Source organism: Notolepis coatsorum (genome assembly GCF_963971535.1).
Source record: "Notolepis coatsorum genome assembly, chromosome: 11".
Classification (NCBI taxonomy): Eukaryota; Metazoa; Chordata; class Actinopteri; order Aulopiformes; family Paralepididae; genus Notolepis; species Notolepis coatsorum.
In genome coordinates, this window is record NC_140175.1 from 37,877,067 (window position 1) to 37,949,155 (window position 72,089).

Below are 72,089 nucleotides of genomic sequence, written 5' to 3' on the forward strand. Positions count from 1 at the left end.
GGAGTGTGCAGCCAGCACTAGGGGAAAAGGAGAATGAGATGAAAAGTGGGGGTGATCAGCAGGCAGGCAAGAGTGGGCGGCGGAGTGTGCAGCCAGCAGACAGGGGTGGGGGGGGTCCACGGGTAGGAGGCAGGAGTGGGCGGGGGTCGCGGTCAGTAGACGGGGGTGGGGGGGGGCGGGCGGAAGGGAGAGTGAGGGGGAAAGTAGCATGGAGGAAGAAGATAGCAGATCAGATCTTTGATGTTTTATATTCTTCAGTGGAATGCCCGTAGTCTGACTGCTAATGGACAGGAGTTAAAAAGATTTGTGGATTAATTCATATTGAAACCTGAGTTAATTTGCATTCAAGAGACGTGGCTGAAACCTTGCCTTGATTTTGTTATTCCAGGATATGTGTGTTTAAGAAAAGACAGAGTTGATAGAGCAGGTGGAGGGTGTGCAACTTTCATTAGAGTAGGGCTTCAGTACAGGGCACTGGACATAACATCTAATCTTGAGTGTGTGGCAGTGGAAGTTTGGAGTAATCAGAGCCATAGTCCCATAACGGTGCTTAATTTATATAATCCTATATATATATATATATATATATATATATATATAAAATTATGGAGAAGGTGAGATGTCCAGTTATATGGGTCGGTGATTTTAATGCTCATAATCCATTGTGGGGCAGCAATAGTAAGGACAGTAATGGAGTCGTGGTGGAGGAGATTTTGGATAAGCATGAGTTAGTTATGATAAATGATGATAGACCGACTAGATTTGATATTTCAAGGAATACTTGTAGTCATATAGATTTGTGTTTTGCCTCTTCAAATTTTGCTAGAATTGGAGAGTGGGATGCGCTGGATATTTATACTCTGGGTAGCGACCATTATCCTATTCTGTGCAGATTTGGTAGGGATCTGAGAATAGAAATTGAGGAGAGAGTGCCCAGGTATAATTTCTCGAAAGATAATTGGGAAGAATTCTTGGAGGCGGCCCGAAAGTTGATAGGAGAGATTGACTCTGAGGGGAATGTAGACAGGTGGAATGCTTCTCTTAGTGAGATGATTCATAAGGCAGCGCAGGACACAATTCCTATGAAGAAGGATCCCAGAGCTAGAATGATGGTTCCCTGGTAATAATAATAATAATTCATTTAATTTATATAGCGCTTCTCAATAACCCGAAGTCGCTGACAATAAACTGGTGGAGTAAAGAGTGTGATGTAGCTGTAAGGAATAGGAATAAAACATATAGGAAGGTGAGACAGTACCCAGGGTTGTGCCAGGCAGTTGAATATAAGAGGTTAAGGAGAGTAGCACGAAGAGTTATTAAAGATGCTAAAAAGAGTAGTTGGAGGAAGTTCTGTGGAACACTAGGTCCTGAGACTTCTGTGAGGCAGTTGTGGGAAGTTGTACACAGAATGTCAGGAATATATAAAAAAAATCTCGATTCCAGTGATTCAGAAGGGTGGGGTAGAAGCAGTTACCAATAAAGAGAAGGCAGACATGCTGGTGGAGGCCTTTCAAGCAGTGCATAGCTCTGGGAGTTTGGGGGAGGAGAGAGGGAGAAAGAGGATTGAACTGTTGTCGCAAAATGAGTGGAAGTTGAGTTGGAGCTCAGAAAATAAAAATCAGATAAATTTGTACTTTACAATAAAAGAGTTAGGGGATGCTATTCAGGCTGGTGCAAACACGACACCTGGAAGAGATGGATTATCCTATGAATTATTTAAGAATTTGGACGAATTTGTAAAGGTCGAAATACTGGGTTTGTTTAATAATGTGTGGTTAGAAGGCTGCTTGCCAAAGGAGTGGAAGCATGCCGTCATCATTCCTATTTTGAAGCCAGGTAAAGTAGCGTCTGACCCAGGGTCATATCGACCCATAGCCTTGACGTCTGTATTGTGTAAAATTATGGAAAGGATGATTACTAATAGATTAGTTTATTTTTTAGAAAGTAAGGATCTTTATGTTGGATTTCAGAATGGGTTTAGAAATGGCAGGTCTACAATGGAATCAGTAGCTGTTCTAGATCAGGACATTAGACAGGCTTTTGAGAATAAGGAAGTAGTGATAAGTGTATTTTTGGATATTGAAAAGGCGTATGACTCTTTGTGGAAAGAGGGGTTGCTTTTGAAATTGTATGCGTTAGGAGTTAGAGGGAGATTGTTTAATTGGATAAAGGATTTTTTATTACACAGGACGATCCAAGTACGTGTGGGGGGGCAAACCTCAAAAACTGTAAAAATAGAAAATGGCACCCCGCAAGGAAGCGTGATTAGTCCGGTCCTCTTCGATGTTATGATTAATGACATTTTTGGACGAATTGGAAGAGGGTTTGGGTTGTCTTTATTTGCAGATTATGGGGCCATATGGAAAAGAGGGAAGAATGTTGAGTATTGTTTAAAGCAGGTTCAAAGAGCTCTGGGGGATGTAGAGGAATGGGGAGACAAGTGGGGTTTTAAAATGTCAGCCTCTAAGTCTAATTATATGATTTTTGGTTTTAAAAGGAGGATGCCTAGAGGTGGGCTGGTTATGTATGGGTCTCCCCTAGAGAAAGTGAAGGTGTTTACATTTTTGGGAGTTTGGTTCGATGAAAGAATGAATTGGGCTGTTCATATAGAGAAAACCCTGGCAAAGTGTGACAGAATAGTGAATGTGCTGAGAAGCTTGGCTGGGAGTGGGTGGGGAGCGGATAGAGAGACCATGTGCATGATATATCAGGCGATGATCAGGTCAGCAATTGACTATGGCTGTTTTGTGTATGGTTCTGCTGCCAAGTCTAATTTAGGAAAGCTGGATGTGCTTCAGTGCAAGGCTCTGAGAATCTGTTGTGGAGCTTTTAAGACCACCCCAGTTCCAGCACTATTGGTGGAGATGGGAGAGTTTCCCTTAAACCTGAGGAGAGTAAAGGTAGGGCTACAGTACTGGGCGGGAGGGACTAGCCTGTCCTTCCCAGCTAGGTCTTTACTTTCGGGAGATGGGGATAAGTATACGCCTTTTTTGTCCAGTATTGATCAGTGGGCCAGGAAGTTGAGGTTGCATCAGGTGGGGGTTGCGGAGCACACTCGTTGGCTGTCAGTGCCATTTTGGCTAGTTCCTGATCGAGTTATTGAATTTAGGTTAGATTGTGGGAGAAATAGAGAGGTTCCTTTTGGCCAAAGGGTCAGAGGTTGGCCAGAGGTTTTCACTGATGGCTCTGTGGATCCTGAAAGTGGGAGGGCAGGCTTTGGGTGGTGTGTGCCTCGGTTAGGGATCGGTAAGGGACAGAGAATCTCTGATGGCAGCTCTGTATTTGTGACAGAGTTGCTTGCCATTTTCTGGGAATTGTGGTGGGTGGAGAAAGTGGGACCAAGCCAGGTGATCATATGTTCTGACTCGGCTGCTGCACTGATGGCTCTGAGTGCAGGTGGGTCTAAAGCTCGCCCTGATCTCATTCAGGAAATAATTATGGTTTTATATAGGATTGCGAAGGCAGGCTGTTCAGTGGAGTTTTGTTGGGTTCCGGGGCATGCTGGGATTGCGGGAAATGAGATGGCTGACTCCCTTGCCAAACAGAGCCTGGGAAGGGAGGAAGAGATAGGCATTTCAATGGGAAGAGTAGAACTCAGAGAGAAGATAAAGAAAGGAGTTGAGGCTGAGTGGCAGGCTGAGTGGGAAAAGGGGACCAAGGGAAGGCACTATTTCTCTCTGCAGCCTCGGGTCAAAATCAAGGTGGATGGATATGGGTCTAGGAGCGATAGGGTGAAGATGTGTAGATTGAGGCTGGAACATTGTGGGTTGAACAGTACCTTGTGCATTGTGGGAAAACATCCAGATGGGCGGTGTGAATGTGGAGAGACTGAAACTGTCAGGCATGTTTTCCTAGAATGTGAAAGGTATAGGAAAGAGAGGGAAATATTTTATAAAGGTTTGGCACAATTGGGAGTCTCTTCCTTCTCTCTTAAATCTTTCTTTGGCATGGATAATAAGAACCACCAGCTGATCATAGAGTCAGTGCTGACATTTCTGCACGTGTCAGAGTTGTATCAGAGGATATATAGCGTTATTGTATTTATTAGTATTGGACAGGCAAGAGGAGCAGAGAAGAAGGAGATAGAGACGATAGTAATGTGTTTTGAAGATGAGAAGAAGAAGAGTGTAAACAATCAAAAGTTGATTTACCAGAGACCTAACTATGGAAACCAAACCACTAGCGTAGTCCTGAGAACTGAGGAGGGCAGTAATACGCCATGTTGCATCTACACTGCGGGAAATTCAAAAGAAGAAAGAAGAAGAAGAAGAAGAAGAAGAAGAGCTCATCAAAAGAACTGCGGAGGGCAGTAATACGCCACGATGCATCTACACTGCCGGAAATTCTAAAGAAGAAGAAGAGCAGCAGTGTGCATCTTGGAGAAGGCACAGAGTGTATCCCCCTTGGTCCTTGCTTTAGTCTCTGCCAGGTTCTGGACTGCTGTAGCAGCTGTTGTGAAGCTTCCCCAAGCGCCGCTCTTGCTGGATGTCTTCTCATCTTTGTGAGCCTTAGCTTGGCTCTTGTTTCCATCTGTGATGTTGCCGAAGAGAGGGTGTAGGGCTTCTTGGGCTTGTAGGTTGACAAAATCGGCAAGGTCGCTGAACTTAGCGCTGCGCTGATCTTTCTCTAGAAGAGCATAGGCTTTGCTTTTCCACCGCTCTCTCTGCTTGAACGAAAGCTTGGCTGTGATGGCACGCATATTTGATATGCTGTCAAGCTCCTGCATGTAGCGTTGAGGCATCCAGTGAGATAGAGGCCAAAGGAGTGGAGCGCCTCTCCATCATCGGACTTGATAGTAGGCCAGTTCAGTGCCTTGTCTATATACGCCATTGAGATCTTGTATCCATTTCCAAAATGTTTTTTCAAGAGCCTCCTTGCCTCGTGATAGCCTCGCTCTGGTTCCATGTGAAGACAACTTCTTATCAGCTCTCTCGGCTGTCCATCCGTGTACTGCTCCATGAAGTATAGCCGGTCTCTGTTACTATCTGTCTTGTCCTCCACTCCGAGTTCAAAGGCCCTGATGAATAGCCTATAAACCTCACAATCAGGTTGTTCTAGAAAGGGTTCTCACCGCTTGCATGATGTCTTCCAACAGCCAGTAATGACAGCAGCACCACTCTACACAATACAAATGTTTACATTTAGTTACATATTTACTTTACACTTACATAAGTGTTTACTTATGTCAGAATGTCAACACAAATGAGCAACCCAGACCAGGCTGCAGAAACAAATTAGTGGGGGGGCATAACATTTTCTCGGGGGGGCACAATGGCTTTTCAACACAGGTTCCCTTTTATACGTTTCACCTGGGACAGCGGCGCTGTGGCTTGCTTGGCGCTGCCCACGGTGCTGAACTAAACAGCAGAGAGGCAATTGAAAAATCTAATTTCTCTCTATCTTAAGAACATTCACTTATACAAAAACAGACTGAACGGATATATATAACAGACCTGCTGGGGCAGCGGACTGAGAGCAGGGGACACAAACAGGCTGGATAAGATGGTCAGGAAGGCCAGTAGCGTGGTTGGGGTGGAGCTGGACTCCCTAGCGAGGATGGCGGAGAGAAGGAACCTTGCTAAGCTCCAGGCCATCAGGGAAAACCCCTCCCACCCACTATACACAGACTTGGCTGACAGGAGGAGCATGTTCAGTGCCAGGCTCACACTACCTAAATGCAGCACTGAACAGCACAGGAAGTCCTTCATTCCGACAGCCATCAGACTATACAATGCATCACTGTGCCTCACTGCATCACTGAGCACAGAGTGACAGTTACCATCTTCCTGGACTCTTACTTTTTAAACAGCACTGTGCAATATTACACCTACTGTAGACGTCAGTATATTTTTACTGTATCTTTTATTCTATTTCATTTTATTCTATTCTTAGGCCATTTGTTTTGTTATTCTTATTCGTGACTTGTTCTGTTGAGTGATTTGCAGTGTCAGATTTCCCTCGGGATAATACATTTCTATTCTATTCTATATCTTTGAAAAGTCTCCATTTATTCAACACTTCTGAATTCACTGACAAACTGAACTGAACTGACAAAAATAAGGTGCATAAAAAGGCAAACAAAATTCCTCCACAGGCTACTCACCATCATTAGTAGAGCGGCAAGCAGCGTTTGGGGACAGAGTGAAATCTTCTTAAAACACTGTCCCTCCACTCATTCCTGAACGTTTTTGTTAAGTCCTTCTCAAATGCCAACTGAATTAAATCAGTTCAACTTCTTGAGGGTAGAAAACGAATTCTCACAGGGTGCCGTGCTAGCTTCAGTAGTGTTGTTGTTGACATCAGTGCCCACTAGGGCTGTCCCCGACTAAGGATTTGGATAGTCGAATTTGATTGACCGAGGGGTGGAGAGAGGCACAGCTGTTGTACAGGGAGAACAGTAGTGGGGACAGGACGCAGCCCTGCGGGGAACCGGTGCTGGTGGACCTGGAAATGCTCTTCCCCAGCTTCACCCGCTGAGACCTGTTGGACAGGAAGTCGGTAATCCACCTGCAAGTGGAGGCCGGCACCTGCAGCAGGGATAGCTGGTGCTCCAGGATGGGTGGAAGGATAGTGTTAAAGGCCGAGCTGAAGTCCACATACAAGATCCTGACATAGTTGCCCGCACAGTCCAGATGTTCCAGCGTATAGTGCAGAGCCATGTTCACAGCATCCTCTGTGGATCTATTGGTTCTGTACGCGAACTGCAGTGGGTCCAGCACAGGATCTGTAATGAACTTCAGGTGGGCCAGGACAAAGCGCTCCAGGACCTTCATGACCACAGAGGTCAGGGCGACAGGTCTGTAGTCATTAAGGCCCGTGACCTTCTTGGGGATGGGGATGATGGTTGAGGCCTTGAAGCATGCTGGGACGTGAAACAGCTCCAGCGAGGCATTAAAAATGGTGGTAAACACCGGGGCAAGCTGATCAGCGCAGTGCTTCAGGGCAGAGGGGGAGACAGAGTCCGGGCCGGCCGCCTTCCGGGGATTCTGACTCGAAAACAGCCGTTTCACCTCACTCACACTGACGGAGAGAGGGGAGGGGGGGGGCCCACTGGGGTGGGGGGGATGGAGGTTGTGGCCGAGTGGGTGAAGGAAGAGGGCGGGGGGGAACCTCTTTCTCAAACCTACAATAAAATGTATTTAGCTTGTTCGCAAGGGGGAGGCTATCAGGCGCCTGTGGTGACTTCGGCTTATAGTTTGTAATGGTCTTGAGGCCTTTCCATACAGAGGAGGAATTCCCGTCAGAGAGCTGCTGCCGCAGTTTCTCTGAGAAGCGAAGTTTCGCCTCCCTCACCTCTTTGGCGAACTTGTAAGGCCTGCCTTAACCGATGAGCATCACCACTGTGCCTGGCCACCTCCTTCTCCGACCTCAGCCGCCTGAGTTGGGCTGAAAACCAGGGCTTGCTGTTGTTAAAGATCTTCTTAGAGTGGAGGGGGACACACACCTCCTCACCGAGGCTGATGAATGATGTCACAGTGTCTGTATATTCATCCAGGTTGTTTCCAGCCTCAGGCCCCGCCCACTCAACAAAGTCCTGGTCACAGCCTGCCCTCTCCAACCAGGCGCGAAGACACTCGCATGCCTCACTGGACCACACTCTGAAGCTCTGCACTACAGGTTTTGATTTTGTTTTAATCTCTGCCTGTAGCGAGGGATCAGGTGGATAAGATGATGATCACTGTTGCCCAGCACAGCACAGGGGACAGAATGGTAGGCCTGCCGAATTGTACAATAACAATGATCAAGAGTGTTCGCTACCCAAGTTGGGCAAGTAACTTGCTGCCTGTATTTGGGGAGAGACCGGTTGAAATCCCCCAATACAACAACAAAACTGTCCGGGTGATTTCATTCAACGTCCATCAGCTGTTAGGCCAGCGTGTCTACCGCTGTGGTGACGTCAGCGTCAGGAGGAATGTAAACACAGACGAGGATGTAAGAGTTGAACTCACGGGGGGAATAGAATGGACGACAGCGGATGAAGAGGGATTCAATAGCAGAGGAACAGTGTTGAAAAAATTAAATAGAAAATAAAATAAATTCCCTACCTACTTCCCAAAGGTCAGTGAATACCACGATCACAACACCAGAGGGAGCTCCACAAATCATGTTAAACCCAGATTCGGCTCAAACAAGGGACTAAACACGTTTCGCAATTATGCCACATCAATGTGGAACGCCCTACCCAAAGCTGTAAAGGAATGTGAATCACTACCCACTTTCAAAAACACTCTCAAAAAAACACCTAAGGGAGACTGCAATTCTAAACTGGCCACTGTAAATGTCCGAACACAACCCCCTCCAATGTACAGTAAATTACCAAGTATGGTCTTGACAATATTCCAATGTACAGTTTTGTTTGTACAGTTGTACAGTGTACCCCACCCACCCCACTCCTACCCAACCTCCCCCCCCCCCCCCCCCCACCCACCCAACCACCTCCAATGTACAGTCCCCCCCCCCCACCTACCCAATCCAATGTACAGTTTCTACGTCAAATGTATATACTTTTTTTTCTGGACTCTTTTTGTATCACAAACAGTACTGTATTTGCAAATCTGGTATGTCATAAATGTATAGATGTAGCAGTACTGTCTATCTGTATGTCATGTATGTCATATATGTTACGATGAATTGAAAATGGGGGACCCTGATGTAAACAAGACGAAAGTCTTTCTCTGGTCTGCATCCCCTTAACAATTGTATGTATTGAGCTGTACTGTACTGTACCCATTCTGCAATCTGTTAATAAAGTTTTCAATCAATCTACCCATGGCCTTAACTGACAACCAACAGGAACCAAACTAATCTTTTTTTTATGCCCAGGGACAATCTGGCAGGGGTTTTGTCACTCACTCAGTCAAAGACAATCTGGCAGGGACATTTTGTCACTCACTCAGTCAAAGATGATCTGGGAGGGACGTTTTGTCACTCACTCAGTCAAAGACAATCTTGCAGAGCCATGGGTCTGCATGGTTTCGTGCTTGTGTTTTTTACAGAATGAATGTAATATGCTTCCGTATGAGTAAACTGTTAAATAATTACTAAGTTAAGACACAGCACATAGGCCACGATAGGCCACGATCCAGGAGACTACACTGAGCACAGCCCTCCCCCTTCACTCTCTCTCTCTCTCTCACTACACACACACACACACATTGGGTCTCATTCCCGAAAATGTTTCAAAGATATATTCTGGAAGACTTATCTTGGAACCACTGAGACATAATCTATGACAAGTACACTCTGAGTCCTGAACATGCTGGAGATATGTCTTAAGTGGCTGAAACGGTCGCAGAAATTATATGATCTGATATCTGCTTGGAGAATGGCATTCTGTCGTAAACTCCAAAGCGCGTTCCCGTTCAGCTCATTTGCATACAAACCACGCCCCCGACAGTCCTTATAAAGCAACTGTTGACGCAGCTGTGTGAAATGGAATGGCGGAAGTGCTTTGAGAGCCGCGTGATTACGAAACCTAGCGTCAGTCAGTGCCAATCAGAGAGCGTCTCCGAGAAATGCGGCTAGGTTTCATAATCACGCTTGCGCCCATCAAAACTAGATTAGATTAATGTATTGGCATCATATACAGCTCCCGGTACACACCTGCCGCAGCGCGCGCGCACACACACACACACACGCACGCAGTACTGTATAAGCCTACGGGCCGGCGGGCGTAATGAATGAAGCAGTATGGCTTATTATTCCATAAGCCTATAGGCTACTGTTCATTCGTAGGCGCACACAAGACTTGTTATGGAATATTAATGCAGTCTATTTCCACCGATTAGCTTTAGTTCTTATTTATTTATCCACTGTCATTTCAGTGTTGGTGTATAGGCTATATAGTGTATTTCAATATAAGTTTAATTGATATATTCGAAGGAATGCAGGTTTATAGCTATATCAACCCCCTCCAATGTACAGTAAATGACCAAGTATGGTTTTGTCAATATTCCAATGTACAGTTTTGCTTGTACAGTGTAAGTCTACCACCCCTCCAACCTCCTCCAACAGTTTCTACGTCAAATGTACTCTCTTTTCTGGACTCTTTTTGTATCACAAACAGTACTGTATTTGCAAATCTGGTATGTCATAAATTAGGGATGTCCGATATTATCGGCCGACCGATATTATCGGCCGATATCGGCAGTAAAATGTGATATCGGAAAATATCGGTATCGGTAAAAAAAAAGAAAAAAAAACAATAACAATTTTTTTTTTTTTTTTTTTTTTTAACATTTATTTAACCTTTATTTACCCAGGCAAGCAAGTAAGAACCAATTCTTATTTTATTTATTGTCAAAAGTATGCATGTTGGTTTAAAATGTTCATTTTTACTTTTTTAATTATCATATTTTGCACAGATAATGCTTACATTTAGAAAGCCTTTTGAATGCATCCAGTGAAATTATTAGTTACCTGAAATTATTCCGTTTTTTGGGGGGGAAACCCTGCATATATCGGTATCGGTTGATATCGGTATCGGTATCGGTATCGGAAATTGGAGTTGGACAATATCGGAATATCGGTATCGGTAAAAAAGCCAATATCGAGCATCCCTATCATAAATGTATAGATGTAGCAGTACTGTCTATCTGTGTCGTGTGTGTCATATATGTTATGATGAATTGAAAATGGGGGACCCTGATGTAAACAAGACGACATTTTTTCTCTGGTCTGCATCCCCTTATGTAATTGAGCTGTACTGTACTGTACCCATTCTGCAATCTGTTAATAAAGTTTTCAATCAATACCAACATTGCATGTTGACCTGCATTCTTTCAAATGTATATAATTAATCATTAAAACAGATGTGTAACAAATACGAAACGCAAATTCCACAGAAGGCATTAAATTATTATTATTTTCAATAATTTCACAATAATTGCATAATTGTGTTTGAATATCTGAGTAATTAAAGTAATTATACATTTGTCCAAAATAGCTGGTTCAGATGGTTAATCCAGCTGCCCTGTGATCAGATTAATCCATATTATTTATTTTTCCGACATCAAATGCGTAATTTCTTATTGTACAAATATTGTCATATTTATTTTAATTATGATCAAGTAATTAATTCCAAGGAGGCCTGTAGCGTTAACATGAAGGAATCACTATGAGAACACAGTCTGTCAAGTTGTAATAAAGTTTTAAATTAGTCAATCAATCATGAGATTTGATCGTGGGCTGAGAGCATATTTAAGAGTGCTCCTCAGCACTCTTGGATCTGCTCTCAAATAAGATCTCAGGAAAATTTGAGGACTCCCACTCCCAGCCCTAATATGTCTTAAATAGGCCGAAATCTGGCTAAGACGAAATATTTTGTCGTAACTACGTTCGAGAATGAGACCCATTGACTTTAAGTTCACGCTGGACACGGCTGCATCTGGCAAAGCTCCAGACCAGATCACAATCAGTGTATCCACTTAAGTCCATTAGAACCTTTGGTGAGGGATCTCACCAGACAAATAATTCAACTCATTGTCACAAAATGCCACAAGCCAACTAATATACAACTAGCCAAGGGACTATAAAGCCCCGGTCAGTTACTGGTCAAATACCACACTCTCCATCAATCACAGATCGTTATCGATTGAGACACACGCACATATGCGCACGTAAAAGTGCGTACCACACACTCATGCACGCCTGACATACAGGCTGACCAATACACACAAACAGACAACATGCACTGAGGAGAGACACCACATACACACACTGGACATGGGGCTAATAAAGATCACCCTCACAGGGGAGGACGGGACTTGACTTCACTTCTCTGCTTTGACTGGACTGGACGGACGAGACTGCTGGACACTGACTGGACAGACGAGACTGGACTGACGGGACAATGACTTGACTGCATATTCTTTTATACTCGACCGGCCGGTTGTACCAACTAGATTTCAATTGTACCTTGCTTATTCACTTTTTATATTACATTGCTTATTCACTTTTTATATTACATTGCAAATTTCAAGTTTCTCAAGTTTCTTTAATAGTTGTCATACAGAAGTACAGAATACTTTTATACAAAATGCTTCTTACTGTTACGCTCCAGAGACTGTGCTAGACAAGATAAGTATGAAATAAAATGTAAAAAGAAGTAAAAATAGAGGTCACAGTGTTCACAGTATAGACATATGTACAATGTTCGATGCAGAATAGAAGTAACTGAGTTACCATACAATATACAATATACTATGCAATGTACTAATATACAATACTATATAGTGCAAAGCAGAAATGGGATGAGGTACAATTTACAGTAAGGTGTACAAGTTGTAGTGCAAATCCTTTACCAATAAATATAAAGTGTGTTTAGGTGATTTAAAGTGTGGAGAGTGGGTGCTGCAGTGTGTTGTTTGTTTAAAGTGAGTGTGTGCGTGTGGATGTGTGTGCTGTGTGCATTTGATGGTTGTTGCATAGTGTTTATTGTTCGTTGAGCAGCCTGATGGCCTGGGGATAGAAGCTTCTTCTGAGTCTTTCTGTGCTCGCCTTGAGACTCCGGTATTGCTTGCCTGACCGCAGCAGTTCAAAGAGGCAGTTGTTCGGGTGGCTGGAGTCCTTGATGATTCTCTTAGCCTTACCCCTGCACCGCTTGTTGTAAATGTTCTGGAGGGTGGGAAGCCCCCCTCCAATTGTGCGTTCCGCTGAACGTGTCACTCTTTGTAGTCTGCTTCGGTCTTGTGCAGTGCTATTCCCAAACCAGGAGGTGATGTTGCCAGTCAGGATGCTCTCTATTGTACATGAGTAGAAGTTCTTAAGGATCTTCTGACTGACTTGGAACTTCCTTAGGCGCCTGAGGAAGTAGAGGCGTTGTCGTGCCTTCTTCACAACACTGTCAATGTGTGTGGTCCATGTCAAGTCCTCGGATATGTGGGCTCCGAGGTACTTAAAACTGTTCACTCTCTCAACCGGTGCCCCGTCGATGCTGAGGGGGCTGTAGTCCCTGACCCTCGTTGAAAAAGTGCTTGTTCACTTTTTATAATAAATACCTTCAAAAGTGTTTCATCTCTTTTATCTTTAAATATCTTATTACAACTTTCACGTCAGAGTCTAAAACGTGACAAACCCCAGACACACGTATACAGGATACCCCCCTACTCGAACAGCCATCTCTACAATGCCACTAGTGGACCGGGAAAGAGATGACATATTTGATGATGTGATAAGGTTCAATACAGTGCTGCCTAATTAAATACATTTCTAATTATAAAAGTGTATGTGTAGTCTATTATTCTGTATATATTGTGCAATTAAGCAACTATATCAAAAGGCGAATCTAAAATCTTTTTTTTATTCAACCTTTATTTAAACTTGAGGGACAGAGGTTTCCCTCATTTACAGTGACATCGAGTATACAACTAAAAGATATAGAATAAAACAAAGATAAAAAAAACAAATAGCCTAATCAGCATGATAAAATCAAGTTAGAAACTGACGTGACCACATATACTCGATGTTCATGATATAGTAATTTACTACATCTCATGTAGAACAAGCCGCGATACATCAAGTATACTCGATATATCGCCCACCCCTATGTCACAGTACATACATAGCACATCATTTGAAAGCTAAAATGGCTGCTGTTTGATTGACACCCTACTTTACTTATTACATGCTTTCAAACTCGGGTTATAAAACCAAACAGCCAACGAGCGACAGTTTCGAAAAAGTCTTTCCAAAGAGACCAGACTTACAGTATACATAGAGCAGAGTGATCAACTGTGTCTAAAGATCTAAGAGTAGAAGCAGCAGCATGTCTATAGACTACAACCCCATAGTATACTCCTTCTCCTCTTTCTAAACAAGAAGCAGATGTTCTGATGTAGTTTACTCACAAGATTGTCAATATGATATCTAAATGTACATTTCTCATCAAGCCAGATATTTATACTCTGTAACTCTCTCAATAATAGTGTGAGGAGGGGATTTTGGCAGAGCCCAATAGCAAACACAGGAGGAGAGAGAATGGAGCGGTTTAGGGTTGTGTAATGTAGTTTCCCAAGCAGACAGTTTTGACAGATGGAATGTGCGACAGACAGGTATGGAAAATGTTCTTTGGGGTTAGTTCAGGTGCACTCCTCGTGCAGTCCGGGAGAAGGTAGACACAGGCTGTGTCGGGGGGTGAGAGAAGGGACACTCCTTTGTACAGTATCAGCCGGCACGGGAAGGTACTAGAACAGGAGGTCCCGGGCGCGTGTAGCCTTTTTACAATGCATCCGCGTTTCCGGCGCTCTGATTGGCCAGGTCATGTGACATGTGCGCCCAATAGCGTGTTTGCCCATTTCCGCGTCGAACAGCCTGCAAACCACCTGGCGTTCTATCGCCATGCGTGCCTAAGCTAGCTTAACCGGCGAAAGAACTTGTCGTCACGCTCTAAGACAAACTCTAACCTTAACCAACTTCGAAGAGTGCCTAAGCTTAACCAGTGTAGAAACTTGCCGTCCCACGATTGGCGCTCATGTCACATGACCTGGCCAATCAGAGCGCAAAACGGGAACCCGGAAGCGTTGTAAAAAGGCTTCAAGCGTCCTGGGCACACGGAGAACAAGGGTTAGATCAGAAAATAGCAATGAGTACAGCAAGGCTTAGGTTCAATCTTCTTACTTGGAAGGTAGTTTAACACTCCCACGACGAGGAGACAGGATCCGGTCGCTGAAGTACCTTCTGGCTGATGAGTGGATGAGTGACAGCTGTGTTGATGAGGGGATGGGTGACAGCTGTGTTGAGTGGAGAGCTGGCGGCGTGCGAGGGTGTGGGAGAGGATGAGGAGGAGTGAAGAAGGTGTGTGGAGGATGTGAAGGGATGATGAGGAGGAATGAGGAAGGCCCCTGATTACAACAAATAGATCCATTTGCAGCAGTTATATGCCGAGTAATATGGTCAAGGTCTCTGAATGAACTTTGTTTTGTTCTCATTAAGTGCTAACTTACTTAAGATACAAGTGCATCTTGTATGGCATTAAAAGAAAGTAGCTATTTTTCAATAGCTAATCCCACAGAGTTGGTAACAGAATATAGGCCTAACATGGCATCATAATATCACAATATCATTAATATAAATAGTAAAAAGCGCAGGACCTAAAATGTACCTCTGTGGAACACCTTTTGTTATCTGCAAAAACCCAGATTGGACACACCTTGATTTCACACATTGAAATCTATCAGATAAATTATTTTGAAACCAGTTAAAGAATTTCCATCTAGGCCAATACTACGTAATCTATTCAGGAGCAGGGAATTGTCAACTGTATCAAAAGCCTTCGACAGATATAAAAAGGGAAGTACAGTGTTTTCTTCAATCTATAGCAGAAACAATATTATCTGTAAGCAAAGTGATGGCTGAGATAGTGCTGTGGTTAGCTCTAAATCCTGATTGGTGCAAATATAAAAATAGAATGCCTGGAGAGAAAATCTTTGAGTTGACAATTTACAATAGATTCCATGCTTTTGGCCAAACACGGATGCTTGTTACCTAGATATCAGTCTATAATTATTAGGATCACTCTTATCTCCACCATTATGTAATGGAAGGACTTGCGCTGATTTCCAAACCCTAGGAACTACACCAGAAGAAATAGACAGATTAAGAATATAAATTATTTGCTCCACAATTAATGGAGCAGAGAGCTGAAGGAAGAAAGGATCCAAATTATCTTCAAAAATGTAGGTCCACTGCATATGTAGCCCCACAAACTCACATCATGAGAGAAACACAGAGCCTGAGGCACACACACATACAGAGAGAATACGAGTCTCGGCTGAGGTGTTTCTGATGTTTATGACAGTTGTGACCCGGTCATGGCTGGCAAATCCAACACTGCATAACATGATCTAATAAAACCTTCAAACAGAAAGGCCTTCAGCACAGTTTACAGAGGCTGAACAACGATGCGTGTCTGCGGACAAAAACATGCACATCCAGCAGCTATGTAGACAATGCAGACGCTCATGCAGCCTAAGATCTCAGATACAGTCATGACTCATGGGTGCATGATTCTCCCATGCAAAGCTGGTCTTGTCACCATAGATACATCTAGGCTGAGTAGGTGAACGTCGATTTGACAGTCAGAGGTGTCGGTACAGTGTGTCTATCTTTTTTCTGAAGATTTAGAAGCTTCTAACACGTGTCCTGGTTCCAAAATAAACTTTAGAGGGGGATTTTCACCTCAATGCAGTCTTGTATTTCCTTATCTTGGGTGTAACGGATTTCTCCTTTGAAGATTTGCTACGGTCATTAGTTCGTTCAATATTCGGTTGTTAGATTAGATTTGAACTAGGGATATCGGTCCAATGCCAGGCTAAAATATAATATTGTTGGTATCCGAGTATTTCCCCAATAGTCTAATCTGATACCAAGATACATGTCTAACATGCCAGAAATCAAAGCAAAGTGACTTTATTTGCTGCATATTTGACACATTATCTCTCTCTAATGGAGGAAAATGTATTATATCTCAATATGTATGTCCAATGAACCCAAAATGACGGTCCAAGTCTATACTGTTCATTAGAAGTAATGGATCGGATCGGTATCGGCCAATACCCAAAGTCCAGCAGCCAGCGGATCTACTGAATTAATGCTTATATCCTGCTTACTAAGATATGTCATTGTTCACACCGTCGGTAGTGTGATAGTAAAGGGTTAACCTTCTGTAGTGTGGCAGTGAAAGGGTTAATCATTGTTACATGAAAATATGCACGCACCAGATTTAGCAGATGCTAATTTCCATCTGTAGTCTATCCAGCTGCTTGGTTCTGTATTTGAGTGAGTTACGTCTTGGTGTCATGGTAGACTCAGACCTAAGCTTTAAATCACAATCAACAAGTTGACAAAAACATAATTCTTCCACCTTAGAAACATAGCTAAAGTACGGCCATTTATAAATCAAAGGGACGCTGAAAACCAGATCCATGCCTTTATCTCAAGCCGACTCGACTACTGTAATGCACTCCTTACCGGCCCCCGGAAGAAATACACAGAACGACTCCAACTCTTTCAAAACTCTGCAGCTAGGCTATTAACTAGAACCCCAGGAAGACTAGAGGCTCTTTCATGTGTCTCTAATGGGGATCCTTTAATAAACATAAACATAAACATAAACTAGAACCAAGAGGAGAGAGCACATCAGCCCAGTGTTAGCTACTCTGCACTCGATTTCAAGGTCCTCCTCCTTATATACAAAGCACCCTAGAACATTACAATCATCTACTATTGGTTTATTGAAAGTTCCCAACTACAGCCAAAAGAAAATCGGGGACGCAGCCATCTCAAATTATGCACCAAAGTTATGGAACACCCTACCTATGGACATTAGGGAGGCTTCTAAATATTTTTTTAAAATAAGCTAAAAACGTACCTCTTCACCATAGCCGTTTAATACATTCTGCTGCTTTGACTCATTGCATCCAGACTAATTTTTGTGATTGCTGTACTGTAGATAGTTACTATTTTACTCTCGTCTATTCTATTCGACTCCTTTATTACAGTCTATTTTAAAATGACCATAGATCTGTCAGACACCATTGAGTTGATTGAATAACGGAGGAATTATATGAGAAAGAACTGTGGCTCTGACAGCACTAAACATCTCAAATACTGCTGTGCTGAAGCACTTTGTAAACATCTAAAATACTGCTGTGCTGTGATTGCTCTACTGTAGATGATAACTATTTTATTGCAATGCACGCATTATTTTATTCTATTTGACTAACTATTTTATTGCACTGCACTATTTTACTTTGTATCAGTGATAATCAAACCGTAAACAAAAAGGCCTATTAAGATCTTAGATCCTAATATGAAAAACGATGTGATTTAATCTTCTATGTCTTACCTTGACTTTGTCTATTTTGCTGCTATCTATTTTATGCTTTCTGTCTGCACTTTATGCATTGTTCTTGATCTGCCAATTTTGTGCTCATTTTATGCCTGTCTTTTTTTTACTGCTGTGAAGCACTTTGAGCTGCAATTCTTGTATGAAAGGTGCTATACAAATACAGTGTATTATTGTTATTATTATTATTATTATTATTATTATTATTATTATTATTATTATCGTTTGCTTCATTAAAGGGTGTGAATTTAAGTGTTCTCTAGTGCCTTTTGTCTGCTTTAAGATGGTGGTATAAGTTAAAGGTTGTGGTGTCGAAGTAAAAAATGTCCCGCGTTAGCCCCGGATCTAAATCCGCCCCTGGTTTAGGCTTAGGGTTCTGATGGGATCTGGACCTTCCCGCTTAGAGTTGAGGTTCTCTTATATGAAAATGAGGTCCCTAGAAAATAATTATCATCAAATTGACTTTCTGATTGATCAGATTGTCATTTTGAAATGGAAACATTTTATATGTCACGCTTGAATCTGTGGAACTGTACATGTTTATTACGTTTCTTTTGCAAAGAAACTATATTTCCTGCATCTTCCAGCAGCTCTCTGCCCTTGTATTGAACATGTCACTTTTGGTGGGTATAGCAATACACAAAATGTTTAGCCTAATTCATTAAGCCTATTTCCTTCCCTGCCTGACTACCCAACACCCAAGAGTAAAACTACTTTTACAAACTGGGTACATTAGGTAGGCAGTGTTTCCGACTTTCCGGCTCCAAAGAGCACAGCTAATTTATTTGATCAAAGCTTGTACCCCCCTCGCTGTGACATCACCAAGAGCAATAATTCTGAACAGTTTGTTAATCTGAAGACTTCAAACCCAAATGGCAAGGAGTACATTACATTTCCCCCAGCACCTAAATAACATTTCAGACTGCCAAATCCATTGATTGATTGAAAATTGTATTAACAGATTGCAGAATGGGTACAATACAGTACAGCTCAATACACACAATTGTTAAGCGGATGCAGACCAGAGAAAGACTTTCGTCTTGTTTACATCAGGGTCCCCCATTTTTTGGGGGGGGGGGAACTGTACATTGGAGGTGGTTGGGTGGGTATGGGTAGGCGGGGTGGGGTAACTGTACATTGGATTATCGACGAAACCTTACTTGGTCCCAAGAAGAGAGTCTCGTGTATTATTGGGTTAGGACATTTACTGTACATTGATGGGGGTTGGGTTAGGACATTTACAGGGGCCAGTTTCGAATTGCAGTCTCCCGTAGGTGCTCCTTGAGTGTTTTTAAAAGTGGGTAGTGATTCACATTCCTTTACAGCTGTGGGTAGGGCGTTCCACATTGATGTGGCATAATTGCGAAACATGTTTAGTCCCTTGTTTGAACCGAATCTGGGTTTAACATGATTTGTGGAGCTCCCTCTGGTGTTGTGGTTGTGGTATTCACTGACCTTTGGGAAGTATTTTGACATGTACATGGGTACCTTGGTTGTGTAGTGTATCTTGTAGACCAGGCCCATTGCAAGTTGCTGTACTCTGTCGTCTACTCTAAGCCATCCTAGGTTGTCAAAGTGGGCAGGGGTGAGGTGGGTTCTAGGAGTAAGGTCAAGAAGTAGTCTGACCAGTTTGTTTTGTGATGTTTGTCATTTTGTTTTTAGCACCTTTGAGGTGCTAAAATTACATTACAAAGACTATGCAAACAACATAATATGCCTCCTTTAAATGGGATCACAGGAATGAAATTTAAATAAAAAACAAAGAATTCAAACCCCTGGTCTACAGCAACTAGGCACTACTTGGCACATACCACGGGCCCATGCACAACATGATGTCATATATGTTGTGCATGTCATAAATGTCACTATGAATTGAAAATGGGGGACCCTGATGTAAACAAGACAAATGTCTTTCTCTGAATGAATGAATGAATGAATGAATGAATGAATGAATGAATGAATGAATGAATGAATGCTTTATTAACAGATTGCAGAATGGGTACAGTACAGTACAGCTCAATACATACAATTGTTAAGGGGATGCAGACCAGAGAAAGACTTTCGTCTTGTTTACATCAGGGTCCCCCATTTTCAATTCATCGTAACATATATGACATACATGACATACAGATAGACAGTACTGCTCCATCTATACATTTATGACATACCAGATTTGCAATTACAGTACTGTTTGTGATACAAAAAGAGTCCAGAAAGAAAAGAGTATATACATTAGGCGTGGAAACTGTACATTGGATTGGGTAGGTGGGGGTGGGGGGGGGGCTGTACATTGGAGGTGGTTGGGTGGGTGGGGGGGGGGTTGGTTAGGAGTGGGGGGGGGGGGGGTTGGGTAGGAGTGGGGGGGGGGGGTTGGGTAGGAGGGGTGGGTGGGGGACACTGTACAACTGTACAAACAACACTGTACATTGGATTATTGACAAGACCATACTTGGTAATTTACTGTACATTGGAGGGGGTTGTGTTCGGACATTTACAGGGGCCAGTTTCGAGTTGCAGTCTCCCTTAGGTGTTTTTTGAGAGTGTTTTTGAAAGTGGGTAGTGATTCACATTCCTTTACAGCTTTGGGTAGGGCGTTCCACATTGATGTGGCATAATTGCGAAACGTGTTTAGTCCCTTGTTTGAGCCGAATCTGGGTTTAACATGATTTGTGGAGCTCCCTCTGGTGTTGTGATCGTGGTATTCACTGACCTTTGGGAAGTATTTTGTCATGTACATGGGTACCTTGGTCGTGTAGTGTATCTTGTAGACCAGGCCCATTGCAAGTTGCTGTACTCTGTCGTCTACTCTAAGCCATCCTAGGTTGTCAAAGTGGGCAGGGGTGAGGTGGGTTCTAGGAGTAAGGTCAAGCTGGTCTGCATCCCCTTAACAATTGTGTGTATTGAGCCGTATTGTACCCATTCTGCAATCTGTTAAATACAATTTTCATTCATTCATTCATTCATTCATGCACAAGGCCCAATCATCAAGTGGATATATGCGACATCTTGTGGCGATTTTGTAGTGTAACAAGCACCCTCCAAAAATCGAACTTGCCTGAGAAGCATGCAGCTGCAGAGCCGCAGAGCCAGCGGCGCTCTCAGGGCAGCGCTCTGACGGCCGCGCTGTGAGGGCCGCTCAGCAGCGCCACCCACCCAAAAGCTGAATTGCCAATGGCTGAATAGAGTATTGCACTGTGCGGGCACAGCTGTGAGATCCGCGCGACTCGAGGCCAGAGGATGTATTGATTGATTGATTGATTGAAAAGTTTATTAACAGATTGCAGAATGGGTACAGTACAGTACAGCTCAATACATACAATTGTTAAGAGGATGCAGACCTGAGAAAGACTTTCATCTTGTTTCCATCAGGGTCCCCCATTTTTAATTCATCATATGACACACATGACATACAGATAGACAGTACTGCTACATCTATACATTTATGACATACCAGATTTTCAAATACAGTACTGTTTGTGATACTAAAAAAATCCAGAAAAAGAGTGTATATACATTTGACATAGAAACTGTGCATTGGGGGAGGTTGGGTAGGTGGGGTGGGGCTGTACATTGGAGGTGGGGGGGGGGGGGGGGGGGTTGGGTAGGGGGGGGGGGACACTGTACATTGGAATACTGACATACATTTGACATAGAAACTGTACATTGGAGGAGGTTGGGTAGGTGGGGTGGGGTTGGGAGCTTTGGGTAGGGCGTTCCACATTGTTGTGGCATAATTGCGAAACGTGTTTAGTCCCTTGTTTTAGCCGAATCTGGGTTTTACATGATTTGTGGAGCTCCCTCTGGTGTTGTGATCGTGGTATTCACTGACCTGTACATACTGTATGACTGAGTAAATTAACTGCATTTCTCAACCAACCAAGGTGCCTTGCCTACCGTTTTGCTGTGGAAAGAGACAATACGTTGGCCGGCAGTGCACAGGCAGCACCCACACTTTCACAATTGTCTAGTTTTTTATTATTATTTATTTTCAATTTGTGTTCGAAATAAATAAACGCATTAATTCAAGATATGCCTCGCGCGGATCTCACAGCTGTGCCCGCACAGTGCAATATTCCAATTCAGCCATTGGCAATTCAGCCATTGGGTGGGTGGCGCTGCTGAGCGGCCCTCACAGCGCGGCCGTCAGAGCGCCGCTGGCTCTGCGGCTCTGCAGCTGCATAATATTGACGCGTGGCTGTGAAACCATGACAACAACGTTGCGAACGTAACTTGAACGTAATATTTCAATGATGGAGTCTTGTGTTAGCTTTTGGGCTATGGTAGCAATGGCATAGTTCCTATTTATACAGTAAGCCTTAAGTTATTGCACACGTGGTTAACAGCCGAGAAAATAATCGTGAATCATTCGGTAACAACTAACAACGACGAGTGTAGACTTCTATAAACGTCAGAGGTAAATGAGGTTGGAAGCTGTGTGCAGTTATGTGCTAACAGACAGCTAATGTTACGTTAGCCAGTCCTGCATGTAGTCGATTAGCTAGCCAACGTGACCGTCGCGCGAAGGAAACATATATTTATTTACTAACGTTAGTGTTTTGCTTGGATTGGAAGTGATATTTCAAACTTATCTGCCGTTTCTGTCTATTATTTTGGAATAGTTCATCGTTACTTGGCGTACCTTTTTAGTTGGTTGTAGTAGTCCTTGCGAGCCGCTAGATGCTGCTATTAAACATGCACGTCCTGAGTCTTGACAGCTTTGGGTCCCATTATAATATTATCCAGATTTGAACTAGTCTTCAGAATTACAACTACCGATGCTAAGGGTTATACCCAAAACGTCTAAAATAAGGCGTGTTTCACGTCAGTAGAACTTTAGTAGACCCGCAGTCTTACCTCTATCTACGACTACAAGTAAGCTAGCGACCACTGCTGTCGTCCGCTGTCAACACCACATTCATCCCAGGTGTCATTAATTTCCATTCATTTTGAGGACCAAATATTTATGGTAAATTGTCAACTTTTCACAGAATGATTAGAATGGTTTGGGATTAGACACAAATGCCAAAACAAACTCCTACATTTGACTAAAAATGATCTGTATTATTGAGTTGTTTATACTACAGAAGTATGATATTTACACTAGGTCCACAAAATAAATGGAAGTCAATGAGGAGCCTGACACCTGGGAGGAATGGTGGTGTTGACTGTTCAAACAAGCTTCATTTTTGGTTATCTGTGATACTCTGTATACACACCCAATTCACAGGTGTGGACAACAGGGACAGCGATGGTTGCTAGCTTACTTGTAGATGCAAAAAAGAGGTAAGATTGCTGAAACTTGACAAGTTATTTAAAGTGAAATATCCCTTTAAATGCCATTGACTCTGAACATTTCAGTATATCGGTTTTTTTGTACCATTACAAACGTAACCATTAATGTCGCCTTCTTGCCACACTGATTATTTTTGTGATAGATGGTTTATATGCCTTATTTAAAATGTTCTAGCTCAAGCGCCTATCACCCACACTTGCAAATATGTGGACTAGACAAATGTAGGAGCTGCAATCTGTGATATTCCACTAGGAAAACTGTCTTTGAGGGCTTATGGAATAATATATTTCTTGTCTGACAGTAATGGAACTGCTCCCGGTGCTTGGCCTGCAGGACAAGCCAAGTGAAGGATTGTGGTAAATATATTTAGGCAAAAATGATTGCCACCGTTATATGACGTAGAATCTAGCGTTCTGGTTTGGTGAGGTTGTGTTGTTTTTGACTGTAGGTATGCCTTGGTTCCAGGACGAGAGGGCCCGGGGGCCAGCGTGGGCCACACCTGTACGTACGTCCGCTCTGAAGATGGCGGAGGAGGAAAAGTCCTCATTGTGGGAGGAGCCAACCCCAGTGGCAGCTTCTCAGAGTGCCATGTCATAAATCTAGGTAGAGAATGTTCACCAGTACATTTGAGATATGCTTATTGTTGCCTTCCAAGGATGGCACCAATTCCTATAATTCAGAACTCTCATAATAGAATAGAATAGAAATACTTTTATTATCCCGAGGGAAATTTGACACTGCAAATCGCTCAACATTAAACATTTAGACAGAACAGGTCACGAATAAGAATAACAAAACAAATCAAATTGCCTAAGATAAGAATAGAATAAAAATGGAATAAAATATACAGTAAATAAATACAGTAAAAATATACTGAGGTCTGCAGCACGTGTAATATTGCACAGTGCTGTTTCAAAGTAAGAGTCCAGGAAGATGGTAACTGTCACTCAGTGATGCAGTGAGGCACAGTGACCACTGACTCATAGAACATCCTCAACATCCTTGTACAGACATTGAAGGATCTCAGCCTTCTGAGGAAGTAGAGTCGGCTCTGGCCCTTCTTGTACAGTGCCTCTGCGTGTTTTGACCCGTTCAGTTTGTTGTCGATGTGCACACCGAGATATTTGTAGGTACCATGTCCACATCGACTCCCCTGATGGAAACGGGGGTCACAGGTGCACTGCACTCCTCCTCCTCCCCAGCGCCACATTTAGCTGCAAGTGGTTTTTATCGCACCATGTGACGAAGTCCACTACCAGTTCCCGGTATTCCCTCTCGTCACCGTCCTTTATACATCACACTATCGCAGAGTCATCAGAAAACTTCTGAAGGTGGCAGGACTCTGACCGATAGTGGAAGTCGTTGGTGTAGACGGTGAAGAGGAAGGGAGAGAGGACTGTCCCCTGCGGGCCCCCAGTGTTGCTGACCAGTCTGCAATGCTCTGTAATAACTTGTCATATATCTATATATCATATAACACGACCGGCTCATTGCTAACATCGGATCACACTGGGCGGCAGTGGTTAGGCTACCTCACAGTGAGAAGGTCCTGGGTTCAAGCCCTAGCAGGGCAGGGGACCTTTCTGTGTGGAGTTTGCATGTTCTGGCATTACAACCCTGGGGTGCCGCACTGTGTCACTGGGTCAAATGCAGAGAAAGAATTTATAAATGTATTTATAAGGGATTAATAAAGGTTACTTAACTTAACTGGTGTAGTGACTTTTACATAAATATGTGTAGTCATTGTTTCATCTGTTTAGATTGGAGAAGTCAGTCTCTCCGTTATATTTTTAACTCCAATAAAAGACTGTGCAGAGACTCGCTGCTTGCTTGGGAGGTGTGAGAGTGCTGGTTCTAATGATTGTATCAAGCATTACATCACAGTGGGGGCTGTTAGGGGGCTTTTAGCAGTGCACTGTTATTTGTTTCTGGCTGAGAGTTAATGTAAACCGAGATTTTAAACACTAATACAAAATCTAAGACAATGGATTGTCTACTCTTCCATTATATTAGCTGTTCCTTGTTTACAGATGGCCATGAATGGGACATCCCAGACTGGGCGGGTTTGGAGGCCAGGTATGAGCACTGTAGCTTTGTACCAGAGACCTCTCCACAGAACTTGTGGGTGTTCGGCGGGGCGCAGCAGAATGGAAACCGCAACTGTATCCAGAATCTACAACTAACGGGTACAGTGATGACACAGACTTAAAGGGATTTGGGATTTTAAGTGGTATGAATTATTAAATACTTTCCCCCGGCCAACCGGGAAGCTTCAGACAGGCATCAAATGGGGTCAGTAGACAAAGAAGTGTTATTTCACACCATATCATGTATTGTAGGCAAAGGAAAACCACAGTCCTCGCGCATTTCCAAACGCAATGTGTTGGTGAATAAGCTAATGCCATTGTATCAACTACTAATTACTAACATGGTTGTGGTGTTAATGTTAATGATGTCGGGTAGGGATGCACCGATATGAAAAATGTGTACAATGCCGATATTAATGTTTCTGTCATGGCCGATAACCAATACTACAGATGTCGATATGATCTATATAAATAAAACACATTTCTGTGATAATAAAAAAAATTTACATACTGTACTGAAACAATGTTAGCCCACAATCCTGTGCTGCATCATTGTCACATGCAAGTAACCCAAACAAACTGGCCAAAAAAAGAAAAACACACAACAGCTAGACAGAAGAATGATCAGTTGTTCACATCAGCCCCAATTTAGTTGATTGGACTGATGCAATCAAAACATAAAATCACTATTACCAGCCTATATATGTTTGCCAATATATATATATATATATATATATATATATGCCCAGTTTTGCTCATCGGACCAATAACCCATATGGAAAAATCACAAATACAGATATGGTCACTGATCAATCACAGTTCAACAGTTTATGATAAATGGTATTCATCATCCAATCTGTGTGCGTCTTCATATAATAGAACTCTCTTGATTGCCCCCACAGACAGCGGGTCACGGTGGAGGAGTGTAGAGGCCAAGGGGACACCACCCTGCCCCAGGACATACCACACCAACTCAGCCTGCATAGGAGACGCACTGTACGTCTTCTCCGGAGGAGAGGCGGGGGCCACACCTGTCTCTGACCCCAAACTTCATGTCTTTGATGCAGGTTAGTAGTACAGGTCGTTTGTGTCTGAGATGCACTAAAATCAGTGCGTATATCGTCTGACAATCGGGCATCGGCTGATATGGACGTAAGTCAGAGTCGCTCAGTAGAAATCTGTCCGATTGTATTTTTCACTCCTGCCCATCAAACATCAAAATGTTTCAACCATGTTTTGTCTCTGTATATATTTTCCCATCTCAACACAGCTATACTGACGTGTTGTTTTCTTCATTCTGTTCCCAGTGTCTTCCAGCTGGTCCCAGCCAGACACACAAGGCAAACACCCCCCTGCCAGGCACGGACACATCATAGTAGCAGTGGGATCCAAGATATACATCCATGGTGGCATGGCAGGAGAAAAACTTCACAGTGATATGTACTCACTGGACACCGGTAAGTCTGATCTAGTACTGGACACAAGTAAGTCTGATCTATATATACTGACTGGACATCAATACATATGATCTATATATACTTACTAGACACCAGTACGTATGATCTATACTCACTAGACACCAGTACGTATGATCTATATATACTCACTAGACACCAGTACGTATGATCTATATGTACTCACTAGACACCAGTACGTATGATCTATATGTACTCACTAGACACCAGTATGTATGATCTATATGTACTCACTAGACACCAGTATGTATGATCTATATATACTCACTAGACACCAGTACGTATGATCTATATGTACTCACTAGACACCAGTATGTATGATCTATATGTACTCACTACACACCAGTATGTATGATCTATACTCACTAGACACCAGTACGTATGATCTATACTCACTACACCAGTAAGTCTGATCTATATGTACTCACTAGACACCAGTAAATCTATAACAAGGGACTAAACACGTTTTGCAATTATGCCACATCAATGTGGAACGCCCTACCCAAAGCTGTAAAGGAATGTGAATCACTACCCACTTTCAAAAACACTCTCAAAAAACACCTACGGGAGACTGCAATTCGAAACTGGCCCCTACAAATGTCCTAACCTAGTTGTACAGTAAATGACCAAGTATGGCTTTGTCAGTATTCCAATGTACAGTGTACAATGTGTGTGTCCCCCCTACCCAACCCCCCCCCCCACCTCCAATGTACAGCCCCCCCCCCCCCCCCCCCCAACCCACCCAACCCCACCCCACCCACCCAACCTCCTCCAATGTACAGTTTCTACGTCAAATGTATATACACTCTTTTTCTGGACACTTTTGTATCACAAACAGTACTGTATTTGCAAATCTGATATGTCATAAATGTATAGATGTAGCAGTACTGTCTATCTGTATGTCATGTATGTCATATATGTTATGATGAATTGAAAATGGGGGACCCTGATGTAAACAAGACGAAAGTCTTTCTCTGGTCTGCATCCCCTTAACAATTGTATGTATTGAGCTGTACTGTACTGTACCCATTCTGCAATCTGTTAATAAACTTTTCAATCAATCAATCAATCAATGGAGTTATAAGCAGAGGATGATGATCAAAGTGTTGCTATTTCATGGATGTCTTAGAGCAGTGGTTCTCAACTAGGGGTACATGAACCCCCAGAGGTCCTTGGGGAGGTTGCAGGGGGTCCCCAGAAAAATGGAGAATAGTTTAATTTCACTAATTCATTATAGGTTCATCCCAGTGAGAGAATATATAAGAGTGTCCACTCTAATCATAGATTTCAATCTCCAATCGTATCTCCCCATCTACAGTATAGGCCGTTATGGAATTCAGGAATAAGTCGTATCTAACAACGCATATCTTCTCAGATCCGTGAGACAAAATCGAATCAAGTGGAGGTCCGTAGCCTAATGTGTACCAATGTTGGGGGTCCTTGATGGGAAAAAGGTTGAGAACCACTGTGACTTACAGAATGATATGACAAGGAGGGGACACAGTTGCAACATTCTCCTGGAAGTTCATTCCTAGGAGACAACGCTACCTCTGACTCTGACAGCAGGGTTAGTCTCCCAGCAGTAAAGATTTATCATGATACCGACCGATCCTGGTTTTATCATTCAAAGATACTCGTCATTTCTCTCAATCGTCACAACTGATCAGAATTGGAGCCTCAGATTTGATTGCGTGGTCTGGGCGGAAGCATGGGTTTCCATAGCGGCCTAACTGTCGGTGTGCTGTTTCAAGGCAGTATGAAGTGGGAGAAGGTGTCGGCCAAGGGAGACATCCCACCAGGAGTGGCCGCCCACTCAGCTGTGGCCTTGGGCAGCAACATCTACATCTTTGGCGGGATGACTGCAGAGGGAGCCAGCAACAACATGCACAGATTTCACACCAGTAAGACCAACGATTCCTAAAGCCCACAAATGTTGGTTTGATATTGCACTAACCCCTCAATATCCCATGTAATGTACTGTCATATTTACATTTAGTCATTTAGCTGACGCTTTTATCCAAAGCGACTTACAAGTTTTGTACGACAAGTCAGTAGGAAGGGTGCAACTCTATTAGCTGAGTAACAATGTTCATATGACTCATTTGTCATACTGTATATCAGGCTCTGGAACCCGATTCATCCTTGTGTTTGTCTGTTTGCCACTATCTCCGCCCCTTAACCCTTTCACTGCCACACGACAGAAGGTTAGCCCTTTACTATCACATTTGCGGAGCTAATGATGCTAATGATGGAGCATCGCCGTCGGTTGTGTGATAGTAAAGGGCTAACCTTCTGTATTGTCACAGTGAAAGGGTTAACCAGCTGTCGTGTGGCAGTGAAAGGGTTAATGTAAAGCCACAGTTCTAGAAAATCGATATAAATCGTATGTATTATTATATATCACTCAAATGTTTAATCTGATCATAGAATTAGCTGCAAGAGCGTGCCAGCTTGCTTGCACAAGTTGTATTTTTCTTTCTTAACAGAATATATATAATATTGCGACCAGGGGTGTAAAAAGTACCCAGAAATTATACTTAAGTGAAAGTATGGGTACCGTCTCAAAATCGTACTCAAGTAAAAGTCATAGTATCTGGCTAAAAACACACTTGAGTAAAAGTCTAAACGTTTCTACTTTTAAGTGTACTTAAGTACTAAAAACTGAAAAAGTTTCTGACTGTCTATTCTTCTGATAGCAGGTGTTTAATCAAAGATCCCAGCTTTCTAGTCTTGCACAAGGACCAATCAACATGGGTATGGGCGGGTTTCCATTGATGGGGATTTTATTGGCTGTTTTTAAATAAAGTGTGGCCGCAGGATTAATAATGTTAACGTTAGTTCGGCCAGAGAAACAAATGTACCAATTAAAATAGTTGGACCTGCGATATTTGTACTTTGTAGGTCTGCATTTTAAATGTAAGGAGTAAAAAGTTTTTTTTTTTTTCTGAAATGTAATTGAGTAAAAGTACAAGTATACAAACCTAATAATACTTGAGTAAAGTACAAATCCCCAAAAACAGTTAAGTATTGTAACAAAGTACAATTACGTTACACCCCTGAATGTGACAATCAAGTAGGTCTGCTTGTGTTGAGTTTGACCAAATAGTACATAGGGAAATATGTGCTATCAAGCTGGGATGCTGTTGCGACTGATCAGACGTACTATTCCTCTTATCAAACTCAAAAACATGCCAAGGCTAAAGACGAGACCCTTTTATAGAAGTTGTACCGCATGTCATACTCCACACACGTGTTCCACTCTTCACTTGCAGACAAAGGGAGATGGGTTCTGATGAAGTTCAAAGGGGACCTTCCGCCTAACCGTCTGGACCACTCCATGTGTGTGCTGCCTTGGAGGGTGAGGGCAGAGGCGAGTGGAGAAGGGGACCAGGCCCAGGGTTCAGCCGCACCAGCAGAGACTGTACAGCTGGCCTTTATATTTGGAGGGATGGACACCCATAGAGTCATCCATAACGACTGTGTCGCCACTTTAATAACATGACGTGGACCTTGTGACTCGTGTGTGTGTGTGTATATAAGGGTTTCTCCCGTTGTATTTCTGGACTTATAAAAGAAATAATCATGATCTGGATTGGTGGAAAGTTTCTTGGTCGAAGGAGAACCCCGATTGTGTAATCACGTTTTCAAATCTACTCAAGATGTTGCCACTGTATTAATGTATGGTGCGATAGAATATTGTGTGAGGTTATCATTCTGCCATGAATCTGTTGCTGCATCCAAGCCAGGCCTCCATCATAGGCAGTTACCACTGGGGCCAACATCTTTCAATGGGAATTGTGCCTGAGCTGTACAGTAAATGCGGTACTCATTTTATATTGAAAAGTACGTTTTTTTTACCTAGCAAGACGTAGGATTTTGTTAGGATGGAAGTCACCTGCCCCCGCCCCCCCCAAGGTAGCTATGTGGCTTATGGACACTATGTTCTTCTTAAAGTTAGAAAAGATTAAGTTTACCCTTAAAGGATCTACAAAAAAGTTTACCCAATACTGGCAACCGTTTATCACTTACTTTGAAAACCTTGCAACATTACCCACCAACTAAGCCCCGATTAGCTGGAAATAAAACCTGCATTTGAAAGACCCGATAACTACACACCAATCACGGCCTGCGGTACCTGGGTGTGAGTGACTCCCTCGAACGCCATTCTAACTGACAACTTTTTCATTTTATTTTTTATCGTTACTGTAACCTCTGATTTGCCTGCGCAGACGTAACTGCACATGACATATGTTGTATACTCCATGATACAACTCTGGTACCCTGTCCTGATAATGGCAGTGATATGAAGTGCCGAAATCTATCTATACTTGACCTGGTCCCATCTGTTTTTACTAGTCAATAAAAAAAAAAAACTAATCTCACAATTTTCTGTAATTAATCTAGATTAAAAATAGAATTTTTCTAATTAAAACCACAGCTTGTAACATTTACTTGAGTAAAATCATGGAATTAATGTAAAATCAACACAAAGAAAGTACATTTAGATTCAAAGACTATTTTAATAGCTTTCTTTGAATAGTTTCTCCTGTGAAATACAAACGTTCAACAACCTCCGTTCAACAACCTCAGCTAGACCTCTTTCTTATATCCGAACAAGCCAATATACTGCTGAAAGTTCAGAACGTTGAACATTTCACTCCATCGATTAATCTATTTATTTTAATGCTTTAAATCATTTAAATTAATCTCAAGTTAAAGCATTAATTTTGACATCCCTATTTTTAACCTCTTTGGTGAGGGGGAGGAAGGAAAGGTTTGGAGAGGAGGGAAGAGAGGGAGGAGGGAAACATAGGACTTAGTCTATGTTTTTTTTATTTTCTCCAAAAATTACCGTTTTATTTTTCTCTCATATGCACCGACGTACACAGATGCTACAGTACACAATGTGCTGAGATTCCGTAATATGACTCAAGATACCTTGTTCCGACAACGAAAGTAAGGGGGGGGAAATACTTATTATTTGGGGGGAGGGGAGGGGGTCTGTTATATTTGAAAAAAAATTGTAAACTGCATTCGTTTTTTTTTTACTGTTCTCCTCGGATAAAGAGGTTAGATGCTTACAGTCTACATGTCCTAAGGAGGGGGGGAGGGAGGAAAAAACTGTGGTAAAACTAAGAAATGCAAATAAAAATATATTGGAAAAGTACGTTTTGCACATTGCTCATGTAATCATTTGCATTAAAATCAGGGGTATTAAAAGTTGCCTGTGTGAAAGTTCTGAATTATTCTGATGTCAGGTGTAATGAAGCTGTTAAGCCAAGAATATAGTCATCATTCACAGAATTGTAGGTGGTTACTTTCTAGCCTCTGTTCTGTGGACCCAATTTTCCTCAAGACAGTGGTACAGGTTACCTTTGTGTCGGAGAAGATAATAAAAAATAAGTACTTTTATTACCAAGCCCATTATGCTGGGTACCAGTGTATCACACCAAACTGGACTAATGTCGATTTCTCTTTTTTTTTAATAACCCTCAACTTGAGTTAACATTTTATCCAACTATTTCTGCCAACACTTTACAATGTGCTAAATGAAATGAGGTGAATGCCAAATGACCCAATGTATACATGACACTTAAAAGAAATAGAACCAAAGACAATTTTATATCAAACATTTATTTCAATGTCTTTCCAGTAGAAAGCCTTTTCTACATTGACCAGATTTCAATAAATAACTTGTTAACATTGCTTGTGAACACGTTTTGCCCTTGTACAGAACCCACACTGATGGCCCACCCACCCCCACTAAGCCCCATCCCCTCTACAAGAACCCCTTTCAGGACTGCCTGAGAACAGCAGCAGCGAGCCTCGAAACCGGGCCGACAAATATCTCCGCTTCACAGCGAAGAGAAACATCTCACACACACCTTGAAACTTGGCATTTCAAAAGTCTTTCCAGAAGCTTCACCACGGTCGCGTTTTACAGCCACCCCCTTTCTGACCTTTCCTCTCACCATGAGTCCATTGAGTCCATTATGTACATCTGAGTGCCACTACCAGAGAGGCAAGGGTGCGGTAGGAAAGATGCAGAGTTGCCCTCTCACTGCCTACAACTCATCCTTCTCCTCCTGCTCACCCTGCTCACCCTCTCCCCCCTCGGGCGGGGGTGCACCGGCTCCTCCGTACAGCTTGCCGACGATGGGCTGCACAATCTCCTCCAGCTCCTTCTTCTTGGCTTGGAACTCCTCTGTGTCCGAGTCCTGGTGGGACTCCATCCACTCAATCTTCTCCTCCACAGCCTTCTCAATGGTTTCCTTGTCCTCGTCGGACAGCTTGCCACCCAGCTTCTCCTTGTCGCCGATCTGGTTCTTAAGAGAGTAGGCGTAGCTCTCCAGCTCGTTACGGGCATCGATGCGTTCCTTCAGCCTCTTGTCCTCATCGGCGAAGCGTTCGGCGTCGTTCACCATGCGCTCAATGTCCTCTGGCGTCAGGCGGTTCTGGTCATTGGTGATGGTGATTTTGTTCTTGTTGCCCGTGCCCTTATCCTCGGCGGTGACGCGCAGGATGCCGTTGACGTCAATCTCGAAGGTGACCTCTATCTGGGGTACACCACGGGGAGCGGGAGGGATACCAGTCAGGTCGAAGGTGCCCAGCAGGTGGTTGTCTTTGGTCAGGGGCCGCTCGCCTGAAGGGAAAGAAATGAAAATTACAACCCGAATCCAAAGTTATGAAACCATCGTTTCATAATTATTTTTATAGGCATGTTTATATAAAATATATATATGAATAAAGTTATAAAGATGAATCAGGACTGTTAAAAGTTGCATCACACCTTCAAATCCTAGCCATTATGTATAGGTTTTAGGGTTGTACCAAATAGTTAGAAGCTTTGATGTTGACATTTGAATTTTTTATTTAAAAATATCATTTCAAATATATATATATTTTTTATGAGTCTATTCATTCCGTTTAAAACAATGGGGTTTTTCTTCACAGTTGCAGATAAAGATTAGGCTACACTAATATTATAGTATATGACAGTCATAAAAATTTAAATAAAATCATAAATGTAGCATTGGCATAAGTGTATCTGCATTGGCTTGGCACTCCATCAAGACGTCACCATCGCAACCGTGCCCTTATTGGATTATTTATGTTGACGAAACTGACTTATTCATTATAGTTGATTTATTTATTTATTATTAAACTCAATCAGATTAATCACTTTATTCAAATTGAGGATTTAGTTTGATATATATTAAAAGTAATTAAATATAAAAATATGTGCTTAAGTCATAAAATATGAGGACAGACATTTGAAGCTTCGTTCGAATACTTCAATAGATTTGAATGTTACAAAATGACAGCCCTAATAGGTTTCCATCAATATGTCATGCAGTCTTCTCTTACCTTCATAGACCTTGATGGTGACAGTGGGCTGGTTGTCGGAGGCGGTGGAGAAGATCTGGGACTTCTTGGTGGGCACCACAGTGTTTCTGGGAATCAGCTTAGTCATGACTCCTCCAACCGTCTCAATACCCAGAGTCAGGGGGCACACGTCTAGAAGAACCAGGTCACCTGGAAGACAAGAATGAGAAACATTTGGGTCAAGGTGTCCAGGTCCCATGTTACACTGCATCAAAAGCAGTGAAACATATGCACCACAACGCAAAAAAGTGACTCATGTCTGGATTGTGACCTACCAGTGTCCTCCTCTCCAGACAGCACTCCAGCCTGCACAGCAGCTCCGTAGGCCACAGCCTCATCGGGGTTGATGCCCCTGGAAGGCTCTTTGCCGTTGAAGAACTCCTTCACCAGCTGCTGGATTTTGGGGATACGAGTGGAGCCTCCGACCAGGACGATCTCATCAATGTCAGGCTTCTTCAGGTCGGAGTCTTCCAGCACCTTCTGTACAGGCTTCATGGTGGAACGGAACAGGTCCTAGCAGGGGAAGAAAAAGGCTTAGTTGTGTTCTGCAAGTGCAGGTTTTCTTAAGTTAAATGTGCATATATACAGGGTTTTACTTATGGGAAACGGTCTTCTTACCATGTTGAGCTCCTCAAACTTGGCACGGGTCAGGGTCTCTGAGATGTCCTCTCCCTCGAAGAAGGACTCAATCTCAATGCGGGCCTGGTGACTGGTGGACAGGGCCCTCTTGGCCTTCTCCACCTCACGACGCAGCTTCTGCACAGCACGGTTGTCCTTGCGCACATCCTTGCCGGTCTTCTTCTTGTACAGCTTGATGAAGTGCTCCATGACACGCTGGTCAAAGTCCTCACCTCCCAGATGGGTGTCGCCGTTGGTGGCTACGACCTCAAACACGCCGTTGTCGATGGTGAGCAGGGAGACGTCGAAGGTGCCGCCGCCCAGGTCAAACACGAGGATGTTCTTCTCGCCGTCCTTCTTGTCCAGGCCATAGGCAATGGCGGCAGCGGTTCTGGATGAGATAAGAGCAAGACGTTATTAAGATGTTCTAAGAAAGTTTAAGTTAATCTTTAAAATCACGGTGAGTGATAAAAGATACTACACAAAGACACTTACGGTTCGTTGATGATTCTCATGACGTTCAGACCGGCAATGACTCCAGCATCCTTGGTGGCCTGTCGCTGGGCGTCATTGAAGTAAGCTGGGACAGTGACCACAGCATGAGTGACCTAGGAGAAGACAAGAAGAGGGTTAATCTCTTTCAAGCAAATAGTCATAGTTTGATACATTGCAAATTGTATGAAAAAAATATTCAAATATTGTTACTCAAAACCCCTCATTTCTATCTGTGAATGAGTTTTAGTTACCTTCTTGCCCAGGTAAGCCTCAGCGGTCTCCTTCATCTTGACCAGCACCATGGCAGAGATCTCCTCAGGAGCAAAGGTCTTCATCACACCATTACCAATGTCCACCTGGATATGGGGCTTACTCTTCTTATCAAGAACCTAGGAGGCAAAAGTATGGTACACTGAGCAATTTGCCTGCGAGGTGAACATTCTTAGCCACTTTTAGGTTGCAGGAATTCCACCTAAGGCTCTAAAAGGCAGGCATGGTTAAGAACCTCACCTTGAAGGGCAAGTACTTGATGTCTTGCTGCACCGTGGAGTCAGCCCATGTGCGGCCAATCAACCTCTTGGCATCGAAGACTGTGTTCTCTGGGTTGGAGGTCAGCTGGTTCTTGGCAGCATCACCGATCAAACGCTCACCCTCCGCGGTGAAGGCCACGTAGGATGGAGTGATGCGGTTTCCCTGGTCATTGGCAATGATATCCACACGGCCATTCTTGAATACTCCAACGCTAGAGAAGACAAAATGCATAATGAAGACTTTACAAATTACCATCTTTGCCAAGCATACTTAATATCGTATGGGTACCATTTACTTTTTTGAAAGTCTACACAACAGTCACAATTTCTTACCATGAGTAGGTGGTGCCCAGGTCGATTCCAATCACGGTTCCCACAAGATCCTTCCTGTCGTCATCGGCATCGGCAAACACGGTGCCGGCGAGCAGCAGCACGAAGCACAAGAGCCTCATCTTCTTCGTCTGGTTCGTTCTCTCGTTTGTAGAAATCTGAGGATCCGAGAGAATGCAGTCAAGACCAGCAGTGGCACTGCGCTGCAACGTGTGCCTTTTACAGTAACGTTACTAAAGTTAGCCACTTGTTTTTTTAAACTACTCGTACCAAAGAAATAAATAGGAAATAAGACTAGTCAGTTAGATGGGGTGGCGCCCCAGTGCGTGGCATGATAATGACCATCACCGGTGTTTCGGTCACGTTCATGGTCGAGCTAACGTTAGTTAAGACGAGTGATCTTGAAAAAAACCATGAAGGGGGAAAAACAGTTACTTCATCTTGCCGATGGGATGAGTTAATCAGAAATGTTCTACCCCTGAACATGCTTTACTGCTGGTGAGTGATGAAGGTTAGCTTAGCTTGCTGGCCGGTAAGAAGCTAATGTTAGCTACCAACCACCACCGATAGCCGGCTTTTACATGTAGTGTCATTTCATCTGAATAATGCGTGCACGATAAAAGTAGACTGTTTTGAAATCGTTACATACCTTTCTATAAATGAATCGTTGAATATTCGCCGTGACGTTATCCCAATAGAAGTGGTGGCTTGGCGGCCCTGTGTGTCTCTGTGTCGGTGTCCCTGAGTCTGTAGTGATGCTGATGAACGCTGCTCTCCGTATATAAACCACCGCTTCTTCCCCATCGTGGAGGCTGACGATTGGTCACATAGCAGCTCGTTGGAAGACGCTCATTGGTGGAATCAGACATGCTGGCCGACGCTGATTTGCACACGTTTGGTCAAATTGACGTCACGAGCCGTGTCCTACTGTACTGTCGCTGATAGGCTATCTGTCAGATTGCCCAAGCCCCTCCGTGTGACACCTTCGTGGACATTAGTTGGTGCAGTGAAATGCCAATCTTATTATTGGGGGGGGGGGGGGGGGGCATTTTCACATTCAGGCATTTCAGGTTCATGCTTCTTTCCAGGTTTACAAGTAGGCCCCCGATCGTTTTAAATAACGACAAACATTTAAACCTATCTATGATTTAGATCAGTTTTAAAACTCATACCTATTTGGCTTTAGGCGATTTGTTACCATGTCATTGTCATACTAGTGATGATGACTCAGTCACTACAATGCCTAAGAAACACAATTTACAGTCAAATGAAGTTACATCAGATGAACAAGGTTGTATGTTAGTTAGATCAGAGAATAGGCAGTCTCCACCTCCAAATGAGGCAATGCTTGTTTTGAAATGTAACATGACGTGAAATAGGCATGTAATCATTTTCATATTCAATGTTAATAAATGCCCTTATTTCACTGATACAGCTGAGTCATAGAGCAGAGTACAAACGTTCATTAAAGTCTCAAAAATGAAACTGACAAAAAACACATTTGTTGACCACTCACATTAGTTCTGAGACAGTACACAAAAGACCATAATATGTACACTATATTTTTGTCCACCAGATGTACATGTAATCATTAACTGTATTGTACATAAACACTATACCACTGTGACTTTATTGCTTTTATCGTTATATATGCCTATGTTTGTGTACAGCACTTTGAGCTACATGACATGTATGAAAGGTGCTTTATAAATACTTACTTACTTACATATAATACACTATAGTATAAACACAGATCAGGTATCGCATAGGCGGCAGGTCTATAAGGCCAGGGGGGGCTATGCCTACCCAGAATATTATGCTGGGAATTTTTAAATGTATATATAATATATCATGTGCGCAGGCTGCTGGCTATTGTGTGTCTTGTGCTGCAGCCCGCTGGCCGAGGTGTCAACGACGAAGGTGTCAGTCGGCTATGACAGCGTTTAACATTCCAGGTACAGGCAGTAACCAATCACGCATAGGCTCAGGTTAAATAATGTAGCCAAGCACATCATGCATATGATCATCCTGATCCCGCAGTAAAGCAAACATCTGCGTTGTGAATATCCGCCCACCGATCGCTTTGTAGCAAACACTAGCGCACTATTTTGAGTCAAATTTCAAAAAGCAAAATGGATATACGGTATTTTCCCAAGGCATATAAACAAAGTAATTTAGAAGCTGCACCGGGTTGGTCCTGGGCATAACTACACGGATCACCTGAGGCTGTATGTTGCTTTATCTTGGCAAACAAGGGCTTGCTCTATATAAGAGGACATGATGAGAGTCAGAGTTCATCAAATCGTGGACACTTTTTAGAGCTACTGACTGTATACATTGTTTTCAAAGCATGATGAGATCTAAATTACGAAAGACGTTCCCTTCATTGCTGTCAGCACTGTAACTTGTGATTCAAGTCGTGAACGGTCTTTCTCAGCAATGAGGCACATCACATCCAAAAGAAGTGCCAGTCTGCTTCACATTGAAAGTGCTCTCACAAAGTTAAAGCAGAAAATATCATTGATGCCAAGAAAGACGAAACGTCGCATTTTGCTGCATTAAGGTAAGACAATGGTTAATCTATTATTGGATGCCTTCATTTGAACACTTAATTTGCACTGTATTGACAAAAAAGGAAACATTTTGCGTGCTCCGTGCGATATAGCCTACCCTAATGTCCGGTTCACGCGCCGCCTATGTATCTGCATTAGTCTGATATTATGTATATGAAATATCTAAATAGGTTGAGGTGTGGCACTATTGCTGCTTTAATGCCCTATTGTCATCAAACAATGAGTTCGGGTAAAAGACTACACACTCCCCGGTCCGTGTACGTTTTGATAGTTCGTTTTTAGTTTCAAACGGAAATACGAAAAAACAGCGGAAAAAACGGAAATACTAGGTGTTTTCCTATTTCCGTTTGAAACCAAAATCGAAAAACTGAAATATGTTGTTTTTCGTATTTTGGTGTCAGAAGCCTGTTTTTGGGATTCAAACTTCATCAGGGTTCTTCGAACGGACGTTCGAACCTTCGTTTTTAATATAAAAAAACTTAAATAAAAAAATAATAATTTAATAAATTCTTTATTATTATTATTATTATATATCCTCAAACTAAATCCTCAATTTGAATAAAGTGATTCAAACTTCGTCAGGGTTTTTGAACAGACGTTCGAACCTTCGTTTTTAATAAAAAAATTAATAAAAAAATAATTCTCTTTTTTTATATTTTTTTTTTTTTTTTGTATATCCTCAAACTAAATCCTCAATTTGAATAAAGTGATTAATCTGATTAAATTAGTCTTTTTCCTTTTATTATTTTGTTAGTGATGTAATCAAAAATAACACTTGGAACAAAAAAGAACAATAATATACGATTGGCAAACACTCTGATTAACCAAAACACAGAAAACTGGATGAATTATTATAATAATATGTGGTTGGCACTTCTTTATCGTTGCTATTGTAGATAACTGTGGCAATTCTAGAGTTAATAAATGTAAAAAAAAAATATTCATTGATAACCCAAAACATGACATACATGACATACACTTAATTAAAGAAAGAAATAGAACCAAAGACACATTTTATATCAAACATTTATTTCAATGTCTTTCCAGTAGAAAGCCTTTTCTACATTAACCAGATTTCAATAAATAACTTGTTAACATTGCTTGTGAACACGTTTTGCAGTAGGAAAGAAGATGCAGAGTTGCCCTCTCGCTGCCTACAACTCATCCTTCTCCTCCTGCTCACCCTGCTCACCCTCTCCCCCCTCGGGCGGGGGTGCACCGGCTCCTCCGTACAGCTTGCCGACGATGGGCTGCACAATCTCCTCCAGCTCCTTCTTCTTGGCTTGGAACTCCTCTGTGTCGGAGTCCTGGTGGGACTCCATCCACTCAATCTTCTCCTCCACAGCCTTCTCAATGGTTTCCTTGTCCTCGTCGGACAGCTTGCCACCCAGCTTCTCCTTGTCGCCGATCTGGTTCTTAAGAGAGTAGGCGTAGCTCTCCAGCTCGTTACGGGCATCGATGCGTTCCTTCAGCCTCTTGTCCTCATCGGCGAAGCGTTCGGCGTCGTTCACCATGCGCTCAATGTCCTCTGGCGTCAGGCGGTTCTGGTCATTGGTGATGGTGATTTTGTTCTTGTTGCCTGTGCCCTTATCCTCGGCGGTGACGCGCAGGATGCCGTTGACGTTAATCTCGAAGGTGACCTCTATCTGGGGTACACCACGGGGAGCGGGAGGGATACCAGTCAGGTCGAAGGTGCCCAGCAGGTGGTTGTCTTTGGTCAGGGGCCGCTCGCCTGAAGGGAAAGAAATGAAAATTACAACCCGAATCCAAAGTTATGAAACCATTGTTTCATAATTATTTTTATAGGCATGTTTATATAAAATATATATATGAATAAAGTTATAAAGATGAATCAGGACTGTTAAAAGTTGCATTACACCTTCAAATCCTAGCCATTATGTATAGGTTTTAGGGTTGTACCGAATAGTTCAAAGCTTCGTTCATAATGTTGACATTCGAATTCTAAATCAACATTCGAATTCTTTATAAAAAAATATAATCATTTTAAATATATATTTTTTTTATGTGTCTATTCATTCCGTTTAAACCAATGGGGTTTTTCTTCACAGTTGCAGATAAAGATTAGGCTACACTAATATTATAGTATATGACTCGTCATAAAATTTTTAATAAAACATTTATCATAAATGATGTAGCCTATCTACATTGGCTTGGCACTCCATCAAGACTATCAGATTAATCACTTTATTCAAATTGAGGATTTAGTTGAGGATATTTATTAAAAATAATTCAATATAAAAATACGTGCTTACGTCATAAAATATGACGACAGACATTTGAAGCTTCGTTCGATTACTTCAATAGAAGATTTGAATGTTACAAAATGACATTCGGTACAGCCCTAATAGGTTTCCATCAATATGTCATGCAGTCTTCTCTTACCTTCATAGACCTTGATGGTGACCATGGGCTGGTTGTCGGAGACGGTGAAGAAGATCCGAGACTTCTTGGTGGGCACCACAGTGTTCCTGGGAATCAGCTTGGTCATGACTCCTCCAACCGTCTCAATACCCAGAGTCAGGGGGCACACGTCTAGAAGAATCAGGTCACCTAGAAGACAAGAATGAGAAACATTTAGGTCAAGGTGTCCAGGTCCCATGTTACACTGCATCAAAAGCAGTGAAACATATGCATCGCAACACAAAAAAGTTACTCATGTCTGGATTGTGACCTACCAGTGTCCTCCTCTCCAGACAGCACTCCAGCCTGCACAGCAGCTCCGTAGGCCACAGCCTCGTCGGGGTTGATGCCCCTGGAAGGCTCTTTGCCGTTGAAGAACTCCTTCACCAGCTGCTGGATTTTGGGGATACGAGTGGAGCCTCCGACCAGGACGATCTCATCAATGTCAGGCTTCTTCATGTTGGAGTCTTCCAGCACCTTCTGTACAGGCTTCATGGTGGAACGGAACAGGTCCTAGCAGGGGAAGAAAAAGGTTTAGTTGTGTTCTGCAAGTGCAAGTTGTCTTACGTTAAATGTGCATATATATATACAGGTTTTGACTTATGGGAAACGGTCTTCTTACCATGTTGAGCTCCTCAAACTTGGCACGGGTCAGGGTCTCTGAGAAGTCCTCTCCCTCGAAGAAGGTCTCAATCTCAATGCGGGCCTGGTGACTGGCGGACAGGGCCCTCTTGGCCTTCTCCACCTCGCGACGCAGCTTCTGCACAGCACGGTTGTCCTTGCGCACATCCTTGCCGGTCTTCTTCTTGTACAGCTTGATGAAGTGCTCCATGACACGCTGGTCAAAGTCCTCGCCTCCCAGATGGGTGTCGCCGTTGGTGGCTATGACCTCAAACACGCCGCTGTCGATGGTGAGCAGGGAGACGTCGAAGGTGCCGCCGCCCAGGTCAAACACGAGGATGTTCTTCTCGCCGTCCTTCTTGTCCAGGCCATAGGCAATGGCGGCAGCGGTTCTGGATGAGATAAGAGTAAGACGTTATTAAGATGTTCTAAGAAAGTTTAAGTTCATCTTTAAAATCACGGTGAGTGATAAAAGATACTACACAAAGACACTTACGGTTCGTTGATGATTCTCATGACGTTCAGACCGGCAATGACTCCAGCATCCTTGGTGGCCTGTCGCTGGGCGTCATTGAAGTAAGCGGGGACAGTGACCACAGCATGAGTGACCTAGGAGAAGACAAGAGGGTTAATCTCTTTCAAGCAAATAGTCATAGTTTGATACATTGCAAATTGTATGAAAAAAATATTCAAATATTGTTACTCAAAACCCCTCATTTCTATCTGGGAATGAGTTTAGTTACCTTCTTGCCCAGGTAAGCCTCAGCGGTCTCCTTCATCTTGACCAGCACCATGGCAGAGATCTCCTCAGGAGAAAAGGTCTTCATCTGACCATTCCCAATGTCCACTTGGATATGGGGCTTACTCTTCTTATCAAGAACCTAGGAGGCAAAAGTATGGTACACTGAGCAATTTGCCTCGGAGGTGAACATTCTTAGCCACTTTTAGGTTGCAGGAATTCCACCTAAGGCTCTAAAAGGCAGGCATGGTTAAGAACCTCACCTTGAAGGGCAAGTACTTGATGTCTTGCTGCACCGTGGAGTCAGCCCATGTGCGGCCAATCAACCTCTTCGCGTCGAAGATGGTGTTCTCTGGGTTGGAGGTCAGCTGGTTCTTGGCAGCATCACCGATCAAACGCTCACCCTCAGTGGTGAAGGCCACGTAGGATGGAGTGATGCGGTTTCCCTGGTCATTGGCAATGATCTCCACACGGCCATTCTTGTATACTCCAACGCTAGAGAAGACAAATGCATAATGAAGACTTTACAAATTACCATCTTTGCCAAGCATACTTAATATCTTATGGGTACCATTTACTTTTTTGAAAGTCTACACAACAGTCACAATTTCTTACCATGAGTAGGTGGTGCCCAGGTCGATTCCAACCACGGTTCCCACATTTTCGTCATCGGCAAACACGGTGGCAAACACGACCAGCAGCATGACGCACAAGAGCCTCATCTCTTCCGTCTGGTTCGTTCTCTCGTTTGTAGAAATCTGAGGATCCGAGAGAATGCAGTCAAGACCAGCAGTGGCACTGCGCTGCAACGTGTGCCTTTTACAGTAACGTTACTAAAGTTAGCCACAGTTACTTTTTTAAAACTCGTACCAAAGAAATAAATAGGAAATAAGACTAGCGGTTAATGTCAGTTAGATGGGGTGGAGCCCCAGTGCGTGGCATATAACCATCACCGGTGTTTCGGTCACGTTCATGGTTGAGCTAACGTTAGTTAAGACGAGTGATCTTGAAAACCATGAAGAAAAAAAAACGTTACTTAATCAGAAATGTTCACATTTCCTCTTCTACCCCTGAACATGCTTTACTGGTGATGAAGTTTAGCTTAGCTTGCTGGCCGGTAAGCTAATGTTAGCTACCAACCACCGATAGCCGGCTTTTACATGTCGTGTCATTTCATCTGAATATTGCGTGCACAACAAAGTAGACAGTGTTTGTTACCATGTCATTGTCATACTAGTGATGACTCACTACAATGCCTAAGAAACACAATTTACAGTCAAATGAAGTTACATCAGATGAACAAGGTTGTATGTTAGTTAGATCAGAGAATAGACAGTCTCCACCTCCAAATTAGGCAATGCTTGTTTTGAAATGTAACATGACGTGAAATTGTCATCAGACAATGAGTTCACTCGCTGTCCCCAGACGTGTGGCCTTGTCAAATTGTTGGATAGCTCCCCCTCTCTACCTCCCCCAGGCAGTCGCACAGCTTCTCCAGCATCAGCCAAGCCAGTAAATAGACGGTTTCACTGGAATTGTGTTGCTAGGGAATTATAGCCTGGACCTATTTTTATTTCCTGTCAGTTATTGATATTGGCAAACAGGAAGTAAACGTGGGTCCATTTAGAATGTTTATGTTGTCAAGTTGAAACCATCTATACCTTATAGAACTCTTTGATAAACCTTCCACACACACACACACACACACACACATACACACACACACACACACACACACACACACACACACACACACTGAGAGGGGGCTGGTATACATGACTGAGAGGGGGCTGGCTGGTACATGACTGAGAGGGGGCTGGCTGGTACATGACTGAGAGGGGGCTCGCTGGTACATGACTGAGAGGGGGCTGGTACATGATTGAGAGGGGGCTGGTACCATGTATTGGTACTGACTAACACTGGGCTGGCCCAATCACATCTCTTACTAAGCACCCCCCCGCCAGTTGTGTGGTACATGACTGAGAGGGGGGCTGGTACATGGCTGAGATGGGGCTGTGGTACATGACTGAGAGGGGGCTGTGGTACATGACTGAGAGGGGGCTGTGGTACATGACTGAGATGGGGCTGTGGTACATGACTGAGAAGGGGCTGTGGTACATGACTGAGAGGGGGCTGTGGTACATGACTGAGAGCGGGCTGTGGTAAATGACTGAGAGGGGGCTGTGGTACATGACTGAGAGGGGGCTGGTACATGACTGAAAGGGGGGCTGGTACATGACTGAGAGGGGACTGGTATACATGACTGAGAGGGGGCTGGTATACATGACTGAGAGGGGGCTGGTACATGACTGAGGGGGGGCTGGTATACAGGACTGAGAGGGGGCTGGGCTGGTACATGACTGAGAGGGGACTGGTATACAGGACTGAGAGGGGGCTGGTATACATGACTGAGAGGAGGCTGGTACATGACTGAGAGGGGGCTGGCTGGTACATGACTGAGAGGGGGCTCAGGCTGGTACATGACTGAGAGGGGGATGGTACCATGTATTGTGCATCATTGTAGGTCAAACCATTAAAAAGTTAATTTCCACAGCAGCAATTTTGGATTTTGGTCTTTTTCCCCTTAATTTTTCCTCCGTTTTTCTCCCATCCCAATGTTAGTCGTTATGACTGACTGCAGCAGTCTATTTATTTGTGTCCCAGTCCGCCCCTGCACATTACACACACTTCTGCAGTCCCTCCCGCAGTCCCCCTCTCTCTCTCTCCCTCCCTCTCCTCGCTAGTTCTCTGCCTGTCAAACCCCGCTTGAGGAAGTGTCGGGTTACACTATGCCTACGTCCCCGACACACACGCAGTCAAGTTTGTGTATGTGTGTGTCTCCGACGAGGGAAAGAGATGGCGCGCGCACACACATTACACACACTTCTGCAGTCCCTCCTCCCGCTGTCCCTCTCTCTCTCTCTATCTCTCTATCCCTCTGTGAGGATTGGTTCATTCCCCGCCACACGCTTCTTAAGGTACTGTGATGATTGGTCCATTCCCCGCCACACGCTTCAGGAGCGATTATCAATTCCATCACGCACCTGTTGTAGTTTGTGATTAGCGCTCCAGAGGCTTCATATACTCGGACCTTCTTTCAATCGTTGTCGGGTCGTTTTGAATACTACTGCTACTGCCTGCCTTCCCCCCGTTGTTGTGCCTCGTCTACTTTCCCTCCAGGACATCTTTGGATCGCCGCTGGTGAATATCTTGATCATCCGTTTGGAGCTGCGCCTCGTTGCCCGCTTTACGCGTTTGCGCTTTGGTGAGTTTTGGAACCAAACCCTTTTGGATTATCTGTTTTTGTGTGTTTGGATAACACTGAAGAAGTACCGTTTTTGTTTTGCACTGGACTCAGCTAAATTGTGTGTTTGGATAACACTGAAGAAGTACCGTTTTGTTTTGTACTGGACTCAGCTAAGTTGTGTGTTTGGATAACACTGAAGAAGTACTGTCTTGTTTTGTACTGGACTCAGCTAACTTGTTTGTAGTTTACACCGAAGATCAAGTCACTTGTATTTCATACTGGACTCAGCTAAGGGAGGACTGAACTGCACTGCCTCTGTGTACTGTTGGACTGTTGTTGATATCTCTCTCTCTCGCCGATTCCCCACCTCTAACACCGGGAGTATCTGCAGAGCCGCAGACAACTCTGCCGAAGGCATTCTCCTTTTTTGTTGTTCAGAATTGTTACTTGACTCTTTTTGATTCTGTAAATAAATACGCCCTAGTGTTTGGCTAACTCTGAACTACCTGTCTGTGCCGTGCTGTTGAGGTCGGTTTCAAACCCTAACACTCTCTCTCTCTCTCCCTCTCGCTCGTTCTCTGCCTGTGAAAACCTGTTTGAGGAAGTGTCGGGTTACACTGCACTACAACCATAGAGGGGGCGTTACTGCAGATCAATGTTATGTCGACGTCACAGAAACCGTCAAATCAGAACAGTTTAGTTGAGTGAGGGAAGATCTCGTGAACTTGAGACTAGACTAATCTGCATATGGCTCGCCGACAACAAACTATCATTACACATGGGCAAAACAGAGTCCATTCTCTTCGGTTCAAATAACAAACTCAGCAAAACAGACGGCTTCTCAGTTACAGTGGGTGACAATATTGTCACAAGGAAAGATGAAATTACCTACCTGGGTTCCATCCTAGAGGCTAATCTTTCCTGTGACAAAATGGCATCCAATGTAATAAAAAAAGTCAATCAACGAACTCGATTCTTGTACCGGATCTCCTCCCTGGTAAAAAAGAATACCCTGAAGACTCTGGCAGGAGCACTCATTCAAGGGTACTACGACTATGCTTGCACCTCATGGTACCAAAGCACCTCAAAGGCACTAAAAACCAAATTACAAACATCTCAAAACAAACTAGTCAGACTACTGCTTGACCTGACTCCTAGAACCCACCTCACCCCTGCACACTTTGCCAACCTAGGATGGCTTAGAGTAGACGACAGAGTACAGCAACTTGCAATGGGCCTGGTCTACAAGATACACTACACGACCAAGGTACCCATGTACATGTCAAAATACTTCCCAAAGGTCAGTGAATACCACGATCACAACACCAGAGGGAGCTCCACAAATCATGTAAAACCCAGATTCGGCTCAAACAAGGGACTAAACACGTTTCGCAATTATGCCACAACAATGTGGAACGCCCTACCCAAAGCTGTAAAGGAATCACTACCCACCTTCAAAAACACTCTCAAAGAACACCTACGGGAGACTGCAATTCAAAACTGGCCCCTACAAATGTCCTAACCCAGTTGTACAATAAAGACCAAGCATGGCTTTGTCAGTATTCCTATGTACAGCCCCACCCAACCCCACCCCACCTACCCAACCTCCTCCAATGTACAGTTTCCATGTCAAATGTATGTCAGTATTCCAATGTACAGTGTCCCCCCCCCTACCCAACCCCCCCCCCCCCCCCGCACCTCCAATGTACAGCCCCACCCCACCTACCCAACCTCCCCCAATGCACAGTTTCTATGTCAAATGTATATACTCTTCTTCTGGATTTTTTTAGTATCACAAACAGTACTGTATTTGAAAATCTGGTATGTCATAAATGTATAGATGTAGCAGTACTGTCTATCTGTATGTCATGTGTGTCATATGATGAATTGAAAATGGGGGACCCTGATGGAAACAAGACGAAAGTCTTTCTCAGGTCTGCATCCTCTTAACAATTGTATGTATTGAGCTGTACTGTACTGTACCCATTCTGCAATCTGTTAATAACACAGAAAAAAGGCATTTATAATGCATGTCCCCTTTAAATCAACTTTCCAGCCCCCTGTCAACTGTCAAATGATGTCAATTCAATATGGTCTGATATTAACATTCAGTATTCAATATTGTCTGAGTCAATATTAACATTCAGTATTCAAGTAGAACAGCTAGCTAGCCGTTGTGGACACTCACCTTTCCTGTTCAGTACTGTTAAGTACTGTTTCAAGATGCACAATGAAGATCTTCTTCTTCTTCTTCTTCTTATTTGAATTTCCGGCAGAGTAGACGCATCGTGGCGTATTACTGCCCTCCGCAATTCTTTTTATGGGCTCTTCTTCTTCTCCTTCTTCACCTTTTTTTTCTTCTTCTACTGGACCCCGTCATCAACTACATTGTCCATTGGAGTGCAGCTACTGCTGCTACTTCCTGCCTGAGCCCCCCTCCGCGGGACCCTCCTTGCCCCCTGCTATCTTATCCTGGGCTGCTTTGTCCCTCGCAGCCTTGTCCCTCGCAGCCCCCTCAGCCAATTCTTTACACACCTCCTTCCAGTCCAGACCTTCCAATCCCAGATGTTGAACCGCTATCCTAACAATCATCTTCACCATCTCTGTTCTACCCGTAACCTCTGCCATACCAGTAACTACCCCTGCCACGAAGGCCACAATACCTAATTTCTCCTCCCTTCCCCTGTCTCTTTCCACCTGCTCTACCCTCACTGCCAAATGCCCTCCTTCAACCCCCTGCACCCTTTCTTGGCTCCCCTGTCCTGCCCTGCTAACCGCCCCAGCATACGTCAACTTACCCTCCCTTCTCTCTCTCCGATCCGCGACCTGCTTCATCATCACCTCGCACCCCCGAAACGCTACACTATGCTCCCCACCACAACTACAGCACTTCGGCTTCACTCCCTCTCCACATTTCCCATATTCATGTTCCCCGCCACACCTAGCGCACCTCATCCCCTTCATACACGTGATAGCTATATGGCCAAACCCCTGGCACCTATAGCACCTAAGAGGATTATGAACAAATTCCCTAACCCTATACATCCTACGCCCTACTAACACCTCCCTAGGAACAACCCCACCCTCAAACGTAATCACTACCGTCCCCGTCACTGCCCTCTCCGCTCCCCTCTTCATCCTTGCTGCACTCTTAACTATGCCATTACGCCTGTCCTCCTTTAGCTCTTCCACCAGCTGCTCTACTGTAACCTCGACCGGTACCCCAACTATCACCCCCTTACATCCCCCCCCCCCTCTTCTCCCCTACTCTCGCCACCTTACTTATACCCACCCCCCCAATGCTCTGCATCTTCCTAGCCACCTCCACCTGCCCCTCACTACCACACCCTACGGCCAGATTCCCATCCCACAAAACGTTCACGTACTTTACCTCTCCTAATCGCTCGGCAATGAGTTTGGGCCACTCGAGCCTACCTACTTTCCTCTCATCCCTCTCCCCCTCAAGCCTGACCACTATATGGATCACTTCCGCTTTTGCCACATCTTTTCCTGCACCCTCGTCTCCCGGACCACTTGAGCTATCGTCCCCCCCTTTCTTCCTCTTCCCCCCTTCTCCCCCCCTCTCCTCCCCCCTACTCTCACTATCCCCATCGCTGTCGTTCCTCTCCGTCCGCTTCTTCCTCTTCTTCCTCACCGTATCCCACCCCTCCTCCTCCCTCTCCCGTTCTTCCTCTTCCTTCTTCTTCTTCTTTACACCATCCGACTCCTTCCCTTTGTCTTCCACCATCTCCGAGGCCTCCTTCTCACTTCCCTCTCCGTTATCGGTCATTAGCTCCATTTGCCGTTCTTCCTCTTCCTTCTTCTTCTTCTTTACACCATCCGACTCCTTCCCTTTGTCTTCCACCATCTCCGAGACCTCCTTCTCACTTCCCTCTCCACACGTCACACCCCGAGGGGACACTGGGCTCGCACCCGGTGACTCGCGTCCCTCCTGACGAAAGCCCTCATTCCACTCGCTCCCATCTCGATTCACCCAAAACCCTGGACTTCTTCTTCTTCTTCTTATTTGAATTTCCGGCAGTGTAGACGCATCGAGGCGTATTACTGCCCTCCACAATTCTTGCTTCGCCCACAATTGAGAAAGTTTACACTCTTCTTCTTCTTCTTCTTCTTCTCATCTTCAAAACACATTTCTATCGTCTCTGTCTCCTTCTTCTCTGCTCCTCTTGTCATACAATCACAATACAAACATCATCTCCTCTCTTGGAGGGCCCCCCCAAGAGGGGGAACCCTCCATCTCAGAGAATTCTTCTTCTTCTTCTTATTTGAATTTCCGGCAGTGTAGACGCATCGTGGCGTATTACTGCCCTCCACAATTCTTGCTTCGCCCACACTTGAGAAAGTTTACACTCCTCTTCTTCTTCTTCTCATCTTCAAAACACATTTCTATCGTCTCTGTCTCCTTCTTCTCTGCTCCTCTTGTCATACAATCACAATACAAACATCATCTCCTCTCTTGGAGGGCCCCCCCAAGAGGGGGAACCCTCCATCTCATCAAGAATTGTCTGAATTGTTGAATATATATAGAACACAAATGTTCTAGAATGTTTGGGATTATGACATCATACTGTGACATCACAAATGTTCTAGAATGTGCTATTATGCCATCGTACTGTGACATCACAAATGTTCTAGTATGTTTGATTATGAGATGATACTGTGACATCACAAATGTTCTAGAATGTTTGATTTATGACATCATACTGTGATATTACAAATGTTCTAGAATGTGCTATTGTGACATCATACTGTGACATCACAAATGTTCTAGAATGGTCTATTATGACATCACAATGGAACATGTTTGAGTTCCATTTGAATAATATAAATAATATGTATGGTAAGGCTGTCCCCGAAGCCTGTTTTTGGGATTCAACCTTCGTCAGGGTTCTTCGAACGGACGTTCTTTTTAATTAAAAAAGTAAAATAAAAATAAAAGTTTATAAATTCTTTTTTCTTTTGTTTTTTTATCCTCAAATTAAATCCTCAATTTGAATAGTGATTCAGACTTCGTCAGGGTTTTTCGAACGGACTTTCGAACATTCGTTTTTAATAAAAAAGAATTAAACAAAAAAAAGTATTAAATTTTATTTTATTTTCTTTTATATATATATCCTCAAACTAAATCCTCAATTTGAATAAAGTGATTAATCTGATTAAATTAGTATTTTTTCTTTTATTAAATCAACTTCCCAGCCCCCTGTCAACTGTCAAATGATGTCAACTGTCAACCTGAATTAACATTCAGTATTCAATATTGTCTGATTCAATATATTAACATTCAGTATTCAAGTAGAACAGCTAGCTAGCCGTTGTGGACACTCACCTTTCCACAGCACAACGGTAGGCAAGGCACTTGGTTGAGAAATGCAGGTTACAATATGTTGTTTAGTCTATCTGTTCAGTACTGTTCAGTACTGTTTCAAGATGCACAATGAGATCTTCTTCTTCTTATTTGAATTTCCGGCAGAGTAGACGCATCGAGGCGTATTACTGCCCTCCGCAACAGAGAATTGTTGAATATATATAGAACACAAATGTTCTAGAATGTTTGATTATGCCATCATACTGTGACATCACAAATGTTCTAGAATGTGCTATTATGACATCATACTGTGACATCACAAATGTGACATCATACTGTGCCATCACAAATGTTCTAGAATGTTCTATTATGACATCATATTGTGAGATCCCAACGGAACATGTTTGAGGTCCATTTGAATAATATAGATAATGTTTGGTAAGGCTGTCCCCAAAGCCTGTTTTTGGGATTCAAACTTCGTCAGGGTTCTTCAAATGGACGTTCGAACCTTCGTTTTTAATTAAAAAAGTAAAATAAAAATAAAAATTTATAAATATATTTTTTTTTCTCAAACTAAATCCTCTATTTGAATAAAGTGATTCAAACTTCGTCAGGGTTTTTTTTTTTTTTTTTTTAACCTTCTCTTTCTCCTATTTTTCTCTGATTTTCTCCCCGTCCCAATTAGTCGTTGTGCCAATTCCCCCCCTCCCCTACCTGGTTGTTGTTTGCATGTTCTCCTACGAGTCGGTACAAGGGTGTCCTGATGTCGAACGCACACTTCCTCCGAGACGAGCGCCGTCAAGCCAGTGATGCTCTTTCCACTTGGCAGCGAGGACTCTCATTGGTGAAGTGTAACGCGTGAGGGCACGCTATCTCCACCAAGTCCTGCCCCGCTTAGCAAGCGCCGATACCTGACCTGTAGGCGTCGCTGTCCACAACGCCAGATTCCCACCCGCCAGCTTTCCCACCCCCTAATACTGCCAATTGTATTAGTATGAACGGCCAGCCAAGCTGGTAGCAACGGCGAGAGCTGGGCTCGAACCCAGCGTCTCCTGCGTTGGTGACGAGCGCAATCTCCGCTACGCTCGAACCTTTGTTTTGAATAAAAAAATTTAATAAAAAAAATTATTCTCATTTTTTTTTAATAAATTCCTTTTTCTTTTTTTTTATCCTCAAACTAAATCCTCAATTTGAATAAAGTGATTAATCTGATTAAATTAGTATTTTTTCTTTTATTAAATCAACTTCCAAGCCCCCTGTCAACTGTCAAATGATGTCAACTGTCAACCTGAATTAACATTCAGTATTCAATATTGTCTGATTCAATATTAACATTCAGTATTCAAGTAGAACAGCTAGCTAGCCGTTGTGGACACTCACCTTTCCACAGCAAAACGGTAGGCAAGGCACCTTGGTTGAGAAATGCAGGCTTCAATCTATGTTGTTTAGTCTATCTGTTCAGTACTGTTTCAAGATGCATAATGAGATCTTCTGAGAGAATTGTTGAATATATATAGAACACAAATGTTCTAGACATCATACTGTGGCATCACAAATGTTCTAGAATGTGCTATTATGACATCATACTGTGACATCACAAATGTTCTAGAATGTTTGATTATGACATCATACTGTGACATCACAAATGTTCTAGAATGTTTGATTATGACATCATACTGTGACATCACAAATGTTCTAGAATGATCTATTATGACATAATACTGTGACATCACAAATGTTCTAGAATGTTCTATTATGACATCATACTGTGACATCAAAACGGAACATGTTTGAGTTCCATTTGAATAATATAAATAATGTTTGGTAAGGCTGTCCCCAAAGCCTGTTTTTGGGATTCAAACTTCGTCAGGGTTCTTCGAACGGACGTTCCAACCTTCGTTTTTAATAAAAAAAAGTTAAAAAAATATATCCTCAAACTAAATCCTCAATTTGAATAAAGTGATTCAAACTTTGTCAGGGTTTTTCGAACGGACGTTCGAACCTTCGTTTTTAATAAAAGAAATGTAAATAAAAAAATAAAAGTATACATTATTTTTTTTTGTATCCTCAAACTAAATCCTCAATTTGTATAAAGTGATTCAAACTTCGTCAGGGTTTTTCGAACGGACGTTCGAACCTTCGTTTTTAATTAAAAAAATTAAATAAAAGAAAATAATTCTAATTTTTTTTATAAATCTTTTATTTTTATTTTTTTTATCCTCAAACTAAATCCTTAATTTGAATAAAGTGATTAATCTGATTAAATTTGTCTTTTTTTCTTTTATTATTTTGTTAGTGAAAAATAACACTTGGAACTAAAAATATATATAATAATACGATTGGTAAACACTCTGATTAACCAAAACACTTAAAATTGTATTGTATTGTAGATAACTGTGGCAATTCTAGAGTTAATACATGTAAAAAAAAATGTATTCATTGATAACCCAAAAAAAACATTATCTAATTGAGGAGAGAATGTGTATATCTGTGTTTTAACTTTGTGTACACGGGGCGGCTAGGTGGTGTAGTGGGCAAGGCACTCGCCACCAACGCAGGAGACGCTGGGTTTGAGCCCAGCTCTCGGCGTTGCTACCAGCTTGGCTGGTCGCTCATACTAACACAATTGGCAGTGTTAGGGGTGGGAAAACTGGTGGGTTGGGTCCTGGTCGTTGTAAACAGTGACTCCTACAGTTCGGTCGGGGCGCCTGCACAGCGAGGGAAGGATCTGGAGGGAGGTAGTGTGACCTTCCACACGTTACACTCTCCCAGTGAGAGTCTGCGCTGCCAGGCTGGCTGCCGGTTGGCTGCACTTGTGTCGGAGGAAAGCATGTGATAGTCTCCGGCCTCCCTGACCAACAGTAGGGGGGGGGTGTGCAACAACCAGGAAGGGGGTTGGGAATTGGCATAACGACTAACAGTGGGATGGGAGAAAAATCGGAAAAAGGAGGGGGGACATTTTATATATTTTTTTTATTTAAAAAAAAATTAAAACTTTGTGTACACACTTACTGCCCATAATGGGAGTAGGTATGCGTTACTCATAAATTGTTTCTGCTTGGGGAGAAGTCTTGGTTTTGGGGAGAGTAATACTTAGGATTTCCAACCTGCTCTACTTCTAGAAACAAAACAGTGAACAAAATGTGTATTTTAGCAGCTTTAGGGGCTACAGGCCCAGTTTGATAAGAATCTATTATTTGGGAAACAGAAAATACTCTGTTACACTATAACCACTTGTAGGCCTGGGCGATATGGCCAAAAATGATATTGCGATAACGATATCGATAACAATATCATATCACGCGATATCCATAATTATCGATATTGTTATAAGTATAAAAAAAAAATATATATATATATATATATATATATATATATATTTTTTTAAACAACAGATGTATGTTTATTTTGCAGCAATTCTTTGTCGTTGCCGCCATCTTTAGTGTTACAGCCCCTCACACTCCAGTTCTCAGGCTGCAGCTGGTTTGAAAGCGAAAGTAAACAGGCTTCTCTGCTGGCTGTGGCACCAGGGGAGTTGAACAGTTCTGGCTCTGCTAGTTTCTTTTCTATCTTTTGGGCGCTTTTTTGGTGGACAAACAACCGCACATGTGCACCGTGACTCGTGACTGGAGACTAGCTCTGCTAGCACACATAGCCTACTGTGTACAGACGGTTTCAAACTGTATTTTACATTAGAAAGCAAACAAAATAAATGGACAAGAGAAAAATAAATCTCAAAGCCAGTTGCAGGCTAGAAAGACAAGTCTGTCCACTGTCTCTGGGTTTAACAAAAAAAAGAAAAGAAAAAAAATCGATATCCCCCCCCCCCCCCCCCCCCCCCGATATCGATTATTAAAATATATCGCGATAATTACTGTTATCGTTATATCGCCCAGCCCTAATTGAATGTGTAAACACCATGTCTCATGCCTCACCATAGTGTGAACAATATGTATATATATATACCATCTTATTTACATATTGTTTTCAAAGGCATTTCTTCTTGGGAGAAGTCCCAGGGGGCTTGCATCACAGAAGTGTCCACTATTATAATAATTTCATCTTCCTGGGCTAGAGAGAGAGAGAGAGAGAGAGAGAGAGAGAGAGAGGAGAGAGAAGAGAGAGAGAGAAAGAAAGAGAAAGAAAGAGATATATATCGCGCCACTCACTCATATCAGACGTCACCTCACTGCACTTATGTGTATCATGTATGAGAGAGAGAGAGAGAGAGAGAGAGAGAGAGAGAGAGAGAGAGAGAGAGAGAGAGAGAGAGAGAGAGAGAGAGAGAGAGAGAGAAGAGAGAGAGAGAGAGAGAGGAGAGAGAGAGAGAGAGAGAGAGAGAGAGAGCGAGCGAGCGAGAGAGAGAGAGACACACACAGACAGAGAGAGAGAGAGACCTGGAAAGCGAACAGGCTCTTGGAATGGGTGTCTGGGAGGAAGTGGGGGGTCTTTCGATGTTGATTAATCAAGTTCAAGTTTCTTTATTAGTTGTCATACAGAAGTACAGAATACTTTTATACAAAATGCTTCTTTCTGTTACGCTCCAGAGACTGTGCTAGACAAAAAAGATAAGTAAAAAATTAAATAAGTATAGCAGTATAAAATAGAAGTCACGTACGTAGACACAAGTGTTCAATATGTACATATGTACAATGTTCAATGCAGAGTAGAAGTAACTGAGTTACCATACAATATACTATACAATATACTAATATACAATATACTATATAGTGCAAAGCAGAAATGGGATGAGGTACAATTTAGGTACAATTTACAGTAAGGTGTAATGAGGTATGGGTTGTAGTGCAAATTCTTTGCCAATAAATATAAAGTGTGTTTAGGTGTTCTAAAGTGTGTAAGTGGGTGCTGCATTGAGTTGTTTGTTTAAAGTGAGTGTGTGCGTGTGGATGTGTGTGCTGTGAGTGCATCTGATGGTTGTTGTATAGTATTATTGTTCGTTGAGCAAGCTGATGGCCTGGGGATAGAAGCTTCTTCTGAGTCTCTCTGTGCTTGCCATGAGACTCCGGTATCGCTTGCCTGACCGCAGCAGGCAGTTGTTTGGGTGGCTGGAGTCTTTGATAATTCTCTTAGCCTTACCCATGCACCGCTTGTTGTAAATGTTCTGGAGAGTGGGAAGCCCCCCTCCAGTAACAGTCCATATCATGGGTAGCTGGTAGCTGCATCCAGCTAGCCATATAGCTTCTTGTTAGCCACCACAAGTACCACCAGCTAGAAAACAACAGAGTATATCCTTCTTCTGTCTGTTGATTGTTTCTGAATTGAGGAGATATCAGGCTGATGAGGTCGAAACTCTTTCACTCCAGTGTTCATCTCTCAAAAGGTATTGTTTTGAGGGATTTACCTGCATTCTGGGTTGTAATGTCCTGCATTCATGATCCATGACTAGTAAGCTAGCAAACTCTCCGGACTGGGGGAGTGACAACACAGCAGGAAGGACCCTGCTTGCTTGGAGCGCTAGAAAAACGAGCTCCGATTACATCATATTACATCATATTTGAACGCACTGATAGGCGAAATGTATTTGCTTGACCTATTTAATTGGCTGCGATGATACAGCGATGATACCAGTGCACGCCCACTGTGTGCGCGCTACGTCTCGCCCAGCTTTAGAGGTACTCTATATCATATCAGACAGTGACATCATGTGAATCACAAAACAATGATTTATATTTGATATATTAATGTTATTGTGCATTTGAAACACAAACATACTTAAAATTAGTAAATATTATTCATTTTAAACATGTTTATTTGATTTTTAGGGGTCTAAAATTTTTATAAAAATAAAACATTTTCTTCTTCTCCTGCTCTCTTTACCAGGGGGGGGGCGGCGCCCTAGCGCCCCCTATGGGCGGGCCGCCACTGGTGTGTGTGTGTGTGTGTGTGTGTGTGTGTGTGTGTGTGTGTGTGTGTGTGTGTGTGCGTGCACTGTGCACAAGTGCACATCTAGGGGCGGGGTGTAGATTTGGTCTCCCTGATGTTGACTCCTTAGCCACAGCCTTGGGTTGTTTAATACTGGACGAGTGTTTCATAACGGCCGTTGTGTGGGTCGGTTTCGGGGCCGGTGCGTGGGCCGGTGTGTGGGCTGGTGCGTCTGAATGTCCCGGGCTGAATTTGTGTCCCAGTCCGCCCCTGTATCCATCTATGGGAAAAAGACATTTCCAGTGAGTGAAGGTTTGTTCAAATCATGAGGGAACAAAATACTATTTTGAGGCCTCAAATTGATTAATTTGAGGGAACAAAATACTTGAGGTAACTATTTTGAGGCCACAAAATATTTTTCTATTTTGAAGCCACAAAATATTATTTTGAGGCCCAAAATGTATTAATTTGAGGTAACTAAATACATTTTGAGGTAACAAAATACTATTTTGAGGCCACGACATATTTTTTTCATTTTGCGTGGCAGCAATAAGCCTTTGTAGCAAGCAGATTAGCTGGGCTAGCTAGCTAACATTAGCTGAACTGACATTAGCTTGATAGCTAACTAGCGAATAGCATCAGCTAGCTAACATTAGCTAATGTTCTTTGACACTATTATTACACCCAGGCATGCGTTGCTGATTGGCTGACTGGCTGCACTGTGTTTTAATGACGCCACATGCACGCGTGCTCCCGGGCGCGTGCGCACACTCCCGTGCATGCGTATTACTTTTCCCTCGCATTTGCACAGACTAAAGACAATGCCTAATTGCCTCTACGAATGGAATGTAACACATTTCATTCACAAGTTTTGTGTGAATGTATCTGAGAACGTATTTGAACACACTTGACCAGGGATGTGTTCTTCATGGGACGGGGTTGCACTCCGTGCACCCAAAGATTTGAGCAGAAGCGCGTGCACGCACATGCACGGATGTGCGCGCGCATGTGTGTGCACTCAAGAACGCGCTGCACTCGACTCTCAGCGTCGTGTTTACCTGCCTGCCGGCGCTACCTTGCATTATCATAACAATAGCCGCTCGTTAGGCCGGTGTCTACTACTGTCTTCAACTACGTCTGCACATACAATGTATAAGTTAACAAGTCAAGTCAAGTCAAGTAAATTTTATTTATATAGCACATTTCCAGGCAGCGGTCAGCTGGCACCAAAGTGCTTCACAGGCAGGTTAATAAAAAACAAAATAATGTGATGCAAGATATAAGATTAAAAACATAATAAAGCAATGAAAGTAATAAAAACAAAATAATATGATGCAAGATATAAGATTAAAAACATAGTAAAGCAATGAAAGTAATAAAAACAGGTAGGACACAGTAAAACAAAGAGGATAGAAGGGCCAGGGGTCTAGTGGTGATTAAGTGGGGGGGAAGGCCAAGGAGAACAGGTAGGTTTTTAAAAGTGATTTAAAAGCCTGCACGGTCTGGGCGGTCCGTACGCTGAGGGGGAGGCTGTTCCACAGTCTAGGCGCTGCGGTGGAGAAAGCTCTGTCTCCCCTAGTCTTGAGCCTAGTTCTAGGCACCACCAGTAGCAGCTGGTCAGCTGATCTGAGGGATCGGTGGGGGGTGTGGCGACAGTATCTACCTGTCTTCATTCATCATCACAACTGAGCAAGGATGCCGCGGCCGCCACCGTTCAAGAAGAGGAAGACGACACTCATTCAAAGCAAACTTAGTTTTGCTAAACCAGGAGTGGACGCCAGGAGCAGGAAGGCAAAAACACTAACAGGCAACAGCATTTGAACAGCTTTTATTTTTTTTAATATAGGCTTTTGTCCAGATTGACTAAGCTAGGTTATTTGCCTGTTTTGTTTCTCTTGAAAATAATCGTGGTTCATGATGAGGCATGACAAATGCGTGTTTACAGAGTCCATCAGACATCAAGACATAATCATGTCATTATTCAATGTGATTCACTGATTAATCTTGTACTGATATATTCTTCTGCTATCATAACAAGGCCAGCCAAAGAAAAATGTATTTGCCACGCGATCACATTGGAATAATAATAATAAAATAGAAATACTAATTCAGTTTGTTTTTGTTTGTAATCTACTGTGTAGGCTATGCATGTGGTTGGAATATAGTGAATCAATGATTTAGAGTAGACCATTCATGCAAAACCATGAAAGCATGCTTTGACATAGGCCTTGCTGTTCATAATAATCACATGCTGCTTAAATCTGTTGAATTAGCTAAACAAGAAACAAATCATGCAGTAATGACTAATGGGAACCAGGATATGTGTTCTAATATTTCCCTCTCTGTTTGTGTTTTTTTAGCAGGGAGATGAACAAACTGCTGGCAGTGGTGTAACACCTGTTACACCACTGTCAGATACACAGCAGCTCCCACCACAACTGAATGAGAGAAATGATGATTTGAATAAACGCAAACAGGCAAGTAACAGTATTGTTAGATTCACAACATGCTGTGAATAAACTGTTTCATTTCATTCCTAGAGGCAGTTAAGGCATCTTCTAATGTTTTTTTTGTTTTTGTTTATTCAGCATGAAACTGCTCTGCCTACAGTGGGTACAGAAACACTGCCAGTGGATCGGCTGCCACTATCGCCACCACTCAATGCTGTACACCACGCGGCACGGTGGTGTAGTGGTTAACACTGTCGCCTCACAGCAAGAAGGTCCAGGGTTCGATTCCCGCCTGGGGATGAGGTTTCCATGATGCCAGGTACTCAGGTGGGGTATCTCCCAGGCCTTTCTGTGTGGAGTTTGCATGTTCTCCCCGTGCTCGCAAGGGTTTCCCCCCCGATAAGATAAACCCAATGGAAAAACATGCACAACAGATCGCTAACGCTGTGGCGTCCTTGACGAAGACGGACAGGAGCACTTGGATTGGTCCCCGGGGCGCGGCTCACGTTGACGCCCTATCTGCTCCCGGCTGCCCATGGGGGGAAGGACAACGGGATGGGAAAAGTGCAGAGAGACATTTCATCGGCGACTCAGTGCATGTGTGTGTGTGTTCCTGTGGGTCTCCCATCTTGCGTGTGTGTGTTAAAACTGCATGACAAATAAAGACTTCTAGTCTAACAATTATTGTAACTGAGGGGTACAATTCCCTGACTGTATTGATAAGTATGGTATCATTAAACCACTACTGCGTTATGTACATTACTACTGGCCATACAGTACACATGTATATGAGATGAACACCCACACAATAACACGGCTTAACAAGGAAAGTCCTGTTTGTAATATTTATTAGAAGAGCACCAAGATTATCTTACATTTATTAAGAATTAGAGTTGCGCTTGTAAGGCGAAGAATGTGCATGAATAGGTCAAGAGCGTAAGTCCATGAGCATATTACGATGGAGATAATTAATACCACCTGTAGCATAAGAATTATATAAGGTACACTCGTAGGTCAGCTGGAGATACTAAGGGGGTTCCCTCCGGTTGTAAGCCAGCAGGGGAGAGGAATGTTCGGGAGCAAAAGTCTGGATCAACGAGGAATCAATAAGCTCCAGCTACGGGAGTCGGTACATATACTCCCCTCGATCGGCAGACAAAAGCAGCAGCTATAATCCAAGTATGCGCGACAGCATAGGTGAAAGCCAGCCAGCCTCTTCCTAGAGACGGGCTCGAGTGATGCTCCTCACGGGTAGATCCCACACAGCAGCGGGTAGACGGTTCTCTGCTCCAGCAGCCACAGTACCAAAGCAATATAATAATCCAGCCGGAAAAGGCTCTGCATTCACCGGTGTAGATTCTCCTGTGCACGGTACTTCACATTAACTAGGTCGAACTTGACGTTATTTCACTAAGCTCTGACACTTTTACTATCCTATTCGCACGCGGTTCTAAGTGCTCTATTTAGACGCAAGGTTGCTCACTTCACTTGGTCGTTGACTCGTGATGAAGGCTTTACTAGTAAGGAACGAACGATACGTTGAACGAACGTTTTAGGATAAGACAAGACTACTGCTGTATCCACCTGCGACGTATTTATACGTAAGGTGAATAATCTAGTGCCAACCTCAGTTCTGTCTCGTATTACTGCGCAAACCTGGGCATGTTGAGACAAGCCTTGGCGGTGGCTTTGAACTAGACATTGGAGGTATGGCCGTGGCGCCTAGGGGGTCGCTGTCTAATAGGAGAACGAATATTATGGTCTGGCCTGTACCAGGTAAAGGGATATTCCGTGTATATGTACAAAGAATATACAAGGGATATCAGACGATATACAAATATTATACAATATATCTCAAGCAATAAATATATATATTCGGTTTAATCTGACCCTTTGTAACAGCCGCCTCCTAATTAGTCCGCACCTAATTAGATAAGCAGAGACAGATTAACCGCCTTGTCCACTACTCAATGTCCGTTGTGAGGAGTAGGGCAATTCACAAAGTCAGTGGGTCATGGTCGTCATTAAGAGAGTCGGGGAGCCTTGGCAACTCTATCAGCCTCGCCACGTGTCAGGTGTATGTCCGCCCCTGGACGAGCACTTCTGCCGCTCTGACCTTTCCGTCGGCACCAGTGATCACTTTGCTTACGCGGCCGGCCGGCCACACAGCTCGGGGTAGTGACTGGTCTATGATCACGACGACTGTGTCCACTTTTAAGTTGTCCCCGTCCTTGACCCGCTTCTGACGGGCTGGAAGGGATGGAGGGGGGGTTAGGAGGAAGCGGGCCTGAGACTGCTTTGATCTGTGCTTGGCTGTGCCTCCACCTCCTCCATCTGTTTCTCTTGTTTGGTCTGTACCCCGTCTGAGGAGGGGCCGGTTCTGGCCGCCCCATCAAGGAGTCGCTTGGGGTGCTGGGTTCGAGGTCAGCTACGTCTGGAGCGCAGCTGAGGGGGGTGGAGTTCGGAACTCCCTCTTGTGCCCACGGTTCTCTCACAGGCCTCTCGCCTAATGTCAATAGCCTCTCAACGGGCTGTACGGGAGAGTGGCCGGTGTCGCTCACCTTTGTGTGTAGGCAGCGTGTAGACGTGGGTTGACTGTCAAGTCCGTAGAGGGGGCCCTGGAGCGTCCACCCCAGTCGGGTCTGAACCACGACTGGGCATCCTTTGGGTCCGATGTGGGCCGCCTCAATTGGGAGAATGAGGTCCGCGTGGTCGGAGCCGATGAGCAGGGTCGGTGTGGCGCCGTCGATAAGCGGTATAGGTAGTTGACGTAGGTGCACATACTTCGCCATCAGCTGTGGGATGGGGTAGGTGTACTGTGACAGGCCTATGTCGTGGCTGGTGAAGACGTTGGTAATACTATACTGCTTCTCGGGCTGGTCCACCGCTGCTATCTTGAAGGAGACATTTTCACCCTTTATGGTCTTCTGGTCTCTTCTGATGGTACGCATGGTCATTGTTCCTTTGGCACCCCGCAGGCCCAACTGGGCTGCGGCGGAAGCGAGGAGGAGAGTCTTTTCAGACCCATCGTCTAGGACGGCGTAAGTGTCCAGGACCTTGTCCTCGTAGCTCAGGAGCACTCTGACCACTTTGATGAGCACTCGGGGGGTCCCGCTATGCTGGTCTATATGGAGCACTCCTGTTGGTCGGTTGCCTTGGATCTTCTGGTGGGCCCCGCACAGTGCTGCGCGGTAAGCGGCGCCCGCCTGGGCCGCCTCACGCCACTGGTCAACTTGGACGGGGTTCAGTGTCTTATATTCGGCGCACTGTGCCAGCCAGTGTCCGCCGTCGCAGTAGGTACAGTAGGGGGCGGTCTGGTGGATCTTCGGTACTGGTGCCACCGCCTCGGCCTGGTACATTACCGTGACGGGCCCACTTTGTTGTCCTGGCGGACGCCTGTTGATGTCATGCAGGACCTCCAAGTGGGCGCCGCCGCACCTGCTGCACTTCTTCTTCAAACGGCACTCAGCTGCCATATGGCTGCGCGCGCAGCGGAAACAGCGGCGGTGGTCTTTGATCCACTGACTCACCTCTTCCGTGGTCAGCTTCTTGAAAGGGTCGCATTGATACAGCCGATGTTCCCCTTCACAGTACTGGCATTCAATCTTCCACTCCTCTTTCGTCGAGGGGGTGTTGTGGTTCTTGTGCTGCGGTACTGATTCGGCTTGGTGCATAACGGTCACCGACCGGCGGTTATCATTTGATCCCCGAGGTCCTGGTCTTGGGCTCGGTCCACTCCACACGAACGTGTCCAGTCGTAGGCTGCTGACCTCCCTGGCGAGGAACTCAGATAGGTCTAGGAGGGATGCCTCTGGGCCGTTGGGGTCGCGGTGGTCTCTCTGCCGCCTGAAGCGCTCTTGTCGGGCGGGCGGGAGCTTCTCTAATATCCTTTCTACATTAGAGTTAGCGTACAGTTCATATATCCCTTTTTCCTTTTGGGACCCCAGCATCCCTACCAGGGACTGTACCTTGATAGAGAGGTCATCCAATGCTCTGTTGTCTCTGGCTGGGGGGAGGCGGTCAATGTCTCTTATCTCTTGTATCACGTAGTCCCATATGCGTCCATAACGTTGGTCGAGGGCTACTAGAGCCGCGGTGTATGGGGTACTTGAGTTGGAATATGCCAGCGCTATATTATGCGCTCTGGGCACCTTCAGGTGCTTGAGGAGGATAGCATATTTGTACGTCTCATCGGGGACGTCGGACATCATAGTCTCTAAGCACATCCGTAGCTCCGTGTACTGTGCTCTGTCCTCGCGTGTAAAATCCGGGAACGTCGGTGTGCCAAGGTACGATGCCATGGATGGCTGGCACATCGGTGAGCGTTGGGGGAGAGGCCTCCTGGGCGAGTCTCCCCGTACGTGTCGTCGTGGGCTGGTACTTGGTGGGTACCAGGGGCCGGGTACCCAGGTGCTGTTCCTCGGTGCTGACGGTGCGTCAAACTCACCCGTGAGTTGAGTCGGGGGTTTGTAGCGCAGTGCCTCTGGGCTGACGTCTGGGCTGTACTGGGCCTCCTGGTCCAGAGTACGTTGCTGCTGGTCGGGGCTGTACTGGGCCTCCTGGTCCAGAGTACGTTGCTGCTGGTTGGCTTGACATTCCTCCTCTTCCTCTTCCTCTTCCTCTGCTAGGTCCTGGAGTCTTCTGTTCAGTCTCTCGGCGACGTAGGCCGGTTCTTCCCGGTTGCTGGGTCTCGTATGGACCGGTCGGGGAGGGGGTTCGGAGACGTGGACAGGATCCTCCTGTTGGCGGGGTCCCGGGTCGCTTGGTCGGGTAGGGGAATGTGCCCTAGACCCTTGTCGTGATGATCTCCGGGAGCTCCGTGCGGAGAGGGGGGTGTCGCCATGGCGATCAATTGTTCTACCATCTGCGCCTGCAGCCGGTCGCGCTCTGCTTCGCGCTGGGCATGGGCGGCGTCGCGCTGTGCTTCGCGGTGGGCATTGGCGGCGTTGCGCTGTGCATTGGCGGCGGCGTGCTGCACATCGGCGCGGCCTCTTTCAATGTTCTCTTCCGTCTGAAGGCGTCTGGTCTCCAGTCTTATGCGGTCGTCTTCACTCCTTTGTTGCGCCTGGAAGCGCTCTCGCTCGGTTGCAGCGTGTTCGCGTTCACTGAGGGCTTGCGCTTGGAGTTGCGCGTGAAAGCGCTCTCGTTGGTCTGCAGCTTGTTTGCGCTCGCTCGTCTGTTGCGCTTGGAGTCGATCGCGTTCACCCTGAAGTCGATCACGTTTGGTGGAGGCTGCCAGGGTGGCGATGAATGCCTGCGCCAGCATCTTGTCCGCTTCGCTGGGGGAAGACACCGACGGAGGTGATCGGCTTCTGGCAGTGCTCGTTGGAGATCTGTTCTCTGGGCGCGCCTTAAGGTCCGTCTCCTGGGCGCGCTTCTCTTCTGGTAGTGGGTCGGGTTCTGTCCCTGGAGCGCTTTCTTTATCCTGGAGCTCTCCGGGGACCGTCCCGTTGACGTTGTCTGGGGGTATAGTCATGTCATGTCCCCCCTGGTCCCCCCCGTGGGCTTGGTCAGTTTCGTTAGAACCCACTGGGGTCTCTACTGGCAGGGTCGCCTGGTCGGTAGGGTTTGACATACTTTGACTATCCGCTTTATTTATTTTATCCGCAGTTAACGTCTGTATAAAGCTAGGTAGTAGACTGGCAGCGTAGTCCTCTAGGTAAGGAGGTGGCTGCCGTCTGCGCTGCGGGCGTTCTAGCTTAGGAGAACCGTTTGTGGAGTGTTCATCGCTGGCCATGTCAATATTAATATTATATTAATATTACGCTAATTACCCTCCGGCTCGAAGGACCAATTGTAACTGAGGGGTACAATTCCCTGACTGTATTGATAAGTATGGTATCATTAAACCACTACTGCGTTATGTACATTACTACTGGCCATACAGTACACATGTATATGAGATGAACACCCACACAATAACACGGCTTAACAAGGAAAGTCCTGTTTGTAATATTTATTAGAAAAGCACCAAGATTATCTTACATTTATTAAGAATTAGAGTTGTGCTTGTAAGGCGAAGAATGTGCATGAATAGGTCAAGAGCGTAAGTCCATGAGCATATTACGATGGAGATAATTAATACCACCTGTAGCATAAGAATTATATAAGGTACACTCGTAGGTCAGCTGGAGATACTAAGGGGGTTCCCTCCGGTTGTAAGCCAGCAGGGGAGAGGAATGTTCGGGAGCAAAAGTCTGGATCAACGAGGAATCAATAAGCTCCAGCTACGGGAGTCGGTACATATACTCCCCTCGATCGGCAGACAAAAGCAGCAGCTATAATCCAAGTATGCGCGACAGCATAGGTGAAAGCCAGCCAGCCTCTTCCTAGAGACGGGCTCGAGTGATGCTCCTCACGGGTAGATCCCACACAGCAGCGGGTAGACGGTTCTCTGCTCCAGCAGCCACAGTACCAAAGCAATATAATAATCCAGCCGGAAAAGGCTCTGCATTCACCGGTGTAGATTCTCCTGTGCACGGTACTTCACATTAACTAGGTCGAACTTGACGTTATTTCACTAAGCTCTGACACTTTTACTATCCTATTCGCACGCGGTTCTAAGTGCTCTATTTAGACGCAAGGTTGCTCACTTCACTTGGTCGTTGACTCGTGATGAAGGCTTTACTAGTAAGGAACGAACGATACGTTGAACGAACGTTTTAGAACTTGTAAGTCGCTTTGGATAAAAGCGTCAGCTAAATGACTAAATGTAAATGTAGGATAAGACAAGACTACTGCTGTATCCACCTGCGACGTATTTATACGTAAGGTGAATAATCTAGTGCCAACCTCAGTTCTGTCTCGTATTACTGCGCAAACCTGGGCATGTTGAGACAAGCCTTGGCGGTGGCTTTGAACTAGACATTGGAGGTATGGCCGTGGCGCCTAGGGGGTCGCTGTCCAATAGGAGAACGAATATTATGGTCTGGCCTGTACCAGGTAAAGGGATATTCCGTGTATATGTACAAAGAATATACAAGGGATATCAGACGATATACAAATATTATACAATATATCTCAAGCAATAAATATATATATTCGGTTTAATCTGACCCTTTGTAACAATTATATTATTAGTAACAATAATGTCTTCAGAATAAGTATTTTACTGTGTAGTGTGGTAGACACAGCTCCCTGCCCCCTCCCCTCAGGTTTGGTGTGAACGATGGTCTGATTCAGGCAGAGCACCGTTCACACCTGTGAATGTGATTGCCATGAAATGGGTTGCATACCATTCCTAGAGGCAATTAGTCTCATTGTCTCACAAAGCAAACTGGTCAGACTACTACTTGACCTTACTTGAATTGATTGATTGTCCGTTGTCGTTTTGTTGTTGGTTGGTTGGTATGTAATGTAGGCCTACTTTATGAAGAAAGTCATGTGATGTGATAATGCCAGTCAGCTGTGTTTTGGACATTTCTAATTCTGAGGAACATTATATGAACCAACAGAATGTTGTCATTTCAACTTTCACTTGATGTTGAGGAACCGATGTTACAAAATACTATTCAAAATAAAAAAGATGGTTTGGTATTTGTTTATATCAACAGATGTTTATGGAATGCACTTTTTCTTTGGGGGGAGGGCTGTCTTTAGTCCAGCTGAATTCTCTTTTCCAACAAACCTCTCCAGAGTTCACTTGAAAGCAGGTCATACAAACGAAACAGGGAGTGGTTGTTGGACGCGGGCAAATACTGCGGTATGGTCATGCTGGACCTACAAAAGACCTTCGACACTGTCAATCACTCCATTCTGATTGACAAGCTAAAAGCAATTGGTTTAAACTTTTGATAGTTTATCAGTGAGCTGGATGCAATCCTACCTGGAGGGGAGAGAACAGATGGTGGAGGTAAACGGTACCCTATCCCCCCCCCCCCCCTCCCAGTGAGCTGTGGTGTTCCACAAGGAAGCATACTAGGACCGCTACTGTTCCTAATTTATGCAAATGACATGTCGTCAGCTTGTGACTGCAACTTGTTCCTGTTCGTGGACGACTCAGCCCTGCTGGTCTCTGACAAGAACAAGTTACAGGTTGAAAAAACCCTCAGCTCGGAACTAGGCAGAATCTGCACCTGGCTCGCTGATAACAAACTATCATTACACCTGGGTAAAATAGAGTCCATTCTCTTCGGTTCAAATAACAAACTCAGCAAGACGGACGGCTTCTCAGTTACAGTGGGTGACAATATTGTCACAAGGAAAGATGAAATTACCTACCTAGGTTCCATCCTAGAGGCTAATCTTTCCTGTGACAAAATGGCATCCAATGTAATAAAAAAAAGTCAACCAACGAACTAGATTATTGTACCGGATCTCCTCTCTGGCAAACAAGAATACCCTGAAGACTCTAGCAGGAGCACTCATTCAAGGGTACTACGACTATGCTTGCACCTCATGGTACCAAAGCACCTCAAAGGCGCTAAAAACAAAATTACAAACATCACAAAACAAACTGGTCAGACTACTGCTTGACCTTACTCCTAGAACCCACCTCACCCCTGCCCACTTTGAGAACCTAGGATGGCTTAGAGTAGACGACAGAGTACAGCAACTTGCAATGGGCCTGGTCTACAAGATACACTACACCACTAAGGTACCCATGTACATGTCAAAATACTTCCAAAAGGTCAGTGAATACCACGACCACAACACCAGAGGGAGCTCCACAAATCATGTCAAACCCAGATTCCCCCACCCCACCTACCCAACCTCCTCCAATGTACAGTTTCTTCCCCCTCAAATGTATATACTCTCTTTTTTAGACTATTTTTTCAGACCAGAGAAAGACTTTCGTCTTGTTTACATCAGGGTCCCCCATTTTCAATTCATTTTAACATATATGACACACGTGACATGACATACAGATAGACAGTACTGCTACATCTAGACATTTATGACATACCAGATCTACAAATACAGTACTGTTTGTGATACAAAAAATTGTCCAGAAAAGAGAGTATATACATTTGACATAGAAACTGTACATTGGAGGAGGTTGGGGGGGGGGGGGGAGGTTGGGTAGGAGGAGTGGGTGGGGGACACTGTACAACTGAACAAGCAAAACTGTACATTTGAATATTGACAAGACCATACTTGGTCATTTACTGTACATTGGGGGGGGGGGGGGGGGGTTGTGTTAGGACATTTACAGGGGCCAGTTTAGAATTGCAGTCTCCCGTAGGTGTTTTTTTAGAGTGTTTTTGAAAGTGGGTAGTGATTCACATTCCTTTACAGCTTTGGGTAGGGCGTTCCACATTGATGTGGCATAATTGCGAAACGTGTTTAGTCCCTTGTTTGAGCCGAATCTGGGTTTAACATGATTTGTGGAGCTCCCTCTGGTGTTGTGATCGTGGTATTCACTGACCTTTGGGAAGTATTTTGACATGTACATGGGTACCTTGGTCGTGTAGTGTATCTTGTAGACCAGGCCCATTGCAAGTTGCTGTACTCTGTCATCTACTCTAAGCCATCCTAGGTTGTCAAAGTGGGCAGGGGTGAGGTGGGTTCTAGGAGTAAGGTCAAGCAGTAGTCTGACCAGTTTGTTTTGAGATGTGTCTCAAAACAAGATTTGAGATGTGTCTCTATCCTTGCACATGGGTATAGACTCCTCCTTCGACAGCGGATTGGGCGCCAGGAAAGTTGAGTTTGCGACACACGACTTGAGCGTCTTTTATGTCCCAGCCATCGTCGCATATGGTCCCCCACTGTCTATTATGGTACACCTCCACGCGACCCTCATTGGACAGCTTGCCACCGATCAGCCTTAAGTCACCATTCTGAAACTCTGCACAGTAAAAATGTCCGTGACATTCAGGAAGAGCTAAAACAATGGCAGCCTACACAGCCTGGCTGCGTCTATTCTTTTACCAACGGATTTCCAGTTCCGCGTTCGTGTTCTGCGTTCTGATTGGCCACTGACGTACGCTAGTTCTGCCCCCCGGTAACTTATCTACGCCAGTTACGCCCAACTCTACTAAACCACAGCCTGCAGCCTGCTCGCGCCTGCATTATCCAACCGTATTGTCTTCATCTCTCTATATTAACGTGATTGGGCAGAACTAGCGTACGTCAGTGGCCAATCAGATCGCAGAACGCGGAACTGGAAATCCGTTGGTAAAAGAATAGACGCAGCCTGGCTGTCAGTCCAAGCAGCAGAAGCACCAGTGTGCGGGGACTCATCACACGATCCCTGGCCTGATGGGAGGGAGTGGTATGGTAACGGTCCAGATGTACACCTAGTGGCTCAGTGGAAGAAGGGAGAACGCCCCGGCTATATAGCTTTCCAGTGATATCCCACATGGGGGTGTGCGAATCAGGGATCTAGGTGAAAATTGACAAGCAAAGACAGGATCAAGTGATACAAATTCCGAATGAATTTACTTGGATGAGGAAATAGAGAGATGGAGAGCTTTTTTCTTGGCACACGGTTTACCCGGATGTCTCTAGTCTATAAGACTCAAATATTTTGACATGTACTACATAAGACTTCAGGCTATGGATTTGCGGTGTTTTCCAGCTTATACAAAAATATATATATATATTATTTTGGAATATTGCAACTACTACACAAAAACGTGAGTACACAAGTTCAAGTTCAACTCATGTTCAGCCCTATGTTACTCATTAGCACTAAAAGTGATTTTTCTTTATTGTGTAGGCAACTTCAGAATGTTATCTTTCAAAAGAGACCAGGCTTATGCATGTGCTATAAGCATACCGCATGAATACCACAACCACAACACCAGAGGGAGCTCCACAAATCATGTTAAACCCAGATTCGGCTCAAACAAGGGACTAAACACGTTTCGCAATTATGCCACAATAATGTGGAACGCCCTACCCACAGCTGTAAAAAAAAATGTTACTCCCTACCCACCTTCAAAACCGCTCTCAAAGAGCACCTACGGGAGGCTGCAATTCCAAACTGGCCCCGGTTAATGTCCAACCCCCCCCCCCCAACCAACCCCCTCCAATGTACAGTTTCGTCCCCCTCTAATGTATATATTTTCTTTTAGGATCTCTGTCTCATAAATAGTACTGTATATTTGTATATATTGTATGTCATAAATGTCTGGATGTAACAGTAATGTATATCTGTATGTTGTCTATGTCATAAATGTCATGATGAATTGAAAATGTTGGACCCTGATGTAAACAAGACGAAAGTCTTTCTCTGGTCAACAATTGTGTATTGAGCCGTCCTGTATTGTACCCATTCTGCAATCTGTTAATAAAGTTTTCAATCAATCATTCAATGTCTGATAGAGTTAGTTCAGTTAGAATGAGTGTAACTAGTAAGAGTGGGTAAGGGATATGTACAGATATAGATTATATGCAGGTATGTACAGACAGATGTGGATAGATATAGTATATCTGGTATATAGTATATCTGGAAGTGAATATCAGGAAGGCAGCAGGACCGGACGGCATCCCCGGCCGCGTCCTAAAAGTCTGTGCCGACCAACTGGCCCCGGTATTCACTGACATATTTAACCTGTCCTTAGAACAGGCTGTCATCCCCACCTGTCTGAAGAAATCCACCATTATCCCTGTACCCAAAAAATCTATGCCCGCTTGCCTCAATGACTACCGCCCTGTAGCTCTCACCTCCATAGCCATGAAGTGCTTTGAGAAGTGTCGTATCTTAAGTCAATACATTGGGTTATTTACAGTGCATACAGGTTGCTAACTAGAGGGAAGAAGGACAGAGTGATAGAATGGTCCCCCCCTCTGGCTTAGCCAGCAAGGAATAAACGTGCAGTCAGACAAAGGAACTATAGTTCAACTCAAAGGGTTTATTTGCCACAGGGCTCAGAGTGAATTAAAAGATTGTTTACATACAGGGATTATTCATCATTTTTCATAAGACATGATTGTACAACAGGATTGATGAGGTTTACATAATCATAGCCCATTCACGGTGGCTCTCACATCAAAACAAGTCTGCACATAAAATTAGTCATGTTTATCAATGGAATAGACAACCTTACTTTTGCCACCACATGGTTAAACCTGGTCTAAGATAGGCATCTTACTCTATATATCACAAACAGTGATTACTCCATACAGTTTACTCACGTCACGGCAAGAGGGCAGTCTGTGGAAGTGGTGGAGACCAGAAAGACCCCCTGGGGATGGGTGCATCTGTCTGGCCTCCTTCTCAAACACTGCGCTCTGTTAAATACTCTGATTTCCACCAATAATACGTTTGGTCTTATTAGGTTTCTTGCTTCTATATATGGAGTTTTCTCTGTTTCTTAGGTCCCAATCAGATAATCTTCTGGGGGGGGCGTCCCGCCCCCCTGTCTCTCCTCGGGGTGTGTTGTCCTTCAGTAAACAGAGGGGTCTGCTTTTGGCCCCCTCCTTTGCTGCTCAGGTCTTCTCAGTCCAGGGGGTCTGTGGCTTTTGATGAGCACAGAGTCTTAACCCTAAAACCTTTTCTATATCTGTAGCTTTTAATGTAATGAGTTACATATGTATTCAGCATTTAACCCATGTGGAGTTTGTCTATATTTTAATACCAGATTCCCTATATAAAGTATACTGAATTAATAGTTCCTTGGTTTTAGATTCTAGCAAGCTTTACAACCAGAGTGAAATAGCATTATTACTTAACCAGTTTGACATTCTAAATGATATTCAAATACCTTTTATCTACTATGGTTTAATTAGTTTGAGTCTTGTTTATGAATTAGTTTCCATCTAACTTTTGGTTAATCTCAAAAGTAGTTTAGGTCTGTAATCTGTTAGGCGCTAAGTGTGACGTT

General features: G+C 44.0%; 3 protein-coding genes across 4 annotated transcripts; 1 reads left to right on the top strand and 2 right to left on the bottom strand.

The window, feature by feature from the left end:
- The first annotated feature begins 22,097 nt into the window (after nucleotides 1-22,097).
- rabepk (Rab9 effector protein with kelch motifs) lies at nucleotides 22,098-32,435 on the top strand. Of its 2 annotated transcripts, none has more exons than XM_084324511.1 (8): nucleotides 22,098-22,154; nucleotides 23,440-23,494; nucleotides 23,587-23,741; nucleotides 25,169-25,324; nucleotides 26,128-26,292; nucleotides 26,533-26,682; nucleotides 28,452-28,601; nucleotides 29,973-32,435. In XM_084324511.1, the coding sequence occupies exons 2-8, from the start codon at nucleotides 23,442-23,444 to the stop codon at nucleotides 30,200-30,202; spliced, it is 1,059 nt and encodes a 352-aa protein (XP_084180637.1). In that variant the 5' UTR covers nucleotides 22,098-22,154; nucleotides 23,440-23,441; the 3' UTR covers nucleotides 30,203-32,435. The 2 variants fall into 2 exon arrangements, with proteins under 2 accessions (XP_084180637.1, XP_084180638.1); XM_084324512.1 differs by having other exon boundaries at nucleotides 22,109-22,259.
- Nucleotides 32,436-32,473: 38 nt separating this feature from the next.
- LOC311237409 (endoplasmic reticulum chaperone BiP) lies at nucleotides 32,474-36,841 on the bottom strand. The gene is made up of 9 exons (XM_084325265.1): nucleotides 36,709-36,841; nucleotides 36,063-36,217; nucleotides 35,710-35,941; nucleotides 35,451-35,588; nucleotides 35,200-35,312; nucleotides 34,705-35,095; nucleotides 34,362-34,599; nucleotides 34,069-34,236; nucleotides 32,474-33,343 (listed from the first exon to the last, which is right to left on the bottom strand). The coding sequence occupies exons 2-9, from the start codon at nucleotides 36,179-36,181 to the stop codon at nucleotides 32,766-32,768; spliced, it is 1,977 nt and encodes a 658-aa protein (XP_084181391.1). The 5' UTR covers nucleotides 36,182-36,217; nucleotides 36,709-36,841; the 3' UTR covers nucleotides 32,474-32,765.
- Nucleotides 36,842-39,774: 2,933 nt separating this feature from the next.
- On the bottom strand, nucleotides 39,775-43,135 carry LOC311236555 (endoplasmic reticulum chaperone BiP-like; the record flags this gene model as incomplete). The annotated part of the gene is made up of 8 exons (XM_084324234.1): nucleotides 39,775-40,364; nucleotides 41,036-41,203; nucleotides 41,329-41,566; nucleotides 41,676-42,066; nucleotides 42,171-42,283; nucleotides 42,418-42,555; nucleotides 42,677-42,908; nucleotides 43,029-43,135. The coding sequence occupies 8 exons, from the start codon at nucleotides 43,133-43,135 to the stop codon at nucleotides 39,787-39,789; spliced, it is 1,965 nt and encodes a 654-aa protein (XP_084180360.1). The 3' UTR covers nucleotides 39,775-39,786.
- Between the last annotated feature and the right edge of the window lie 28,954 nt (nucleotides 43,136-72,089).

Coding starts and splice junctions, on each gene's coding strand:
- rabepk (XM_084324511.1), top strand. CDS start 23,442: ATGGAACTGCTCCCGGTGCTTGGCCTGCAGGACAAGCCAAGTGAAGGA. Junction 23,495..23,586: donor AAGCCAAGTGAAGGATTGTG/GTAAATATATTT, acceptor TTTTGACTGTAG/GTATGCCTTGGTTCCAGGAC. Junction 26,683..28,451: donor TATGTACTCACTGGACACCG/GTAAGTCTGATC, acceptor TGCTGTTTCAAG/GCAGTATGAAGTGGGAGAAG.
- LOC311237409 (XM_084325265.1), bottom strand. CDS start 36,181: ATGAGGCTCTTGTGCTTCGTGCTGCTGCTCGCCGGCACCGTGTTTGCC. Junction 35,589..35,709: donor TCAAGTACTTGCCCTTCAAG/GTGAGGTTCTTA, acceptor TTTGCCTCCTAG/GTTCTTGATAAGAAGAGTAA. Junction 34,237..34,361: donor GTCTGGAGAGGAGGACACTG/GTAGGTCACAAT, acceptor CTTGTCTTCCAG/GTGACCTGGTTCTTCTAGAC.